This window comes from Loxodonta africana, chromosome 5 (assembly GCF_030014295.1).
Source record: "Loxodonta africana isolate mLoxAfr1 chromosome 5, mLoxAfr1.hap2, whole genome shotgun sequence".
Taxonomy (NCBI): Eukaryota; Metazoa; Chordata; class Mammalia; order Proboscidea; family Elephantidae; genus Loxodonta; species Loxodonta africana.
This window is the reverse complement of record NC_087346.1, coordinates 112,519,346-112,591,434: the sequence shown is the minus strand read 5'-3', so window position 1 is coordinate 112,591,434 and position 72,089 is coordinate 112,519,346. Positions and strand designations below refer to the sequence as shown.

General features: G+C 36.7%; 2 protein-coding genes across 13 annotated transcripts in view; one reads left to right on the top strand and one right to left on the bottom strand.

The window, feature by feature from the left end:
* GUF1 (GTP binding elongation factor GUF1) overlaps positions 1-25,463 on the top strand; it is a 25,935-nt gene extending 472 nt beyond the window's left edge. Inside the window, exons 2-18 of one of the 6 annotated variants that reach the window (XM_023549849.2) lie at positions 1,039-1,110; positions 3,659-3,770; positions 3,918-4,066; positions 4,345-4,425; positions 5,971-6,048; positions 6,873-6,956; positions 12,634-12,698; positions 13,225-13,428; positions 15,353-15,492; positions 16,652-16,775; positions 17,133-17,265; positions 18,687-18,830; positions 19,645-19,778; positions 21,369-21,470; positions 22,638-22,757; positions 24,449-24,485; positions 25,253-25,463. In XM_023549849.2, coding sequence (XP_023405617.1) covers positions 1,060-1,110; positions 3,659-3,770; positions 3,918-4,066; positions 4,345-4,425; positions 5,971-6,048; positions 6,873-6,956; positions 12,634-12,698; positions 13,225-13,428; positions 15,353-15,492; positions 16,652-16,775; positions 17,133-17,265; positions 18,687-18,830; positions 19,645-19,778; positions 21,369-21,470; positions 22,638-22,757; positions 24,449-24,485; positions 25,253-25,390 — 1,896 coding nt within the window. In that variant the 5' untranslated portion in view covers positions 1,039-1,059 and the 3' untranslated portion in view covers positions 25,391-25,463. Of the gene's footprint in view, positions 1,111-3,658; positions 3,771-3,917; positions 4,067-4,344; positions 4,426-5,970; positions 6,049-6,872; positions 6,957-10,547; positions 11,200-12,633; positions 12,699-13,224; positions 13,429-15,352; positions 15,493-16,651; positions 16,776-17,132; positions 17,266-18,686; positions 18,831-19,644; positions 19,779-21,368; positions 21,471-22,637; positions 22,758-24,448; positions 24,486-25,252 lie in introns of those variants that run through there. The other 5 variants (XM_064285863.1, XM_003411401.4, XM_010591441.3 and 2 more) reach the window with 5 other exon arrangements.
* Positions 25,464-30,510: 5,047 nt separating this feature from the next.
* GNPDA2 (glucosamine-6-phosphate deaminase 2) lies at positions 30,511-62,654 on the bottom strand. 7 transcript variants are annotated; one of them, XM_064285865.1, is made up of 8 exons: positions 62,523-62,637; positions 62,027-62,214; positions 59,128-59,289; positions 55,431-55,532; positions 54,160-54,342; positions 44,420-44,604; positions 38,867-39,041; positions 30,511-31,091 (listed from the first exon to the last, which is right to left on the bottom strand). In XM_064285865.1, the coding sequence occupies exons 3-8, from the start codon at positions 59,249-59,251 to the stop codon at positions 31,030-31,032; spliced, it is 831 nt and encodes a 276-aa protein (XP_064141935.1). In that variant the 5' UTR covers positions 59,252-59,289; positions 62,027-62,214; positions 62,523-62,637; the 3' UTR covers positions 30,511-31,029. The 7 variants fall into 7 exon arrangements, with proteins under 7 accessions (XP_064141935.1, XP_003411373.1, XP_023405620.1 ...); XM_003411325.4 differs by lacking the exon at positions 62,027-62,214 and having other exon boundaries at positions 62,523-62,654; XM_023549852.2 differs by lacking the exon at positions 62,027-62,214 and having other exon boundaries at positions 62,535-62,619.
* Between the last annotated feature and the right edge of the window lie 9,435 nt (positions 62,655-72,089).

Below are 72,089 nucleotides of genomic sequence, written 5' to 3'. Positions count from 1 at the left end.
GAGATTCTGTAAAGGGAGGCGGAGCAGAAAGCGCGGGCCCCCACTCACTAGTGTGACCATGGGCAAGTCACTAACTTCGTAAATTTAAGTTGTAACGGTGATAACCAACTCACTGTTTTTGCGAGGCCCTGATCGAAGCCTTTGTATTTATTTAAATCTCCTAAAAGCCTACTGAGGAAGCTGCTAGTATAATCTCCATTGTCTTGCAATTTATTGGTCATATGATCTGGACTTCAGCTTTTTGTGACTTTTTCATCATCTTAAGTGGGATACTGATGAAGCATCGGACTGTTATTTGTGAGGATTACGTGGTGTAAGGCAGGGGGCTTTTTAGTTCAATACCTAGAATACAAAAAATGTTGGCTGTGTGTTAGCTTCTGTGGTTTAATTCACTTTACCCCACCCAAAGCAAACCCAGGTAATTTTGACTTTCTGTTCTTGTTGTTGGGCAAAGCAGGGTGTAGGCATCTCTAAAAAGTCCTTTCTGATAATTGAAGAGAGATAGTTGAGGGGAAAAAAAAAGAAGTAATTGAAAGCGCAATATGAGAAACTGGAAAAAAAAAAAAAGACCTTATGTATAATTAAGCACCGTTGGCCTTTTGTAAAATGCCTGTGGAATTTAAAATGAATTTATATTGCAATTCAAAGTTCCCCTAAAAAATGATGCAGTCCTTTTATACCCTTTGAATTGAACTGGCGGGGGGGGGGGTCCACCAGGTCAACAAATCAAAATTCATCTTTTAGCAGAATTTCTTTCAGATATAGATGCACTTTATTGGCTTCCCTGTATTGGAGAACTTTAAAAAAGGAAATTTAAAGCTCATGTGAATTTTCTACTTCATAATCTCATGGGTTTTGCCCATTATGATTGTTGTTGTTATTTGGTGCCATCAAGTTGGTTCCGACTCATAGTGACCCTGTGTACAACAGAAGGAAATGCTGCCTGATCCTCCCATTCTCTTGATCATTGTTGTGCTTGAGCTCATTGTCCCAGCCATTGTGTCAGTCTATCTCATTGAAGGTCTTCCTTTTTTTCAGTGACCTTCTACCTTACCAAGCATGGTGTCCTTCTCCAGGGACTGGTCCCTCCTGATAATATGTGCAAAGCAGGTGAGACAATGTCTCTCCATCCTCACTTCTAATGAGCATGCTGGCTGTACTTCTTCAAAGACAGATTTGTTTATTGTTTTGGTAGTTTGTGGTATAGTCAATATTCTTCACAAGTACCATAATTCAGAGGTTTCAATTCTTCTGCCTGGTCTTCCTTGTTCATTGTTCAGCTTTCTCATGCATATGAGGCAACTGAAAACACCATGGGTTGGGTCAGGCACACCAAAGTCCTTAAAGTTACATCTTTGCTTTTCAACCCTTTGAAGAGACATTTTTGCAACAAAATTGCCCAATGTGTTCGATTTCTTCACTGCGGCCTCTATGGGCATTGATTGGGGATCCAAGCAAAATGAAATCCTTGACAACTTCAGTCTTTTCTCCATTTATCATGATGTTGCTTATTGGCCAGTTGTGAGGATTTTTGTTTTCTTTATGTTGAGGTGTAATCCATACTGAAGGCTGTGGCTTTTGACCTTCATCAGTAAGTGTTTCAAGTCCTTTCTCTTCCAGCAGGCAAGGTTGTGCCATCTGCATACAAGTTGTTAATGAGCCTTCCTCCAATCCTGATGCCCCATTCTTCTTTATATAGTCCAGGTTCTCGTATTATTTGCTCATTATACAGATTGAATAAGTATGGTGAAAGAATACAACCCTGACTCACACCTTTCCTGACATTAAACCATGCAGTATCCTCTTTTTCTGTTCAAATGACTGCCTCTTCGTCTGTGTACAGGTTCCTCGTAAGCACAATTAAGTGTCATGGAATTCCCGCTCTTTGCATTGTTATCCAAAATTTGTTATGATCCACACAGCCAAATGCCTTCACGTAGTCAGTAAAACACAGGTAAACATCTTTCTGGTATTCTGTACTTGCAGCCAAGATCCATCTGACGTTGGCAGTGGTATTCCTTCTTCCACATCCTCTTCTGAATCAAGCTTAAATGGTAGTTCCCTGGTGATGTACTGCTGCAACTGCTTTAGAATGATGTTCAGCAAGATTTTACTTGTGTGTGATATTAATGATATTGTTCGATAATTTCTACATTTTGGTGGATCCCTTTTCTTTGGAATGGGCACAAATACGGATCTCTTCCAGTGGGTGGCTGTCTTCCAAATTTCTTGGCAGAGAGGAGCAAGCACTTCCAGCACTGCATCTGTTTGTTGAAACATCTCGGTATTTTGTCGATTCCTGGAGCCTTGTATTTCACCAGTGCCTTCAGTGCAGCTTGGACCTCTTCCTTCAGTATCATCGGTTCTTGATCATATGTTACGTCTTGAAATGGTTAAAATCACCCAATTCTTTTTGGTACAGTGACTCTGTATTCCTTCCGTCTTCTTTTGATTATGATTGGGAGAAATAAAATGTTCAGAATACAAAAACTGCACATTTTACCTGAATACCGGTTTTCAATAAACCAAAACCAAAAACCAAACCCAGTGCTGTCGAGTTGATGCCAACTCATAGTGACCCTACAGGACAGAGTAGAGCTGCCCCATAGAGTTTCCAAGGAGCATCTGGTGGATTCGAACTGCTGACCCTTTGGTTAGCAGCCATAGCACTTAACCACTATGCCACCAGGGTTTTTGTTGGTGATAAATGTCAGTAAAGTACTAAAAAAAAAAGATATGTGCACTAAAAACCAGGAATGTTCATTTAAAAAATATTCAAAGGTTTTAAGTAATAAGGAGAAGAAGAAAAAAAAACTTTGCTGAGGTGATCTTTTTTCACTTCCCAGAGAAGTTGCAAAGTAACAAAATTATATCTAAATTAAACCTTTGAAGACTCAATTAGAAGCACAAATTTTTAAATAGGTCTGATTCTGGTAACTAAATGTGTGATGGGGTCAGAGACTTTCCTTTCGTTCAGCTTTTTTGTAGCTCCTTTGACTCGAGGTTTTGTTGGACCAAGGCACTTTGAGGCTCTTCAGGAGTTCCAGGTGTCTTGTGTTCTCTGTTCATGAAAATACATTCAGTTCCTGATGGGCCCTGTTGTGTTGTGCCATCAAGTAGATTCTGACTCATTACTAGAAAACCGAACCCATTGCCGTGGTGTTGATTTTGATTCCTAGTGACCTTGCACGGTAGAGTAGAACTGCCCCATAGGGTTTCCAAGGCTGTAGATCTTTACAGAAGCTGACTGCCATATCTTTCTCCACAGAAATGCTGGTGGGTTCAAACCACCGACCTTTTAGTTAGCCAAGCGCTTAAGCACTGTACCAGCAAGGTTCCTTTTCTGACTCAGCTTCCCAATACAATAGAGTAGAACTGCAATATATGGTTTCCTTGGTCCAACTGTAGGCAAACAAAGGATTTTATTTAGCGGTATGGTTGCCTTTGACTGAAAGAGATGTATTTGATGAGTTCTAGCCTAATACGTCCCTGTAATTTGAGCTTAGCCATACATCTCTTTATTTTCAGTGAAACAGTATAAATGCTAGAAATGAAATTGTTCAATGAGGACTAAAAGGATATTCTTTGAGTTTGTATACTCATTTTGTATTATACAAAATTTATACTCATAAATGTAATATTACACTCCCCTTTCTAGGAAAAAATTGACATGTCTAGATTTCCTGCTGAACATATTAGAAATTTCAGTGTCATTGCACATGTGGATCATGGCAAAAGTACGTTAGCTGACAGGCTTCTGGAACTAACAGGTATCTTCACTTTGTATTATATCCTTAATGGCAATGAGGAATTTGTAATTACTTTTACTATGCTTTTTTAAATTTTGGTTTTAATTTTTATATGCAGTATTGTCAATTTTTTAAGCCTGTAGAAATTACAAGTGTTTCTGTTTATAGGGACAATCGATAAAACAAAGAATAATAAGCAAGTTCTTGATAAATTGCAAGTGGAACGAGAAAGAGGAATCACTGTAAAAGCACAGACCGCATCTCTCTTTTACAATTGTGAAGGAAAGCAGTATCTTTTAAATCTCATTGATACACCTGTGAGTTTAATACTTATTTTGTATGTATATTAAAGTCAGCTTTGTACTTTATTTTTTGTACGTATTTCATTTTTTACTTAATATTATACACTTACCTTTGCTTTTATCTCAGTGTTCTTATGTTAATGTGAATTGTTTCACAAGTGTTGGCTAAAAAGAACATATTTAACAATTTTTGCCAAGTGGAGTCAACAAATTGGCCATAATGCCCCTCCCTAAAAAAAAAATTACAGCTAACATTCAGAGTTACCAGTGTTTTTTTTTCCGCCCCCCCTCAGGGCCATGTTGACTTTAGCTATGAAGTATCCAGGTCCCTCTCTGCTTGCCAGGGCGTTTTACTTGTGGTTGATGCAAACGAGGTAGGTAGTCTTCATTTTATGCGATATGACATGCTAGCTGATGATTTTAAGAGGTTTTCCTTAGACTGTGTTTTAGAAATATAGTTTTCTTTTGAAAAAAAAATAGATTTATTGTATGACTTAGCCAATATTGTATGCTTTGGTCCTGTTAATTTGAAATTATACTAAAGCATTGTATAAAACTGACTAGTTCGTCTTTTAAAGCGTGGATTCTCACAAAATTTGTGAGATTTTTAAAGCTGAACAGTGGAATTGTTCAAGAGATTGAAATATTTTTTGTTGAAGTGTGTCATATTCATAAATACATCCTACCAAAAAAACAATTTTAACAATTTTTAATCCTTGATTGCCTTATCGATTTTTAACAGAACTTGAAAATGATCTTTAGTTTTGAGATGATTTTGGGATATTTTAAGGTCATAATTTGGGAGTTATTAGGTTTAAAGAAACATGTTGACAGCATTACTAAATTTGGGGGGTATTAATGTCAGCCATAAAAATATATGATTAAACTGTTTAAAGTAAATTTTTGGCATACTTCAGTTTCTCACAAACTCTTCCTTTAAACCCAAAGATTTTTTTTTTCTTTTATTTTTTACCTGTGTTAAGCTTTCCCTGATCCTGTCGGGAATGCCAGTCTCTACCTTATGAAGACAGTACTGGGCTTTATAAATGGCACTGGGTGGTACAAACAGTTTGCGCTTGACTGTTAACCTAAAGGTTGGCTGTTCGAACCCACCCTGTGGTGCCACATAAGAAAGTCCCGGTGATCTGCTTTATTAAAGATTACAGCCAGGAAAACCCTGTGGAGCAGTTAAGCTCTTCAACACAAGGGGTTGCCATGAGTAGGAACTGACTGAACAGCAACAGGACTAGATTTTGATGGGGGAGCAGTAGGGGTGGGAAGACTCATAAACTGTGTCCTCAGGCTTTGAAGTCCTGAGGGATCGTGTTTCCTGTTGGTGTCTTCAGTGCCTACCACAGTGCCTGGCATAGAGGAAAAAAAAAAAAAAAAGAACCCATGGCCCTCAAGTCGATTCTGACTCATAACGACCCTATAGGACAGAGTAGAACTGCCCCATAGGGTTTCCAAGGAGCGGCTGGTGGATTCAAACTGCCAGTTTGATTAGTAGCCTGAACTCTTAACCACCATGCCACCAGGACTCTAGCACAGAGAAGACCCTCCAGTGAGTGCTTCCTGAACTGAAAGAATTATCACAGGGCATAATCCAGATACATGGAAGTGTGAGTACCATAGTTTGTCCTCTACCTCTGCACGAGGCTACTATATCAAGTGTAGTAGGATGTCTGTGGTCCACACTGATTGCTGTGATTACTGCTTTACCATCAGCTGACTTTGTTTTGGCCCCAAGAGATAAACTGGGGAGAGAAGTAGGAAGGGCATATATATGGCATTCCATTGAATTTTATTATTAAAGTGGCACAAAACTTCAGTTTTAATAAAATATATGGAATGGTCTTGAATGGTTTTGTGACAGATGGTTAGAATGGTCATCTTGGTATCTTGTGTTTTGATATTTTCAGGGTATTCAAGCCCAAACTGTAGCAAACTTCTTTCTTGCCTTTGAAGCACAGCTATCAGTAATTCCAGTTATAAACAAGGTAATTATGAGACAACAAATGCTATTTGTTATTTCACTTTTTAAAAGTATATTTAGTATTTGAATATCATGTGCACTATTTTTCTTATATGCAGGATCTCCAGATATTTATCAAATACATTGGTGGGATTTATTTTTTTGACTTACATGTGATAGAATTGCAATTCAAACCCCTGTACCTTTGCACGTAGTCTCCCTGCACTATATGAAGTGATGGAGGACGATTTCCATAGTAACAGGATACAGGACAGAGAAAATATGCCTGTTACACTAAACTATACACAAAGAAAGAGAAGAAGCTTATGATCTAGGAGCAAACAATACAGCGCAATGCGTGAAACCTAACAGTTAACTGCTAAACTGAGAGCTGTTGATAAACCTCTACTTCTATGTTTTAAAATTAATAAATTAAGAATCTTTATGTAAAAATATGTTCCACTAAATAATACTTCTTGATTTTAGAGCTAAATTTAAAAGAAGCAAGGCTGCTTATGGTAAGACAGGTTATTATCACACTTAATGGTATAATGCTGATGTATGTCTGACTTATAAAATCACTCCACATGGTGCTAATTGAAAAATTGTTATTGAACTCTTCTTCCACCTTGAATAATCAGACATGCTCTGCTATTTGACCTTTCTTCAGTGGTCATTTTTGTTAAATTCGGTTGCTTGTATCTAGGTTATTTTAATATTTTTGAAAAAAATCATAGGTCAGTTAGATTAAAGCAGACAAACTTTTAGCTATCTTCAAACACTGTTAATACATAAAACATTTTATTTTTATTAAGATATAATGGAATTTTTTTTTTTTTTTTTTTTAAGATAGATTTGAAGAATGCTGATCCTGAAAGGGTCGAAAAACAAATTGAAAAGGCCTTTGATATTCCAAGTGATGAATGTATTAAGGTAAATACCGTTTTTTGTAGACTATTGGTTATACTTTTAAAAATCTCAGGTACTTGGCCTAAGTGAAATTTCATAGTATTTGATAGCCTGGCATTGTGTACTATTTTTATAGCTTAATGTCACTGCTATTTCATTTGAGCCTTTTCAAAAACCTTTATTACATTGTCAAGACAGATAGGAATTATATGGTACCAGTTTTAGGAAACAGTAGATTTTGTTTATATCAAAGTTAATACCATTTTAAATTCGAATTTATTTTTAACCTTTCCAATGATAGTTTGAGTGTTAAATAGTCACAGCCAAACTGTGCTGTGCTGCATGCTAGTGAGTAAGTATGTGGGTGCAACAATGTAACATTTAGCTTCCACTCTCAATCTCGTTTGGTTTTTGAAAACGCAGGTTTTAGGTGGTGAAGTGTATTTGTTTAACCTTACATGATGGATTATTACAAACAACTTAGTAATAACTGATGCAAGCACATTTTTCCCTTGGATACATAGAATTTAAACGGTTTATTATGAAGAGGAACATTTTAAGGCGGTCATTGGAATTATGGTTTCATAACTTAGAGTATATTATATTAAAGTATACTTTTGATTTTAGTAAACCTGTACAAAATTTATTCAGATGTTTATTTGGTATATTGCCAGCCAGAGGCACAGCAGTCAACAAAACAGACAAGACCCCTGCCTCCTGATGTCTATATCTATATTGTACTTGGGGAGTCAGTTAATAAATAAAGAGTAAGCATAGTGATTATTGAATGGGACAGATGTCACAGAAATTCATTCAGCACACGGTATTGTTCTAGATGGAATACCATAGTTAACAAGTGGAACCTCCCTGCCACCTCCCAACCCCTATCCCCCCAGAGAGATGCCATAATGCAGAGTAACTTAGGGAAGATTTCTCTGATGAGGGAGCATTTGAACTGACACCTGAAGAAGTTAAGATAAAGCATTCTAGGAAGAGGGAGAAAAAGTGCAAAGATTCTAAATTAGGAAAAGATTTGACACGTTTAATGAACAGAAAAGCAAGTTAGATAAGATGGCTTTGTACGGGTAGGCAGATAGCAAGTCATGCTGGGACTCTTACTATGATAAAGAGTTGGAAAATTATTCTAAGATAATGAAAAAATTTTAAAGCAAGATGGGGACATCAGCTGATCATTCAGGCTGCCTTATAGAGAATGGATTAGAGCAGGACAAGAAGAGATACAGGGAGACCAGCTAGAAGTAATAGCCCAGGTGAGAAATGATCTTATCTAAGTCTGTGGTGGAGAAGTGGACCAATACGGTGTATATTTTGTAGGTACAGTAGATTTTCAGATAGGTTACGTGTAAAGAAGACAGGGGAGAATGAAGGTTGACTTGGAGGCTTTGAGTTTGAGCAACTGGTTCAGTGGTGTTATCACTTATTAATATGGAGAGATCTAGGGAGAAACAGATATGGAGGGTAAACAAGAGCTTTCTTTTGGACATAGTGAATTTGAAATGTCTATTAGACATCCAAGTGGAGATACTGTATAAATATACAAATCTGGCATTCATGAAGAGGTCTGGTTTAGAGATACATATTTAGGATTCATCAGCATATAATATGGTACCTGTGTTTAAAATCATGGAAATGGATGTGATTTCCTAGGGAGCAAATGTAGGTACAAAAGTGCTCCTAGAACTTAGACCAAATTATTGTCAACGTTTAGAGTGTTAGGAGTAAAAACTTGCTAAGGGTTGGAGAGAGTATATGATCCAAAACAGAAGTGTGGGAGGATTGACTTTTCAGAGAAGTGGGAATGCTCTATAACGTGAGAAGGCCAGGCTGTAGGTACAGATGTAGAGTTGTTTCTGTATTTAGACGAGGGACTTTTTGATGTTTTCTGTTTCCTTAATGAAATAAGAGGTGAAGTTATTAGCTGGGAGTGAATTGGCCAGAGTGGAAAATGTGTAGGTTGAAAAGGAAGGTGGTGTCAAATAATCCTCTTACAGAGTGGTATTGTGAATTTACTGGAGGACATGTGCTGAGACTGCTAGGAGGTGCTAGGTGCCTGTAGAGATCTGTGGTCATAAATTCGTGATAAACCATCCAGGGCAGTATGCACCTCACTTTATTGCATTTTGTTTTATTGAACTTCTCAGATATTGGGTTTTTTATACATTGCAGGTATGTGGCAACCCTGTGTTGAGCAAGACGGTGAACTTAATAAATGTGTGTGTTCTGACTGCTCCACTGACTGGCCATTTCCCTGTCTCTTTCCCTCTCCTCTGGCCTCCCTACTCCCTGAGACAGGACAATATTGAAATTATGCCAATTAGTAACCCTACAATGGCCTCTGAGTGTTCAAGTGAAAGGAGAAGTCTCATATCTTTCACTTTAAATCAAAAGCTAGAAATGATTAAGCTTAGCGAGAGAGGCATGTCAAAAGCTGAGATAGGCTGAAAGCTAAACCTCTTGAGCCAAGTTGTGAATGAAAAGGTAAAGCTTTTGAAGGAAATTAAAAGTGCTACTCCAGTGCAGTGAACACATGAATGATAAGAAAGTGAAACGGCCTTACTGCTGATAGGGAGAAAAGCTTTAGTGGTCTGGATAGAAAATCAAACCAGCCACAACACTCCCTTAAGCCAAAGCCTAATCCAGAGCAAGGCCCTGACTCTCTTCAAGTCTGTGAAGGCTGCGAGAGGTAAGGAAGCTGCAGAAGAAAAGTTTGAAGCTAGAAGAGGTTGGTTGATGAGGTTGAAGGAAAGACACTATCTCCATAACATAAAAGTGCAAGGTGGAGAAGCAAGTGGGGATGGAGAAGCTGCAGCAAGTTATTTAGAAGATCAAGCCAAGGTAATTGATGAAGGTGGCTGCACTAAACAACAGATTTTCAGTGTAGATGAAACAGCCTTATATTGGAAGAAGATGCCATCTGGGACTTCATAGCTAGAGAGGAGAAGACAATCAGTGCTTGATTTCAAAGCTTCAAAGGACAGGCCGACTCTCATTAGGGGCTAATGCAACTGGTGACTTTAAGTTGAAGCCAGTGCTCATTTACCATTCTGAAAATCCTAGGGCCCTTAAGAATTATACTAATCTACTCTGCCTGTGCTCTATAAATGGAAGAACAAAGCCTGGATGACAGTGCATTTGTTTACAACATGGTTTACTGAATAAGCTTGCTGTTGAGACCATATATATATATATATATGGTCGTATGAGTCGGAATCGGTTCAACAGCAACAGGTTTGGTTTGTTTGGTGATTGAGACCTATTGCTCAGAAAAAAAGATTCCTTTCAAAATATTGCTGCTTATTGATACTGCCCCTGGCCACCCAAGAGCGCTGATGGAGACGTCCCAGATTAATGTTTTCATACCTGCAGCCCATGGATCAAGGAGTAGTTTCGAATTTCAAGTCTTATTATTTAAGAAAATACATTTCTTAAGGCTATAGTGCAGTGGTTAAGAGCTTGGCTGCTAACCAAAAGGTTGGCAGTTTGAATCCACTGGCTGGTCTTTGGAAATCCAATGGGGCAGTTGTGCTCTGTCCTGTAGGGTCCCAATGAGTTGGGATTGACTCAATGGCAATTTTTTTTTTTTTTAATAGCTGCCATAGATAATGATTCCAGCTTTGGATCTGGGCAAAGTCAATTGCAAACCTTCTGGAAAGGATTCACCATTCTAGATGCCATTAAGAACATTCATGATTCATGGGAGGACGTCAAAATATCAACATTAACAGGAGTTTGGAAGAAGTTGATTCCAACCTTCATGGATGACTTTGAGGGGTTCAAGACTTCAGTGCAGGAAGTAACTGCATGTATGGTAGAAATAGCAAGAGAACTAGAATTAAAAGTAGAGTCTGAAGATGTGACTGAATTGCTGTAATCTCATTATAAAACTTAACAGATGAGGAGTTGTTTCTTATGGATGAGCAAAGAAAGTAGTTTCTTGAGATGGAATCTACTCCTGGTGAAGATGCTGTGAACATTGTTGTAATGACAATAAAGGATTTAGAATATTACATAAACTTAGTTGATGAAGCAGCAGCAGGATTCGAGAGGATTGACTTCAGTTTTGAAAGAAGTTCTTACTGTGGATAAAATGTTATCAAACAGCATCACGTGCTATAGAGAAATCTTTCGTGAAAAGAGAAGTCAATTGATGTCGCAAACTTCATTGTTTTATTTTAAGAAATTGCCACAGCCACTCAAATCTTCAGCAACTACCGCCCTGATCAGTTCAGCAGCCATCAACATTGAGGTAAGACCCTTTGCCAGCAAAAAGATTACAACTCGTCGAAGGCTCAGATGATGGTTATCATTGTATAGAAATAAAGTACATTTTTTTTTAAGACATAATGCTATTGTATACTTAATAAAAAAAAAAAAAAATAGACCACTTGAAAAGCCTGTTGTGGTTGAGTCAATTTCTACTCCTAGTGACCCTACAGACTACAGTGTAGTGTAATAAACATATACATGCACTGGGAAACCAAAAAATTTATGCCTCACTTTACTGCAATATTCGCTTTATTGTGGCAGTCCGGAACCAAACCCACAATATCTCCAAGGTATGCCTGTATTTGATTTTCCCCAGTAATGTTCAGCTGCTCTATATATAGACATAGAAAATGCATATGATTAGATGCAGTCAAGGTTAGGGTTTTGTTAGCTGCTTATGACAGGGAGAGAATAGAAGGTGGTCCAGCAGAGTGATACTAAATAAATAGTCTCATTTGAGAAGGATGGGAAGGGACTGGGGTGGGGGGCTAATATATAAAGAAAAAAGTAGTACGTTGATGAGTTAGAAGTTGTGATCTTAAAAGACTATTTATTACAAAGAAGGTGCTAGCTAGAGTTAAAAGCAGCACTCAGTAGGGGGTGATCTTGCTCCCCAAGGGATAATTGGCAATGTCTGGAGACAATTTTGGTTGTCACTACTGGAAAGGGATATGCTATGGGCATCCTGTGTAGAGGCCATGGATGATGCTAAGCCCCTACAACAAAGAACCATCCAGTTCAAAATGTCCACAGTGCTAAAGTCAAGAAACCCTGGCCTAGACAAGTGAGCTTCAGTAGTAAGAGGTGGTATTCATTGGATGGATTTTGAAATCAAGATTTCAGAGACAGTCCCTTTATCGGTGGTGACAGAGATCGGGCATGCGTATGTGGTTTGAGTCTTTTGGCTTGTGTTTTTGGTGTGAGAACAATGAAATAGTAGGACTAAGCCTTACAGTTGCATGTATGCCGTCCACACACACAGAATATATATTTACATGTTAAATGTTATATATATAAAATATATATTTTTAGATATATATATATGAGAGTTAGTTAAATTACTTGGTTTTTCAGATGAAATTGAAGCTGCAAGTAATATGTGTTGGTCAAAGTCATATATTCCATGCAGACTTATATTTATTACCCAGATTTTTTTTTTTTAACTTAGTCCGTTGCTCTTTTAATTCCATAAACAGAATGTTCTTATAATTTAATCTTAGAACCATAGAGCTACCTAACTATAATGGAAGGTCATTTGTCAATATGCTGTGTTTTTCCTCCTTTTGCTATGTTCTTCAGATAAATTGATAACTCTTAGAATTCTTTTTTCCTTCTAATAATAGATCACAGTCATTAGAATGGAAAAATATAGCCTTAATTTTAAATGCTTATTTTGTCATATGTATATTTTTAGATTTCTGCTAAACTTGGAACAAATGTTGAAAGTGTTCTTCAGGCAGTCATTGAAAGAATACCCCCGTAAGTATTTTGCTATTTTTGTACTGTTCACTTACATTTAGCAGTCCAAGGACCATCAGTGTGATCTGTTATTTTAGTGGATATGACAAATGTACTCTTGCAGTCAGTGATAATAAACTTCTGATTTATATTTAGTAATATGTAGATGGCAAATACGGTACAGTAAAGTAAAAGAAAAAGCAAGTATGAAAGGGATATCGTCCTAACAATCATTATAATAGACTTCAGGACATTGGCAGTTATTGTTCTTTGCTTTAAAACTGAACAGAGATATCCTGTCAGTTTTATAAGTAATTTAAAAACAATCATTTCTTTTAAACTGAAGATTGATTTAAATCTAATGTAAAAACAGGCAGTATGCTTATTTTATAGAAAGGTCCTTTTATTTTGGCTGTTTGGAAATAGTCGTTCTTATGGTTGAATAAATACTAGTACTAGAATACATTAAACATATTTGAGTTGAAAATAGGCATTTTAAGATTTTAATTTAGTATGTGTGCATTTGTTTTTGACTTACTCTTTATAGTCCTCAAGGACATTGCAAAAATCCCCTGAGAGCTTTGGTATTTGACTCCACCTTTGACCAGTATAGGGGTGTGATAGCCAATATAGCATTATTTGACGGAGTGGTTTCCAAAGGAGATAAAATTGTGTCTGCACATACTCAAAAGATCTATGAAGTTAACGAAGTAGGAATTCTGAATCCTAATGAGCAGCCAACTGATAAATTGTAAGTAATCTCTATTAGTAATTAGAATAAATTTGTATGTTTCTATTCTCTGCCACTTTTCAACTTGGTATATGCATAGAATGATCCCAATTTGGTAACTTAAGGAGCCCTGGTGGCGCAGTGGTTAAGAGTGATCCCAACTTGGTAATGGGTGGCACAGTGGTTAAGAGCTCGGCTGCTAACCAAAAGGTCAGCAGTTTGAATCCACCAGCCACTCCTTGAAAACTCTATGGGGCAGTTCTACTCTGTCCTATGGGGTCGCTATGAGTTGGAATTGACTTGAAGGCATGGGTTTGGTTTTTTGTTTTTTGTTTTTAATACAATGAATGCTCTGCCAAAAGGAATCTCGTAGGTGAAGGATAGTAGAAACTTCTATAAATTTAAAAAATAATTGATATATTTTTATTCCTAATGACTAGTCATAGCTAGACATTTGATTTTTTATAACTACATTTTTTAGCATAAAGGTAGTATAGAAAGAGTACCAGGGTGGCACAGATAGTTAAGCACTTGACTACTAGCCGAAAGGTTGGCAGTTCAAACCCGCCCAGAGGCACCTTGGAAGACAAGCCTGGTGATCTGCTTCCAAAAGGTGACAGCCTTAAAAAGCCTGTGGAGCAGTTCTATTCTGCACACATGTGGTCGTCAGGGGTCAGAATTAATTCAATGGCAACTAACAACGACAACTATATTTTGCAACATAAAGATAGTGTAGAAAATGTTAACTTTAGTGTGGAATTCATGGTAAAACCTTGATTAACTAGAACTCATGGGGAGTGGGGTTAGCAAGGCAGTGTGCATTAAAATATTTTCTTACTGAGTTGGAATTGACTCAATGGCAACAGGTTTGGCTTTTTTTTTTTTTTACTCAACGTCAGGAGCCCTGGTGGCACAGTGGTTAAGAGATTGGCTGCTAACCCAAAAAGCTGGTGGTTCGAATCCACCAGCTGTTCCTTGGAAACCCTATAGGGCAGTTGTACTGTCTCTTATGGGGTCACTGTGAGTGGGAATCAACTTGACGGTCAACAGGTTTGGGTTTTTTTGGATTTTCCTCTATCTCAGGTACTAATTAGATAGATGACCTTGGGCACATTGTCTTTGATTCCTCATCTGTGAAAATTGGGGGACTTGAACCACATGATTATATAGGTCACATCTGAGAGTTTTCTGCTGTATGTCTACAACCAGCACTGTTTTGCTGATTACGTTTTTTATTTGATTGAGTCAGAACATCTTTTTATTTTACTCCAATATGTCTGAAATCTATATTCTGCTATACATATATTGAGTATCACCAAACCTTTGGTTAAGGTTTCTATACCTCATTCTAAATGTAAATGAGTTTTTTAAGATGTAGAATTCAAAAGTGTAGGGAATCAGTTGAATTTGTTCTGAGACAAGGTATGTTCAGGAATTTGCTTTTTAAAAAAACAAAGCTAAAACTCTGAAATCTTGAAAGTTGCTCTTTTCCTACAAGAACAACATCAAATAGATGTCAGATCTGTTGAGAGTTCACAGTTTTCTGCCTGGTCAAAAATATATCTTTTTTTCTTAAAGCACATTTGTAACACAATTGATTAACAAGGTAGACATTATAAAAACTGTTTTGTGCTTCCGCACATACCAGTCTTACTGTGTTTACATTTCAGAATCTGATGTTTCATTTGCAAGTGGGTTCAGAGTAATGAAGAAGGCCTTAAGCTTGTTCTGGTGCAGAAATCCTTGGTCAATGGACTATAGGGATGGTGTAGTTTATGGCTGATAATTCTTAGAGGTTGAGAACTGATACGTAGCACTTATTTTCAGTTTGACCAAGTTTTGTTTGGAAAGTGTGTGGTAGTTTTCTGGGAAGGTGGAACTAATTATGGTTATGAACTTGAAATATAAAGATCAGTAAATATTTCCATATAATAATTTTATTTAGATATGCAGGACAGGTGGGCTATCTGATTGCTGGGATGAAAGATGTCACTGAAGCGCAAATAGGAGATACATTATATCTACATAAGCAACCAGTGGAGCCCTTGCCTGGGTTTAAATCAGCGAAACCAATGGTATTTGCAGGTGAGGAGCTCACAACTTTGAAGGATGAAGGCTAAAATATTTTAAAAATAAAAGCCTGTGCAATGAAACAAAAATTACTGATTAAGTAACTGCTAATTTTTTTTTTAATGCCAGGATAATGTAGTTTTTTTTAGTTGATTTTTGTGTGTTATTTACATATCAGTTTATAATTTCATATGTAATGATGAAACTTTATATGGAGATTATTTCCTAAATTCTTAGAACTTCTTAAGAAACAGACTTGGGATTCAGAACAGCATCGTAATATGAATTTCCTTTTTGTTTCTCTAGGGCATTAGTCCAGTTTATACTTGAAACCTTTTTCTCGTTAGGAAGTTTTTATTACTAATTCTCAGTAGACACTGCTGAATGCCTTATACTGTGTTATAGTCGTATACATGTGACAGAATAGTGTTGCCTCATGTATGCATCATTCAGAACCTTTTATTACTGAATGGTATTACAGACTTTTGGAATATGAAGACTTGATTGAAGGTCGTCATCAACTTACTCTGTACTGAGTATCCCTCCCTTATTTTCCTCCTTGTAAAATCTCACACTGGGAATTAAGAACTTTGTTTATCCCCACGTTTAGCAAAGATAGCCATTTGGGTTTTGGAGGACTTGAGAGATGTGGGCTTCAGAGGTGTTAGATGCAAGAGAATCTGATGAATCAGTAGTAACTCCTATAATTTCTGACAGTGTCTTTAATTTTAATAGATAAACTGTCTGCCTTAGAGATTAAAGAGTTTAGTGTAGTTTTCATTTCTATTACTGTTTTTAGATACTAATAGAGTTTCTTTGTGGTTGTAGATTGGCTTGCACTTTTGTTTTTTTAAATGAACACGATGTATTTTCTTTATAGGCCTAAGTCCCATGATTGTTTAGATCTTGCAATTTCCCTATATTTTTGTAAATGCGTAAAAATATCATTTGGAGTGTTAATCCAGTTGTAAATTCATTAAAGGCTCATGACTTGGAAGATACTTTGAAACCAAAACAATATTCAGATTTTTTAGCAAACCATTATTTTGTCAATGAAATAACAGGAAAAATTTAAAAACTACATGATTAATATTGAACTTGGCAGCACTGCGTATTAGATTAGGGCTGTAAACAACTTATCACATGTTGTAATTAGAATTCATTGTGTCCCCAGGAATGTACCCTATAGACCAGTCTGAATATAATAACCTGAAGAGTGCTATAGAAAAACTGACTTTAAATGACTCCAGTGTAACAGTTTATCGGGATAGTAGCCTTGCTTTAGGCGCTGGCTGGAGGTAAGATTCATTCACATTGTAGAGTCCCATTTTTATAGTAAAGTTTAAATGGTGCATTGCTCTTGAACATTTCTAAAGATAAGTTCATATTAGTGTAAAAATGAACTAAAACAATTCATCTGCCTGTTTCATACCATGGATTGACATCTATAGGTAAGTTTTATAGTGATTTCGAATAGAATCCTAATGGAAGATTTGAATCTTATTTAATAAAATTATGCTAGCATTTAATTATGATGTGACTTGCTTGAATGCCTCTTTTGATATCACTCTTCCCTCCTAAGTAACAGTGTCTTTATCAAAGAAAATAGAGCCCATGGGACATACACATTTTGGAGTTTGGCTTTTTCCCCCCAGGTTGGGATTTCTTGGACTCTTGCATATGGAAGTTTTCAACCAGCGACTAGAACAAGAATATAATGCTTCTGTTATTTTGACAACCCCCACTGTTCCATATAAAGCTGTTCTTTCATCAGCAAAATTGATAAAGGTAACATATTTAGTACTATTGTGAAAACTGTAGAACCGTGTGTGTGTATGTGTGTGTATGCAGAATGCAGCAGAAAAATTTTAGTATCCAATTAGCTAACTTGCTATTAAAACTAATTAGATATTTACTTTAGATTAGTTTTAACAAAAATTACCTTATAGATAATAATGGAGGAACTATTTGAAAACTGTGGTATTTTTACACAAATATATACCTTCTGTGTTGGTTTGCTGGTTGCAGCCCCCCCCACCACCCCCCCAGGTATTTTTGTGAGCACACTTTGCTAATTTTTTTTTTTTTACAAAACCGAGGAAGAGGATTGGCATGGCAGTGCTTGTGAGGGTGCCTCATGGGGGGAGGGCACGACTGGCAAACAGACACAGAAGGTGCACATTATTTGTGTACAAATGCGGTAATTTCTGCAATATTTTTCCTAACCTGATAATAATCATCAGACTGTCAACACTAGTCTGTTACTAGTGTAACTAGTGAATAAAAACTAGAACTAGTGATGACAAATACTGTTCTAAATCCAGATCAAGGATGAAAAATATCACTTAGGTCATAGGTAATTTATAAGAAGTGATACAATCTTACATGGCAGTGGGAAATTTTTAGATTTGACGTTAAAGAATTGAATTCTATCTAAGTGGCAATCTGTTCATTTTGAACAAATACAAACTTTAACACATGTAAATATTTTCCAACAAAATCAAGAGTTAATTTTAGTAATTGTAGTTACAGTTAGAACTGTAATTGTAATGTCTTATGAAGAGCAGATTAAAACATATTCTTCTGTCATACTTTTCCTAAACAGTACATGAAATGTATTGAGTAAATATCAATAACCAGAGTATAGTATTTAGAAGCAGCTGTTGTTAATGTTAAATGATTATAATAGGAATTTTTTTTTTTAACTTAAAACATGTTAAGATAATATAGGCAATCCCTGGGTTACAAACACGATCCATTCCTAAGTCTGTCTTTAAGTTGGATTTGTAGGTAAGTCAGAACAGGTACATACGGTTCTTAATTAGTGTCAGTAAAATGTTTGTCTTAGTATATATTTTACGTTATGATGCATATAAGACATTTAAGAAACACCTCCAAACTGCGCAGTGTTTTCATGAACGTCAAAGTAGTATGTGCATTTGTGACCATGAACCATTGTATTTAACTCTAACGTAACAGGCTTTATGGCCGTCCTTAAGTACGAGTAGTCTGTAAGTTGGACGTTCATAACCCGGGGACTGCTTATATTGTAATTTTTAGGAATTCTTTTATATTTTTATTGATTCCAACAAATTGAGTAACAAGATAAATTCTAACATATGCTATAAATTAAAAGTAAACTTTTATGAAATGTGATAATGATTATATTAAGATTTCTTTTTAAGTGTTGATTTTTTTCTAATTTTTAGGAATATAGAGAAAAAGAAATTACAATCATCAACCCTGCACAATTCCCTGAGAAATCAAAAGTAACAGAATATTTGGAGCCAGTTGTTTTGGGCACTGTTATCACACCAGATGAATACACTGGAAAAATTATGATGCTTTGCCAGGTATAAATGTAATCCAGTTTACTACAAAAGTAGCTTTTAGTCCTCTGAAATAGTTGTTCTCAGCCCAGAGTTTGAAAAAAATTTTCCTCTGCTGAGCACATTGAACTTAATGTTTATAAATATATCTATATCTGCACACACACACACAAATTGTTGTAAATAAGAAAATGTAGTATTTTTTATTATCTTGTATTAATGCACTGAACTGATATTTTAGCTCAAAAGAAAGAAATTTGATGTTTTATTTATCCTGAGTACCTAAAATTATAATTTTTTTAAAGCCTGCTTGAGTACTTGAAATTGAATATAGTTTCAGAGACAATTACAATACTTTAAGGACTGTTAGATTGGAAGGCATTCTCCATTTTCTTTATTGAAAAGAACTCTCAAACGGTGACTAGGAGACCTTAGTTTGAATTGTTTTCACAAACTACATTTTATCTTCAGTCACTCAGTTTTTCTGGACCTATATTTCCTTACTTAGGAAAGGAGAAACTAGGACTTGGATTTAAATATAGTTACATTTGATTTATTGTTAAATGAAACACTGTGTAATTAGAAAAAAAATTATTAGATAAAAAGAATTAAAAAAGTTTTGGTAACAAGCATAAAACAATTGGCATACAAAATGGTTCTCCGTATACTTAAATATTGACCACAAGATTTTACCAGACTCTTAAAAGAAATACTCCGTAAATTTTCCCAGTTTGTTGTCAGGATTTGTAAGGGAATTTGCAGCTTGATAATTGGTATCTGTCCACTTAAATCAATATTTGAATAGGTTGTAATTAAGCACTTCTTTTCTCCTTTTTAGGCTCGAAGAGGAGTTCAGAAGAATATGATGTATATTGATCAACACAGAGTTATGCTTAAATATCTCTTCCCTTTGAATGAAATTGTGGTAGATTTTTATGATTCTTTGAAATCCCTGTCTTCTGGATATGCTAGGTAAAATTTAATGGAAAATTCAAATGCCTGGACAAATTTTTGAAATATTGGCCACCAAGAGTGTAATAATACTTCACGTATTTAACAATTGTAGCTGCCTTGAAGACATTTGAGAATCAGACTCTAAGACTGGACAGGCTTGGAGCAGCAGCCTTCCAGGGGTTACAGAGTACTTGTAATTTGGTCAGGGAAAATGAGTCCCTTGGATTCTTCTTCAAAATATTTTTAATGAAAATATTTAAGGTCATCTTTATGACAATTGTTTTATTCTATCTTTTGATAAGAATTATATACGATTTTAAAAGCTGCTATGATCTCTGGGTTGAAATGTATTTTCATGCTATGTAATCCCAGTAGCATCCGTGTACATTTAAAAAATACAGATACTCATCAATCTGTGACAAATTTAGGTGTGCCCTGGCATTTGTGAACTCTCTAATTCTTTGGTCTTCCCAGTACGAAAACCAGTCTCTTTTTCTATAGGAGCACATGGAGGGAGCAATAGCCTCGTGAAAGTGAAGAGAAAGTTACTATTAAATAACAAAGCATAGCATTTTGGTAGTATTTTTTGTTATGAGAACCAGTTTATTTTATGATTAAGACAATAAGAACATACATGTTCTTGTCCATGATTGGGAAGACGTGTAAGCAAAATAGAAACTTTCTCTTTAGACTTCAGTTAAATATTTAAACATGTCTGTTTGGATTAGCATTGCAAGCTTTGGCTATGTTAATAGTAATAAACCAAACCCATTGCCTTTGAGTTGATTCAGACTTATGTGGACCCCCATTACAGAGTAGAACTGCACCATAGGGTTTTCTTGGCTATAATCTTTATGAAAGCAGATCACCAGGCCTTTCTTCCATGGTGCCACTGGGCTGACACTTATTAAGTGCTTCTGTGTGCTAAGCTAGGCTGTGTTCTAAACACTATGTATCAGGCATTGTTCTAAGTGTTTTACATGCATTAACTCATTTAATTCTCACAAAAGCTTCTGTGAAGTTTGAAACTAAATAGCCATGTGTGAAATCTAAAAGTCTTATTTATTAATGACTGTTTTACCAAGTCTGAAGCACCTACTTAAACATATGGTTGTTCTTTATAATAAAAAACTAAATCGAAACACAACTCATTAATCTGAGAATGACATATATATAGTACTGTCTGTAGACAACCAGCTGCTGGGAACATGGGGAAGAAGATGACATTTGCCTTCAGTGGGCTTTCTTTTTTCCTGATCCATTTTCCTAGTCTGGCTTACCAATTTCTTGTTCTTCTCCCTCTGGAGCATGTTCCCCTTGCTTCCCCTCACTCTCTCCTTCTCCTACCGTCATTAACATCCATCATTATTTTGCCCCTTTCATAAATGTAAAAAAAATGAAGTTTGTTACTTTCTCTGAACATTTAGATCCATTAACCTGAAACTGTATTTAATATTTTGATGGAAAGTTAGATCTTTTTAGGGGGGGGAGGGAGGTAGGTAATAGGGAAGGGTAGAGAAAAGATGTTTTGAAAAGGTTAAAAAAAAAATCTCCTTAGAAAATAAAATGTTTATCTATGACTTGGAGTTTTTTCTTTTTTCTTGTTAGTTTTGATTATGAAGATGCAGGTTACCAAACTGCAGAACTTGTAAAAATGGATATTCTATTGAATGGAAATATTGTAGAAGAGCTAGTAACTGTTGTACACAAGTAAGTTAAAAAAAAAACTAATCATGGAATATGAAAGTAATCACTTGTGATAGGTTGTCTACAGTTATTGGTTGCTCTTTATTTCCGCAGCTTCATTTTAAAAACTTTTAAAGGTACTTAAGTTTCCCTATACTAGTTTTTCTTTGTATTCTTTTTCCAACTTTCTTTTCCCAAACTGTTAAAAATATAAAAGGAGAATAAATTACGATAGCCACGTAGACTAGTTACCATGTAAACACGTTTCCCTTACCATGTAAGACAAAAGGAAAATGTTTTTTAAACTTTATAGTGATAGAGTTTAGATTGAAAAGTTTTTTTTTTATATTCATAAAACATAATGAAAAATGAAATGCCCCACATTTTCATGAAAATGGAGGATTTATTAAAAATTATGGACACCCATTAACCTATTTTTTTAAATCATTAACACCATATTGTGGAGTAGTAACTAGTGACATAGAAAAACATCTACATTAAATAAAAAAGCAGAATATCATACATACCATGACCCAAATTATAAAAATTAAATATAAATACATAAAAAAATAGTGCTATGCACAGTAAAATGACTAGATGGATACATGTTTAAAATTGTTATTAGCTGCGGTCAAGTTGGCCCCCAAGCACTGCCCAGTCCTGTGCTATCCCCATGATGGGTTGCAGACCAGACCATTGTAACCCACGGGGGCTTCAGTGGCTGATTTTCCTAAGTAGATCAGCAGGCCTTTCTTCTCGTACAATATTAATGGTGGTCTTCTATGGATGAAGGAATGGACATCAAGAATGGCTTTCATTTTGTAATTTATGTTTTTTCTAAATTTTCTGTACTGGATTTATATATCTTTTTTTCTTTAATCACTTATATTGAATATAATTTTGTTGTTGTTTTATATGCACAGTGTTTTCTCAAAATAAGTAACAGAAAAAGCTCTAGTTGAAACTGCATAATTCAGGGAATGGAAGACATCTTGAAAACTTTCAGATTATACATCATTTTTGCAATCAGAAATCATACATGTTCGCTGAATAAGAGATGTTTGTGGTAAATGAGTTCTATTTGAACTTCTTTAAGAAACCACTCTTACGTTGGGTATACATAGGGACTAGAAAGCTACTTTAAATATTCTTATCTGGATTATGTAAGGAGTTTTATTTTTTCTCTCTCAGGGACAAAGCACATTCTGTTGGCAAAGTCATATGTGAACGTCTAAAGGATTCTCTTCCCAGGCAGCTGTTTGAAATTGCAATTCAAGCTGCTATTGGAAGTAAAATCATTGCAAGAGAAACGTGAGTTGAAATTTATTTTTGTTCCCAGGCTTGTTTTAGGAATGATACACCAATGATAAACCAAAGAAAACATAAAATAACATTTTTTTTTTTAAGCTTACGTATAGAAGCTGTATGATAGAGCTTGTTGTTAGGTGCCATTGAGTCAGTTCCGGCTCATGGTGACCCTGTGTACAACAATGTAAAACTGCCCAGTCCTACGCCATCCTCAGAATCATTGCTTTGTTTGAGCCCACTGTTGCAGCCATTGATCAGACAATGTTCTGCTGCTATTCATAAGCTTTTCACTGGCCATGTTTGTCAGGAGACTGCCAGGTCCTTCCTAGTCTGTCTTAGTCTGGAAGCGCCACTGAAACCTGTCCACCGTGGGTGACCCTACAGATTTGCAATACTGGTGGCATGGCTTTCAGCATCGTAACATGCAAGCCACCACAGTACAAGAAACTGACAGATGAGTGGTGGATGGTAGAGCTACATGACTCTTATTTCCACTAATCTATCAATGACTGTCAACTTTGAATTACTTATATTAATGCCATTGGGTGATGTTATTTAGTTATTTGAAGAATTGCTTTTATTTCTACTCATTTGATGTTAACCCAGTTTCCTGAGTAAGGGAAATTAATTTAGTCATTTTAAGTTTTTATGGCTTTATTTCTTAAATTATAAGCCAATTGGAACTGGAACTGAAAAGTTTTGGAGACAGTCTTCCAAAAGACAAATTATATATATATTTTTTTTTACCTGACTCATTTACCACTTCTTCAGAGCTAGGGAGGTTGTATTATCAGAAATGTGAGAAAGGAATGCTAATATCATGTTAGTCTTTGTATACAGTTATCATTTTTATATAGGAGACATATATGTTGGGATAAATTTTATGCATATATTTACAATAATTTCATTTCCTAACACCGCTTTGTTTCAGTTGGTTAGTTAATGTTTCCTGAATACTCACAGATTAGGCAGAGTGGAGTTGGTAACCAGGGGACATCCTGGAAAGTGCAATTTAAAATAGCCGATAATCATGCTAACCTAAGTCTATTGAGGTAGAATACTTCCAAGGAAAAGAGAGATATCTTCCTATGGAATGCATAAAAATTGAGCTACTTAAAATTAGAGTGATCTGTAAATTTCTCAGAAACAAAATTATAGACATAGATTAATTTATAACTGTTTGGGTGGCTGTATCAAAGTTAGTTTCCCCTGCAATGAATTTTATAAAAGCCGAAGTCTAGTAATGCTGTTTATATTCCTAGCCACTTTTGACCAGTGTGCACTGAAGTTATTTAGTGAAGACACAATAATCATTTTTAATTAATTTTTTTAGAATAGTGGTATTTTTAGGTTGAGGCAGAAACAGCCTTTTGTAGTTTCTGTAATCAAAAGTCACACCATGCTCAAATATTGCTAATCAGGCCTGACTACCACAATCCTTGACCTTTTTTCCTTAGTAAAATGTATATATATATATATTTTTTTACTTACGTTGAATTCATTTGCTATTTTATGCCAAGTACATGAAAGTAAATATGACAGCGTTTGAACTATCTAATTTTGATTAGGCAATTTTATATAGGTATGACACTATCCTTAGAAACCTTCAGTAAAGGGAGATTGCTTCTGGAGATAAAGTACTTTTAAACAATATAATGAGGTTATATACTTAAACAGAATTTTCTCTTTTACAGGGTGAAAGCCTATAGAAAAAATGTTTTGGCAAAATGTGTATGTATTTCTTTTACTCCGTAATAATATATCTACTTTATGGGCTTAAAACCAAAGGGCTATAAACTTACTATTTTCATTATTTATTGGTTTATTGCGTTTATAATATCTTTCATCTCCAGTTTTCTTTTTAAATGGGCAAATTTCAGCTTCACCATCACAGCATGTTCATTTGACCATATTCCTTTTTTTATTTATAAAAATTCCTTATACACAATACTATATAAGAAAGGATTTTGTAAATTATTTCTGTGATCAGGGTGATACGTTTTATTAATTTATAATGAAAGATTTTGAAGACAATGGGTTTATCTTAAAGTGGGAAGAGTATGGGATTGAGATTCACCTTTCCTCCATTGCTGAGTTTGCGATCTTATCTATATATCAAGAAAAAAAAAGTTATTATGGGAATTAAATGGTAAAATGCTTTTTCAGAATGCTTAACGTAGCTGTCACATTTATGCCTATGTAAGAGTTTCCAGATTAGATGACAGCTTTGTAATTCAAAATTTGAAGCCTTGACTCAGGACATTGACAGTTCTTCCTGAGCATACACAAGTAAAGCCTTTTTCTTTCTTTAAGAAGGTAGTAAAATTAGGATTAAGTAGAAAGGGGATTAGATAGATAATATTGCAGATGTCTACCTTCTAGATATAGTTTATATAAGGCTGTTTTGATTGTATTGATGTTTCTATATGTAATTGTACTTTTTGATTGTATTTCTGTGGACTGATTTGAACTTAAATTTTTAAAAAAATATTTTACAGTATGGTGGTGATATTACCCGAAAAATGAAACTTCTGAAGAGACAAGCAGAAGGAAAAAAAAAACTGAGAAAAGTTGGCAACATTGAAGTTCCAAAAGATGCTTTTATAAAAGTTCTGAAAACACAACCTGATAAATAATTGGTAGGAAAATATAAAGAATTTTCATAAATAAAATTTTTGTATCCTTTAATTTTTCTTAGTATTTATATTAGCATATTGGAATTATAAAAATGTCCTCCCCCTCAATAAAAATTTGCATGTTACCTTCAGGGTTTTCAGGTTTAAATAACTGCTGGCTTATCTTTGAAAGGGAGCAGTGTGGTAGCTAAGAGCCTGGATTCTAAAGGCATATTGTGTTGTCTCAGATTTCCTATTCTGCCATACTTTAGCACTGTGACTTTGGCCAGATTACTTACTCTCTCTTTGTCTGTACCTCTTTAATAAAGGCCAGATTATAATACCATTTACCTCCATAAGGTGCTTGTGAGAATTAAATGAGATGATACATTTAAAATAATCAGAAGAGTGCATGGCACCTAGTAAGTGCTCAGTGAATCCTGACTGCTTTGTTTTATGAGTATTTTTTTTTTTTCCTTACTTACACTAAAAGGTCCTGTACTTAAAATTTGTCTAGGTAAGGTGAGTTTCAAATTTACCTTAAGTTTCAGGGGTCTTAAAAAGTGGCGAGTGGCCATCTAAGAAACAACTATTAGTTTCGTCCTGTCTGGAGAAAGAGGAACACAGAAACCGAAGACTCAATGAAGCAATTAGTCCAAAGAACTGATGGTGCCTGGCTACCACTACCAACCACTCTGACCGGGATCACAATAGAAGGTCCCAGTTAGGTAAAAAACACAGAACAAAATTCAGATTAAAAATATAGACTGGATTCTGGTCTGAAAGACTAGAGGAACCCCAGAAACTATTGCCCTAAGACAACTTTCTAACTTGAAACTGTACAGACACTTTCAGAGGCCACTTTTCTGCCAAATAATGGTTAAGGCTTTAAAATAATAACATCTGTGAAGAATGTGCATCTCAGAACAATCAACTATATAAGACCAAAAGGGCAACGTTTGCCCAAAACCAAAGATGAGAAGACAGGGAGGGACAGTGAAACTGGACTTAATGGAACCGGGAAACCCAGGGAGGAAATGGGGAGAGTGCTGACATGTTGTGGGGACTGCAGCCAATGTCACAAAATAATTTGTGTAAGAATCAATGACTGGAAAATTAATTTGCTATGTAAACTTTCGCCTAAAGCAATTTAACAATAAAATGTTTTAAAAAAATCAGGAAGAAAAGCAAACGAAGCCATCAATAGTTATGGAATGCTTTGACTGCCCATGCAGTCACTCTATTGAAGAAACCTAGCTAACTTCTTACTGAAATGTAGCTTATACTCTTTTGAAATCAAAATTCTGTGCATATTAAAATCTTAATTAAAAGCTACCTTAAGTTTCAGATTTGTTGTTAGCTGGGTCAATTTAGATATGTACGAATCAGTTATTAAATAAACTCAATAGCGTTACCTAATCATCTAGTTTTGATAAAATTTTAATAAACTTTTATCAAAAGTTGTCTTGAAAGTAGGTGGTTTACCAAATACATTAAGTTAGAATGAAGGCAGAGGTTTTTTTAATCATCTCATATTTAAAATGCATCTGTATAATTTGTACAAAGTGATAAGTGGTATTAGCAGCAGCTGTAATGAGTTTAATAATTATTGTCTAGATTTCATAATTGAGGAGACTTAGGTTAGAGAAGCAAGCAATAAATTGTTGTCTTGCTTCAAGCACATGCTCTTAACTGTTACTTAATCTGTGAATAAACCAGAGTGCACAGATTGTTACATTACAGTAAGGTAAAATGTTCTCTTTGACATCATGATAAAGGGAGAAAAGACTGAACTTGTCCAGGGTTTCTTTTTTTCTTGGATCCACAATCAACACCCATGGAAGCAGCGGTCAAGAAAGCAAATGATGTATATTACATTGGGCAAATGTGCTGCAAAAGACCTCTTCAAAGTGTTGAAAAGCAGACATGTCACTTTGAAGATAAGGGTGCTTCTGGCCTAAGGCAGAATATTTTAAACCGCCTTATATGTGGGTGAAAGCTGGACAGTAAGGAAGACCGAAGAATTGATGCATTTGAGTTGTGGCATAGGTTTTTTTTATGGACTGCCAAAACAACAAACAAATCTACCTTGGAAGAAGTACAGGCAGAATGCTCCTTAGAAGCAAGGATGGCAAGACTCCATCTCATGTGCTTTGGACATGTTATCAGGATGAATCAGTCCCTGGAAAAGGACATCATTTCATGCTTGAGGGTCAACGAAAAAGAGTAAGACCAAGGACATGAAATGACAGGGTGGCTGCAACAACGGGCTCAAACATAGCAACACTGCAGGCAGTGTTTTGGTCTGTTGTACGTAGGGTTCCTATGAGTTGGAATTGACTCAAGGACACCTAGCAACAAGGTAAAATAATTTTGCCGTTGATTTTTGTCATCTGTCTTGAAAGACTTGAAGTGTTTTCAGGGATAAGACTATTGTCATGGATTGAAATAAGTCCTCCCCACCCCGCCCAAATGTATCAAACTTGGTTAGGCCATGATTCCCTATATTGTGTGGTTGTCCTCCATTTTGTGATTGTAATTTTACATTAAAGAGGATTAGGGTGGGATTGTAACACCACTGGTACCCAGGTCTCATCCCTGATCCAATGGAAAGGGAGTTTCCCTGGGGTGTGGCCTGCACCACCTTTTATCGCTTGAGAGAGGAAAGAGAAGCAAGCAGATTTGGGGACCTCATACCACCAAGAAAGCAGCATTGGGAGCAAAGCACATCTTTTGGGCCCAGGGTCCCTGCACCTGAGAAGCTCCTCGACCATGGGAAGATTGAGGACAAGGACCTTCTTCCAGAGCCAATAGAGAGAGAAAGCCTTCCCCTGGAGCTGACGCCTTGAATTTGGACTTTTAGCCTACTTTACTGTGAGGAAGTAAATTTCTCTTTGTTAAAGCCATCCACTTGTGGTATTTTTGTTACGGCAGCACTAGATGACTAAAACAGCTATCGATGAATTTTATGCTAAGGTAATACATTATGAAATCATTATAAATGAAGATAGTAGGAATTTACTTAAAATTGACTATAGGAGTTAAATGATCTGCGATTTAGTCCTAGCTATATAAATTTAATGATGGTCCCGAGTGGCACAAATGGTTTGCGCTTCTCCACCAACCTTTGAGAAATTCTAGTGGCACACTGGTGAAGAGGATGGCTGTTAACTGAAAGTTCACAGTTCCAGCCTCCTCAATGGCTCCACAGGAGAAAGACCTCACTATATGCTTCCATAAAGGTTACAGCCTAGAAAACCCTAGAAGTCACCCAGGGTCACTGAGTAGAAATCATTTTGAAGGCACATAACCACCACCTAACCAATCTTTGCCACTACTGAGCTCAATAGGCGTTCCCTCATTTAATATGCTTAACGGAAGTACAGGTACTATTAACTTGTTTTACAGGTGAGGAAGCTGAGGCCTACATATTGTCCAAGACAGAGCTGGCATTCAAATAATGGTCTTTATCTTAGACCCCAACTCTTAGCTACCATGCTTTTATTGACTCCTGTTAATTTGTCTTCGCTAGGCTTATTCTGGTAACAGCAGCTTATCTCTTGGATTAGAGAGCTAAAGTATCTAAAACATAGTTTGGTAATGAGATTGAATACATGGACCTGAACTAGACTAATAAAAAGGGTAATAGTAGAAAGGAGGTCTTTTAGCTAGCACATTTAAAGCATAGAAATAACCAGTGAACCATGCACCGAAACAGGTACCTTGAACTTTTTCACTGTGATAACTATCTGATCTTCTAAGGTAGGGTAGTTTGCAGTAACCAATTCTATCTTAGCAGAAGTGTGAATGGAAGATGCTGATTCACTAGACATTTAAAAACCATTTATAATACTTATAGCTGTTACAATATCATCTAGAATTTAAATCAACATATTTTACCCTGGGAGTTTTACTGATTTTTGTTTCATTTTCAACTTATTTGCTGCTTAAATATTTCAGGAATTTCATCCACAGGCAATTAAGTAGGTACATATGTAATGCTTCTTCTACCAGATAGGCTTACAAGGTGCAAAATATGCAAAGGAAAAGGACTGTGATTCCCCATGGAGCAAGGCTGAGAAACTATAAGCAGAGACAGTCTTTTAACTTAAATCCCCTTACTGCATGATGTAAACAAAGAGTAAATGCAGGCTCACAGGTACTATTAATCTGTGTTAAGTGCCGTGGAGTCGATTCCAACTCATAGCAACCCTGTGTACAACACAACGAAACAATGCCTGGTTCTGCACCATTCTCGTGTCAATCATCTCGTTGAGGGTCTTCCTCTTTTTTGCTGACCCTCTGCTTTACCAAGTATGATGTCCTTCTCCAGGGACTGACTGATCCATCCTGGTACGTGTACAAAGTATGTGAGACAAAGTCTCGCCATCCTTCTAAGGAACATTTTGGCTGTACTCACTCCAAGACAGATTTGTTCGTTCTTTTGGCAGTCCATGGTACATTCAATATTCTTCGCTAACACCATAATTCAAAGGTATCAACTCTTCTTCAGTCTTCCCTATTCATTGTCCAGCTTTCTCATGCATATGAGGCGACAAAGTACCATGGCTTGGGTCAGGCATAGCTTAGTCCTTAAAGTAGCATCTTTGCTTTTTTTTTTTTAACACTTTAAAGAGGTTTTTTGCAGCAGATCTGCCCAATGCAAATTAATCGTTGGAATCTCTCAAATTCATGTATTCTTACATTTCACTTCTGGAAATAAAATTTAGATATCTTATATTTGCTTTATTATAAGCTTTATTTGAGTTAAAGGTAGAAAACAATATATTCAATTTAATAACACAAGTTCTATGGCAATCTAAAATAGTTTACAGTAACTTAAATATTGTCCTATTAGGCAATTCTGTATATAAGGAATAAAGCTAATTTATTAAGTTTAACAATAATCAGAAAAAAACTATCTTGAGAAAAAAATTAAGTATGTGGATATAAAGCTCATAATTGCCATGATAATTATTCAGGGCATGAAACTCAGCCATTAAATAACCCCCCCCCCTTTTTTTTAAGTACTATTGAAGAAGGTGCATAAAAACATGCACTTTACATACTTTTTGAAAAGACTTAAACTATACTTTTAGGCACTGTAATCTCTTCAAATTTCCTTTACCAACAATATGTAGCAGGACTTTTTGATGTCCTGATGTTACTGCAGAAATGACTAAGGCAACCACGTGCAGCAAAGCTTGTGTGTGATGCACAGAAAATATACAGACGGCGTTCCAGAAGTCAGTCTGCAATGACAGCTGTTTGATAACCTGAAAAGTTTGGAGTGTCTTCATGTGATAAAAATTAAAATCTATTTTATGCCATTGGAGTCATATTATAAAACAGTACTTGATGAACAGAATCTTTAAAATGACTTCAAAAAAAAAAAAAAAAAACAGGTGGGTACTGCATTTCTGCATTGTTTTTACAGGCTGGCTAATAAACAACTGAACAGTTGTGAGAGCCAACTACTTCTAAGCAAGTCCTAGTGCAAAATAAACACATTCTAACTATGGAATGTTTAACATATAGATATTGGACTTTTAAAGTGACAATCTTCAAAATTCCCCATGTTCTATCATATTGCATAGCTGAAAATTCACTACTTATAAAGTGTTTTGTTCATTCAAGCAGAATTTTTGCTCCAATCTCCTTCAATCTCCTTCTTTCATACTGTATAGTGGATCCACAAGTTTATTGTGCACATGCATTAAACCTTAAAGAAAAAAAGCATAGTACTATTTGTATTTTTGTTAATTTTTAACTACATCTCATTTACTTTAGAAAGCTGAAGACTAAGATACAATAAGTATATCACTTCTCATCTGCTAAAAAACAGTCAAGTTAATGGAAAAATAGAAATGTTTATGTTTAAACCACCTACAAATATCAATTTACAATTATTTATCAAACACAGCAAAGATCTAGAATGTACAAGGTACTTTGGGAGTAACCACAAGTAGGAGTTCTTTTCTTCAGAGAGCTTCAGTATGACACTTGAACACTGACATGGTTTTAATACATTTTAATTACATCTGAAAGTCTGCTGATTTTGATCCTCTGTGGTAGTTTCAAGGGGCTCAAAACTGCTGCTTTGCTAGGACAGCTTTATTTCTCCAAGATATTACCGTATCTGTTCATCTGGCACATTATTTTCCACTATTTTGACATCTATGATAGGGACAGACTATAAGCTTAACTCCTTCACACTGAGGAAGGTGTACTAAAACAATACAGATGATAGTACTAAGCATTAATTTCCTAGGTTTAAACTTCATTTTATCATTGATACACTTGTAAATGATTCTGTTCATTAAGGCTTTCTTGGGAAGACCTGTCCAGTCCTCATATGTTTTAATGCTTAAGTACTATTTCTTTTGGAACCAAGTTCTAAAAAGACTACCTTTGACTCAATCAATGGAATAAATATTTAATATTTTGGAGATTAAAGAAATCAGTTAAATCTTCCAGGTTAAGAACCTGGGAAGGGAGTTAAGCAGTTTTTTCAGGAAGTAAGATTAGATTGGGGAGATGGAGTACTTGTTAATAAGGAGAAGTTCTGTATCAGGAAGGTTGCTAAAGCACTCTAAAACTCTCATCCTGAGGAAGACCTGCTTTTCCAGGATTAGCAAAGAAAGGAATGTTCAAAGAGCACTAATGAGTTCCTCTAATGAGACAAAAGGCAGGAGGGGAAGCATCTTAAAAAGGAGGAAGGGGGGAAGCATTTACTAGTGCAACTAAAATTGAGAGAATGCTACTCAACACTACTTCAGTGTCTGGCACCTCAAACTTAACTATGTTATCAAGACTTCCTCCCGCCCCCAAATCATTTCTTCAAAAGTCTTGGTATATGATGTTACCCTTCACTGAGCTGCTAAAGCCAGAAACCTAAAATTCATTGTTGAGTTTTTTTTTTCCCTCTCTGTCCTCATTTAATTCAGCAAGACCAGCTGGCTGTAGCTTTGGGCACTACTTTGAATATATATCTCACACTGGCCACAGTTCATCTCCACTGCTACCACCCTAGTCCAAACCACTGTCACCCATTGCTAACCTGAATATTCCTAACTCAATAACCTGCTTCCACCTTTTTTCTGCTGGCCCATGACAAAATTTCCATACAACAGCCAATATGATCTTCTTAAAACCAGAAACTAAATTTCACCATTTCCCTACTTAAAATCCTCAAACTGCCTCTGGGTCACTTAGGAAATAATCTAGATGTTTTTCTATTGCTTTTGACCACTGCTCTGATCTCCAGTCCTCTCATTCTCTCCCCTTCTTACTATGCTTATCATCTCCCTGGTTGTGTTACCTATTTCACTTTCTTTAGAGTACTTTTCACTATTTGAAAACATTTTTCTACCATGTCTTCAACTAGAAACTAAGGTCCAGGGCATTATTCAGTGCCTTATGTCCTGTACCTGGCACATTTTAGGACCTCAGTGAACTTTGTTAAAAGAAGTCTGAAGGTTCAGCAGGATGATGGTAGCTAGAGAGGAAGGTGGGGTTGAGGAAATTTTGTTGTTTTTTAATGAATCTAGAACATATGTAGATAGTAAGGCAGCAGAAGAGAAGGAGAGGACAGAGACAGAAGAAGATTCTATAGCTCATGATGCTTAAGGTAGGATGGAAGGGGTGAAGGGCACTGGTAGAATGGCTAGATCTGAAAGGAAAGGATGTATGAGGATTAAGTTACATTTAGAAGCTTGGGAGTGGGACTGTGGAGGGACAGCAGTTAAGTCTCCCACGCAGTTGAAGGGAGAAAAAAAAGGGATAAAAGATTTAAGTGGGTAATGGGAAAAGTTTGAAAATTATAAAACCTGAAGCAACAGCTGACCAGGAAAATTACAAAGACTTGTATACAATGTACCAAACTAAGCATAAAGACACTTGATTTTAGCTCCATCTCCACCTTAGATCTATGACAGACACTTAGCTATTTGGTACTAGCATTCATCTGTAAAATGAAGGACTCTGCACTCAAAAATTCTGATTCTACAATTCAGAACAGAAAGAAACTTACTCAACCTTGCCTAACGGTCTTCAGTTTCATATTGATATTTGACTTATATATCACTTAGGTAATGTAATCTCCAATACTGTATATGCAGAACTGTCCCTGAGACTTTATTTGAAATATTCTCACTTACTGGCATTTATTCTTTGCTAAAAAATGCATATATATATATATATATACACATATATATATAAAACATTTAATAATATAAAAATTACATATACATATGTATATAAATATTTCAGAATTTTTTTTCTCAGGGTTAAAAAAAGCCCTCCCTCATACCTTTTGGTGCTATAAAGGCTGCTAAAGTTAATTTGAAACCCTAACAGAGAAGAGATACAGCTCTTGGATGTTCCAGTCCCAGAGCTCTGAAGGAAGCCAGAGGAGAATTAATTCACAAGCATCATGTCAGTGAACAGTGTACTTCAGGAAGGCTAGTTTTACACTACACTAGTTTATAAATGTAACTCCTGGTGGCATAGTGGTTAAGTTCTACGGTTGCTAACCAAAACGTGGCAGTATGAATCCATCAGGCGCTCCTTGAAAACTCTATGGGGCAGTTCTACTCTGTCCTATAGGGTCACTGTGAGTCAGAATCAACTTGATGGCAATGGGTTTTGGTTTGGTTTAGTTTATGAGTATTTTGGCCTTGGCCTACATTCTAATGTACTTTTCAAGGTTAAAAAAATCCAAAGTACCATCATTATTTAAAAAGTTAAAAATCACTCTATATTTAAACAGGGCAAAAGAGTTAAACTTAGCATGCAGTAAAAAGTAAAATAATCATTACTGAGCTATCTCTGACTTTAAGACAGATTAACAGTTAGAAGCTGTCTACCTGGCAGAAATTAAGAGTATCAACTTTTAACCTGGAATCCAAGGGTAACAGAGCCAGAGAGAAAGTTCAAGTCGTCCTCCAGTCCTCAAAATATATAAACTTACATGTATGCAAGTTTGTGCACACACATATATACATTCTTCTGAGGACAGACATATGCTACCCATCTTGCAGGGCTCTCAATCCCATTAGCACAATTAAAGTTTTCTTCAACAACTCTATAAATGTGAGTCTCTCCCTTATTTAATATCCTTTGGACTTCATAGTTTGATTTACATAATTTAGCACTTAAATGGAAATGTTTTGATAATCATGTCTATCCATCTACTGCCCAACTCAATTGCCTCCAATGTACTAGGCACACTTTTAAACGCTGAAATAATGTAGTTCATATAACTAAAGTGCCTGCCTCCACGGAGCTTTCATTTTAATGCAATATATTACATCTCATTTTCTCAACTTGCTAATAATAATTAGCCAATTTTTTGCCAAGAACATCAACTACTTTCCAGGCAGGGATGTTTGTACTTCTTTTGACTCACACAATGTGAAACATACATGAAGGCACTTTAATCCATGCTTACTGACTGATGATACTAACTGGAAAATATAATTCACATTTACCAGGAATATACATTGAGGCAATTTTTTGTAGTACAAAAGAAACATATGCTAATGAAAAAGATTTATCAGATGATTTCTCCAAAGAAAACCAATCCCATTTAGAACAGGGGGCATCAAAGATAATGGTAATTTCAGCCATGCTATTTAAAAGATGTATCATCACCTCCTAGAGGAGCTCTGGTGGCACAGTGGTTAAGCAATTGACTGTTAACAGAAGGGTTGGCAGTTTGAAACCACCAGGTGCTCCATGGGAGAAAGATGTGGCAGTCTGCTTCCATTGAGATCTACAGTCTTGGAAACCCTATGGGGTCGCTATGAGTCGGAACTGACTGGACGGCAGTGGGTTTTTCAGTGGGTATCATCTTCTAAATGACAATTCCTTAGAAGATCATTTTTCTACTTGATACAACTCACGTTATCATTTGCTAACCACTGTGATCATGGGAAGAATACACTAGAGCTTTCAAACACACACAACTTAAAACATTTGGATAAACATTAAAAATTCAACTTCTTTAAATTTTTTTTTTAAATACACATTGGTCATAACTTTCATAAATAAAATAAAGCCATTTCCAGCTAGTATTTTGAAAATTCTATTAGTTGCTGTCTAAATAATAAATTATTTACTATGACAAAGTAAAAGTGACATAAGAATTTGATGAAAGGTAATCATCAACTGCTACTGTAAACAGAAATAAATTATTTTAATGAGTACTGCTAAAAATGCAACAGACTTGGACACTTTGCCAGAAGAGAAGATAAATATCACAGATTCTAAATGTCAATGGCTTTACAAAATAACTTTTTACGGTTTTAGCTCAATTAGAATTCATTCAGCCTTGGTCTAGGTATTGGGGTGAGGCCTGAAGAGGATGGTCCAAAAAAAAACAGTTCCACAATAATGCTGTCTTGAAGATACACTAACTCAAGGACAAACAGCAGTTTTATTTTAAAAGCAAACACAAAAAAACTAGAACTTGTAAAACAAATTCCCAAGTATTAAACTTGTTTTCTTGTGATTTACTAATATCTTCAAAAGGTATATACTGAAACTTCTAGTTATTTCACTCAGGAAATAAATAACTAGAACCCTTTATGATTCCTGTTGTCATTTTCAGTGACAGCAGAAGAAAGGGTAATGATCCGAATGGAATTTGAAAAATTACAGATGGCAACTACAGGGGTCATTATCCTCAAGTACATCTTAAAGTTATATAAAAACTCAAAGAAGATATGGCAAATATATAAAACTATATTTGAAATATGTACAAGTTTATGATAGTCAATTACTTTATCCTATATCAAAATATCCTTACTGTATAATGAGGCCTAGAGATAGCCCAGAACGATATCTCAATTCCATTTTTCTCCACAATGAAAGAGACAACATTACAGAAGCTGTTAGCATGAAACCTTCAGAAATATGGACAGCTTCTATGTGGAAAATACAGTGTCTTCAAAAAGGCAATGCAGCAATCCTCTCAATAATCTCCACCTCAAAATGTTTCAAAAGAGCTTAGAACTTGGATAGACAGAAATGAAAGAACTAAATACATAAATATCTACCTCCCATGATTTTGATGTAGATGCTATCATAGCCAGAGTTTAATCCTTCTCTGGGAGGCAGTATACCAGACTGGTCAAAAGCCCAGGCTCCAGATAAGCTTGTTTTCAATTACGCAGCTCTGCCCACATATGAGCTGTGTGACTTTTGGTAAATTAACATCCCTATTAAGCCTTTTAACTCATCTGTATTGACTACTCACTTCATAGAATTGTGGGAATTAAATCAATAAGTGCAATATGTTTAGAGTAGTGTCTGGCCGCATTAAGTATTGGCTAGTATTATTAAATTTATTATTTACTTCACTAAAATATAAAAATGTTCTGATAAAAATCAAATTGTGACAAAATCAATCTACTACTAACTTTATCTGGGGATTACTTGTATTAGAAAATGGTCAAGTTAAATGAAGCTCCTCAAAACTGATATTAAAATGTGTGGATATTGAGAATTCTTTGTATTAAATTTTAGAAGAATCTAGTATTTGTGAAGAAATCTGAAGGACTACATAGAAAAATATGGGGAGAACTCTATCCATGAACTCTGTCTTACAGCTCAGCACTTAGGTGCTCTTTACTTCTATTTATCAAATTACAAAGAAGCTAACAATTTAATTTGATACATTTGTGGCATGGTAAAAAACTAGCAATTTAACTGGTAAAAATATAAATGACAGGAAATAATCTAAGTGTTTAACAATAAAGAAATGTTTAAATAAATTCTGATACATTTAGTTGACTGAGTATTATGTAGCCATTAAAAATACTTTTGAAGACTAGTATAACAAAAAACACTCACAACATTTAAGTGAAAATACAGGACAAAACTATATACACAGCATGATCAAAATTTTGTTTTAAAAATATGAAACTGTTTTCAGTGTTTGTAAAACCTCAATCATTTGTATACCACCTTCAATATTTTTGCCATATTCATATATTTACATGAACTGAGTTACTGATTTTCTTTAAACTGACTTACAATCTTTAAGTTTATACACAATATTTCATGAATATGAGATGCTGTAGACTGTAAAGCTGCACTATTATTTTCTGTACCACTAACAAAAAATGCTACCCGATAAGCTATTTTATGTCACCAATTGTAACACACATCCCAATTCAGATAATATAACTGTGAAAAAAGATGCATTTAGAGGCAATAAAATATGGCGGCTATTTTAACCTTGTCCTAACCAATGATATACATGAAATTTAGCTTGGATTTGTTCCATACATTTTCCCCAACACATGTTAAAACAAACCCTAGTTACTTGGAGTAAAAAGATTAAAAATATATGTATTAATTCATGTAAAACCAGTAGTGCACATACTACACACTGGGTGAATCACTGACTTATATGGATAGCCAAAAGGTTATGCAGCAGTTTTATATCATCTATATAAATACAGGTGCTTTATAAAGAGTACCTATTTTTATAGCCTGTTTATATGTACATATGTATACATTAGTGGAGTTGACTCAAGCAGGAAATAAATTTAAATTATGGAAATAGGTTTAATAGTCAAAATTTTCCCATAACATCTCTGAAATCACCCATCAATTATATGTGGTTTTTTTATGGAATCCTGGTAGCATAGTGGTTAAGAGCTCTGCTGCTAACCAAAAAAGGTTGGCCAGTTCAAATCCACCAGCCTCTCCTTGGAAACCCTTTGGGACAGTTCTACTCTGTCCTGTAGGGTTGCTAAGTCGGAATTGACTCGAGGGCACATAACAACAACATAACATGTGGTTTTATATACAGAACCAGGCACAGTGGGGTTTGAGAATTACTGAACTCGACTAAAAGAAGAAGCAAAACGAAAATCTACATCACCTGCCTGGAAAATAAAACTATTCTGTTACAAAAATGACCTGGATAACTACTCCATCTCTAGCTTGAAAAGGAGAGGTGCTCCTGCTTACCTGCAGAGTTCATTCCATGCGGCTCTGAGATTTAGTCATTAAACCCTGAATGTATGGAACTAAATTTGTCTGAAATTGTGAGGATTAAATAAGCTAGTGGAAGACCCAGCCTATCTACTTAGGTTCTAAAGCCAGCTTAAGGAGAAGGTGGGTTAGGTAAACAAGGAAAAGAAAAACAGAAAGGACATATATGTTCCTCTGAGTTTTTAAATCTTGCATATTCAATATAAAAGCAATAAATTTTACTAAATTGTGGATTTCAAGAAAAATTGTATTTGCTAAAAATACAGACTGAAGAGTCTGTCTTCATGAAAAAAATAAGAAACCACTCTGACGGCTACTATCATCTGAGGTGAGACATTTCTATTCCTTGAAAGAACTGGCTACTGTGTCAGCACAATGCCAGCTTTCACTAGGCCACAGTGGGGGATGTAACTGCACAGTCAGATTAAGTTTTAATTATTATCGACAACGGAGCATTCTCACAGCCTGCTTTTCAAATTCAGTGCTCACCTTTAAAGTATTTCACAGTTTTAACTCTTAATTCTAAAGTAGCATCTTCATCACATACAAAAATTGTTCGGGGATGCTGCTGGAAAGCTGAAACAGTCCACATGTGATTGACTCCTTCTTCTATTGCTTTGTACAGGGCAAATGCCTTGTGCGCACCTGTTATGAGGATCATTACCTGAAAAACCACGAGCATCAACTGTTAATTAATCATTAAAGTATGTTCCAATGACTAGGCAGCTTTTTCTCTCTATATATATGTTTTTGCTTTTTTTTTTTTAAACAAAGAATTTTGTTTAAAAAAAAAAAAATTCACCTAAGGGTAAAATAGCCCCATGCTTACTCACAGTTCTAGGTATTTCTACTTCTTAAGGTAATAGGCAAGCACAAAATGTGTCCCTTTTCCTAGTTTAAGAAACAAGATGACACCTTTCTAGGGGACATTAGTGAATAGATCATAATGTCTATGATTATGCAGAAGAGACAACGAAGAAAAAAAACCAAATGGCTGTTTTGCAAAAGGAGAATTACAAGTCAACAGACAAGTAATTTATATAATTTGGAATGATACATTAAATGGCTTTAGTTTAGAAAAGCAAAAGATACTGCTTTAAGAAAAGCAAGACTCTACAACATTTAAAGAGTAATTCTAAAGAAGTCTGAAGACCGCTACATTGAATACGAGCTATTTAAATTTGTCTTGGAACAAAACGATATAAAGATTAGGGATCTACTTAAAAATAACTTGTTCTTTAAGCACATATGACTGAAAATATCCTTACAAACTCCAGAAAATCCAAGCTCTTCATTCCAATGCCTAACCACCTATAACACAATTCAAAGAATATATGCAAATGAGTATACATGTGCCCGAATGAATCTTCTCTTTATGACCTTTTAACAGTAAACTGATTCCAGTTTACAACTCAACATATGCACACAAATTTCTGTAATGTAATAAACCTATAAACATGTTTTTCTCATCACAATTGCTAAGTAAAAAGATGAATGTTACAATGGGTGTAATTCTAAAATATAACAACATAAAAAGTTTTGTATTACATATTTTATAACTAGATTTTTAATGAGAGAAATGAGTCAGGATATTACTGTATTTCTTTCATCAAGATTCACTGACTTCCATCTTGAAGCTACATCTTAACTAAAATCAAAGCCCATGAATGAATTAAGATATGTATGAATTTCAACTAATGTTTTCATTGATACTTCTTGTTCTTAACTACAAGGATCAAGGCTCAGGGAAGAATAATGATTTATGAATGTGCTAATTTTACTTTGTTGGTTGACATTATTAGCCAACGTTCTTTTCTTAAGATTGATATATATATAACGGGAGTTTTTAAATATGCAGGTTCTTAGCTCCATCCTAGGTATAGTATTCTAATTCAGAACACGTGGAGACAGAACCTAGGACTCAGAGCCCTTTATGCGATTCTTGTGCAGACCATCTCACAGAAGTCCTCAGGCACTTGAAGGGTCTCTATAAAGCTACTTTAACATACACTGCATTAAAGTAGATACTAGAATATCTACTGACATCGGCATGAAAGATATTTTCTGAAGTTTAATTTATTTCAGGAGAATTTAAAAATACGATTTTGTGGTTCAAAACTAAAACAGTGAATTAAGCACTTTCTTTGAATTATCTCATTTAATCCTCAAGACAGGATGAATACTATTGTTATTCCTACTTTACAGATAAACTGAGGAATACAAGGATTCTGTAACTTGTTTGTATCTTGGTTTTGTTAATATACTCCTTCAGAGACAGGGGAACTATTAAAAGGTTTACCAATTAGATAATATGAGCTAAGAGTCTTTCATTATTGAAGCAAACAATATAAAAACATAATGAGAACAGTAGCTACAAATGCCAACATTAAGTGTATCCTGAGAAGAAACAGTGAAAAGACAACTAAAGTTTTATTGATGAGAAAGGTGAAGTATATACTAATGTGAGCAGCATGGAGACTTCCATTCCAAGAGAATGGAAGGAAAGGAGACTAATGGATGCTTGGGGTTGGATGAAGAATTAGTTATTCGTGTTTACTTATGACTACAGCATCGATACATTTAACTGAGAATTAAGAAGAAATACCTGGAAAAGCAGAAGTTGAAAAACACTGCTATCAGAATATCATTTAACACTGATATGTGGTTAGTTAGAATATACTTGCTCCACTATTCTCAAGGGGGGTATTTCTCATATTATGAAAAAGGAGGACCTCTATTAGAATAATCTGGGATGCTTGCTCAAACTGCAAAATCACCAAATTTTATCAATCTCTGAGTGTGGAGACTCGGGTACAGTGTGATTCTTATGTACACTGATGTTTGAGAACCAGTGCTCAGGAAAATACTGCAAGGATACCATACTTTCATGCCACCTAGAAAAAGCATAAGCCTAAAGCAATAAAGCTATTTTAAAAGGTTATGAAATAAGCTGATATGAAAGTTTAAAGTCCACATTTAATCTATCACTCTATAAACAAATAGATGTAAATAAGTTACAAAAATCCATAACCTCATTTTTAGCCCTCAACATCGTTTCCTGGTATTTTCTAATTACCACTTTATAAATGAGGAAATATAGGCTTAGAAAGGTTGAGCGACTTGCCTAAAATCATACAGCTAGCAGAGTACGCAGAATTTTCAGCTCTAAGTTCTAAGCTCTCACCCGTCATACAGCCTTATGATGCCACGAATGTCGGAAGGAGAGACATGTGAACAAACTGGTGTACAAAATATATACAATAGTAAGACACAATGAGGACACGAAGGTCTAATAACTCTCTGGAAGAGTTGGGAAAAGCTTTAGAGTACTTCCTATCCGAAGCCAAGTCTTAAGAATAGTAGAAAAGCTACAAAAACAGCTTTTCAGACATAAAAAGCTAGAAGTTTGCTAACGTGGAACATACGGCACATGGAAGGAAATGGTTGGAAACTTTGGCTGAAGTCTAAGAATACAGAGTCATGTCACGCTAAGAGGTGAGGGCTCATCTTGTGAGGGGGAAACAAGGAATTTGAGGGTCTTAATTATACAGATAAATAATAAACTAAACCGTATTTTTGAAAAAAATAATTCAGACAGTAATACAGACATTGGGATAGGTAAAGAATGGAGATAGTCAGGAGCTGTTGATCTTTTTGAAATAGTAATAAAACTACTTAGAATTTTCCAAAATTTGAATGTTACTGACATGGTAGCTTTTAAAAAATGGTCATGGAGAAGACTGTCCAAGAATAGTATGCAGAGTGAATATACAATGGTGGGATGAAACCCTACAGAGCAACCGAGCTCAAAAGACAAATGGAAGAAGAGTTGGGGAAGCAGACTGAGAAGGAATGGTTAGAAAGAAAATAATAATGGTAGCGTCTTATGAAGGGAGAAACAGTCAACACTAATAGATGATGATGCGGTCCAGTAGGATGAAATCTACAGAAAAGATGTTGCTTTTAGCAATTAGGAGGCCACTGATGATCTTTGTGACTTTCAGTAAGGCAATAAAGTCAAAAACAGGATTTCATCTATTTTTCCTTTTGTTATCATAAGAATATCCAAATTAGTATAATTATCTATAATTCTAAAGATACTGCTATAGTTAAAGTTTGTCTTTCTTTCTAAATTACTTTTCAAATACCATATTTTTATGCAAATAATGTGTGCCTTCGGTGCTTGCCAGCCACGCCCTCCCCATGAGGCACCCTCACATGAGCCAACTTGCCAGTCCTCTTCCACATGTTGCTGTAAAAAAAAAAAAACTAGCAGAACATGCTTACGAAAATACCTTGCACAGCTAGGGTGCAGCTGGCAAACAAATGCAGGAACTGCACGTTATTTGCATAAAATACCATATATGGCAATATCTTTAAATACACCTTGGTAAAACAAAATTTAATCCTTTGAGGATAAATCTGGCTTTTGGAAACCTGCCAAAAGTCAATAAAAATCAGTTCTGATGATTCAGGAAGATAACCAAGCTGTGGATATGGCTAATTTCACCCAAAATGAATTATGAAAATATATAATTCATTCAAACAATTCCCAAGTTATTGAATGCCTATTATGTGACAGACAGTGTTAGAAAAACAAGGCAGTTCTGTCAAAGTTCCAGCTCTTAACAGGTTTCAATGTGCTTGTTTCAAAAGAATGCTGTGAAAACTTAAAGCAGTATGATAGGCCACTTGGAAAATGATGAAATCCCATACCCTATTATACGTGAATAATGCACGCGCTATATGCTTTCTTGCCTACCGCGCAACCTCCTTCTGCATTATTTTCCTAGGTGCACTATGCATATTACGTGTGTGGGTGTGCTATTTATGTGGGTGCATTATTTGCAGGAAATACGGTAGTTTTGCCATGATGATTTTCTTTATGATCATGTTAGGGACAAATATTGTAAGATGAAGGGCATCATATACTTTCGCTGAAAAAATTAACCAAAAGAAATCTGTATTTGTATAATTCTCTATTCATTCTAACAACTAACATGTGGTTGCATTGTAACTTAAATCTTGTTGAAGACAAGAAGTCTATTTGCATAACTTTCAGTTTCATATTTTAGAAATAAGACTATTCTGAAATCTTTTTCCTAACTTACTATGAACTTTCAGTCCTTAAAAGATCTTTTCTTCGTATTAAAAAAAATAAAAATAAAAAACAGTTGCCATCCAGTCAATTGTGACTCATAGTGACCCCACAGGACAGAGTAGAACTGTCTCAAAGGTTTCCAAGCAGTGATTGGTGGATTTGAGCTGCCAACCTTTTGGTTAGCAGTCAAGTTCTTATTTTTTTTAGAGAATGAGAAACTCCTATATTTTGGCTCAAGTCTAGGTATATTTATGTCAGGGTCAGTTTGCGCTGTCTGTACTCATGCCTCTGAACCTGTTCAATCCTGCTGCCTGAAAGGAATGAAATTCTGAGATTCCATATAATTTAACCACTTATAATCATGGACTGGATATAATTTGTTCTGTTATTCTCAGGGAAGGAAATGACAGCCCAATTAAAACTTTAAATGAAACAGGACTATTGTTCTGAGCTTTATTCTTCTTAAACATACCAAATTCGGAATAAACCTCGCCTTTGATCCATTCCTTCCTGCTGGAAACCAACTGGGCTATTCTCCTACAGTCAAGAAGCACTTCACACTGCATTATCCTGAGGGCTCCAAAAGTAATATAACTCAAATTGCATCTTTGTCCCAGCAGTCCTTTCATAATACTATTTCACTTAAAAAAGAACTATCTGATCTTTATAACTTCAGAACCTCAGTTCAAACTATAAAGCAGGGACAGACAAATGAAGCACTACCTCAAAGAAATGGTGCCTGATTCTTAGTTTGCAGATCCCAAAGACTTAATTTGGTTAAATCCTAAAGATGTCAGTAACACTGACAGAAGCTAGCTACTAAAAGCTGGAAAACAATTTATATGATCAAAAAATGCAACCAAAATTAATACTTAGCACCATAATTCCCCTAAAATACATAAACATCAAAGTGAAAACATTAAAGAACATTTAATTCTTACTTCTCTCGCATCCATCACTGTCCCCACACCAACTGTTAGAGCCATAGTTGGCACTTTCGACAAATCTCCATCAAAATATTTAGCATTTGCCAAAATGGTGTCCATTGCTAGAGTCTTTAATCTTGTTCTTGACACTAAACTGGATCCTGGCTCATTGAAAGCGATATGACCATCTGGACCTATTCCTTTTAAAAGAAAGACACATACACACATGTATATATTAATAAGTAAGGTTTCTCACATAAACTAAGATTTCTCATAGTTCAATGTGGTTTTAAGAGTAAAGAAATAATAAACACACTTACCTTGTTTTATTTTATAGTTGGATCCATTTCTGTACCTGATTCAAGTACTTCAATATTTTCTATATGCTTAGCATTGAGTTAGCATGATTCTAACAACACAAGTAAAATGAAGTATCACCTTACATTAGAATGGAAACCCTGGTGGCGTTGTGGTTAAGAGCTATGGCTGCAAACCAAAAAGTCAAGTCGGCAGTTCGATCCACAAGGTGCTCCTTGGAAACCCTCTGGGGCAGTTCTACTCTGTCCTATAGGGTCGCTATGAGTCAGAATTGACTTTACAGCAGAGTTTGTTTTGTTTTTACTTTAGAATAACTTTAGTTTATAAGGCACTTTCACGTGTATTATCTCAACAACAGATACATCTAAAAATCTTGAGAGACAAACTAGGTATATCTACCCCTCTCATCTGTCCTGTCTTTTTTTTTTTTTAAAACTCAAAAGGAAACTTTGATGCTCAAGGATAATAGGTCACTCATTCAAATCACAATTTGAGATAGGATTCAAATTTAAGCCTTCTGATTCCCAACCCGGTGCTCTTTATACTCAGACTTATAAATTCCTTGGTTCTAGTTCAGATTTTTTTTTTTTTTTAGTCCAGATAGGGTAATTAACCAGTAACCTCTCTGTATTATAGTTCCTCACTGATAAAAATGTATACATTGGACAAGGTAACATCTAGGATAGTGGAGTTTTTTTTTTTTTAAACTTTGTTGACTGTAACCTATTATAAGAAGTACATTTGACATTGCAATCTAGTACACATACACACACATCACACATTTACACATACATAATTAAAACCAGAATTGCATGAAACAAAGAGCCACACAAGCTATTTTCTATTATATTCCATTTCATTAACAACAGGAACAAAAAGGAAATGTTAGATGTGACTGAATATAGTTATTTCATGCTTTAATAATGGATGACAACATACAATTTGAAAAACAATGCTTTGAAATACCTATTGCCAACACTTTCATATGCATATGAGGTGACTGAAAACACCTTGGCTTGGGTCAGGTGCACCTTAGTCCTCAAAATGACATCTTTGCTTTTTAACACTTTAAAGAGGTCTTTTACAGCAGATTTACCCAATACAATGTACCCTGGGGTTTTCATATGCATGTGAAAGCCGTACAATGAATAAGGAAGACTGAAGAATAACTGATGCCCTTGAGTTGTAGGTTGACTCCACAGCACTGGGTTTTGAGTTGTGGTGCTGGTGAAGAATACTGAATATACCATGTACTCCCAAAAGAACAAGTCTGTCTCAAAAGAAGTATGGTCAGAATGCTCCTTAGAAGCAAAGATGACGAGACTTCGACTCGGTTTTGGACATGTTATCAGGAAGGACCAGTCCCTGGAGAAGGACATAATGGTTGGTAAAGTGGAAGGTCAGTGAAAAAAAAGAAGACCCTCAAGGAAATGGACTCACATGGTGGCTGCAAAGATGGGCTCAAGCATAACAACGATCATGAGGATGGCACAGGACTGGGCAGTGTTTCATTCTGTTGCACATGGGGTCACTATGAGTTGGAACTGACTCAACAGCACCTAACAACAACCGCCAGTACTAAATGTTCAGGATTGCCTTTAAAATATAGATAAAAATACAGCATTCCTCATTTGAGGTAAACAGGAAATAAATCTTTTCATAAAATCAAGAATTTCTCTACGACATAAATAAATCAAGTTTTATGTACGTTTCCTACTAATCAATCAGATATCTGGCAATCTCAATTAAAAAATAAACCCACAAGTTTTCTGAGTCATTAAAAGGTCTATTACATTTATATTCTGCATATTTAATGATTAGTGTATTTTACTGACTCTTAAAATAAAATTCTAACAAATTTTCCCCAAGTCTCAACAACATAAAATATGACAAAGAGTAACTTGGTTTTGATGGAGGAGAAAAGAGAATGAAGTGTAGGTATTTTAATGTGGAGACATAAACCAGATCTACATAAACTTAATATGCATGGATGTTTCTTTTCCACTATTATGTATTTGCTTGTAAGTTCTGAATGGTAGGTGTGCATTTCTCTATAAATCTATAAAAGTGTTCTGTTCTTCCTTTTAAATATACATCTGTGGAAATATTTATATTTTTCTATATATGTATAAAGAGGAAAGGATAAAACTAGGAAAATATAAGTTCAAGAAAGGAAGCGTTCTAACACTAGTCGTCTGGTGATGTGGGCCACACAGAAGTGCACAGCTAAGTTGAAATTATGAGGGAAGGTTCATGAAGGAGAAGGGTCAACACATGCCATGAACAACTGTCAAAAATTGAGATGCTGATATAAAACTACTTTTTTAAATGTTGAGAATATTTTACTAAGCTTTGCAAAATTTTCTTAAAAATAATCACAAAACCTAAAATCCATGCTAACTCTTCTTCAGCCTTCAAGTCTAAACTATCAGCACCTCTATGAAGTATCTCTAAAATCTGAGCCTGAGTTACATGTTGTCCTCTGTTGCTGTGGGAAACCCTGGTGGCATAGGGGTTAAGCGCTACGGCTGCTAACCCAAAGGGTAATTCTGCGGTATAGAATGTGAACTTCATGAATAAGGGATTTCTCTCCTTCAGTGCCATATCCTTGTCATTTACAGCAGCACATGACATACAGGATGCCCTCCATAAATAACAGGTGAATAAATGGATGGTTGCTACTCTTTGGTGTGCTCAGTATCGTTTCTTCCACCTCTGGCCTTCTCCTCTGCTCTGCTTCCCTTATCACAAGGACTACTGTTGTTAGGTGTCATCAAGTCAGTTCCGACTCACAGAGATCCTATGTACAACAGAACAAGGACCAGAACAACCATAATACCCTGCATCTCTCTTGGACTGAGTGACTGTGACCTAGGCATAAGTACATGTCCCAAGCTGAACCAATCAGAATCTTTCTCTGGAGAATCTGAAACTTGATTAGGGACAAAGAAAGAAAGAAAACATCTAGAACTGAAGGATTTGATAACATCACTGCAAGAGAAGGTTGATGAGTTCCTACTTCTGAGATCTGAGGTTTCCCAGTTCTTATCCTTCCAAAGAATTGGTTATTTCAACTCCTCCTTCCGTTCTGGGGGTCACCTTAGAATCACTCTAGTAAATTTGCTTTTGTTTTTTGTCCCCTTGTTAGTTTCTGTTACTTGTAAACCAAAGAACCCAATCACATAACCAAATTAGGATAGTTTGCTTCCTTGTCTTCTTATATTTTACTCTTTAAACAAATACCTAAAGATAATACCTTTAGATTCTATCTACGAAATTGTTTGCATTTTGTACTGCTGGGGATGAGTCAGAGACTGTGTTATATGCCTTATCCATCCATCAGTTTTGCCATCAGAGGAATACTGAGAACTTGTGAGAGTATATATTTCCTTCTTTTGATTTGTATAGAGGGAAAGGAACTCTTGTTCCATTTCCGAGGAGTGAGCAATAGTAGATTAACATTTTCGCACTCTTTCTTCCACTCTACTGTTTTTTTTTTTTTTTTAATTAACTTTTATTAAGCTTCAAGTGAACATTTACAAATCCAATCAGTCTGTCACATGTAAGTTTACATACATCTTACTCCCTTCTCCCACTTGCTCTCCCCCTATTGAGTCAGCCCTTTCAGTCTCTCGTTTCGTGCCGATTTTGCTATCTTCCCTATCTCTCTCTCTTCCCATCCCCCCTCCAGTCAAGAGCTGCCAACACACTCTCCAGTGTCCACCTAATTTAATTAGCTCACTCTTCATCAGCATCTCTCTCCCCGCCGCTGACCAGTCCCTTTCATGTCTGAGGAGTTGTCTTCGGGGATGGTTCCTGTCCTGTGCCAACAGAAGGTCTGGGGAGCATTGCCGCCGGGATTCCTCTAGTCGCAGTCAGACCATTAAGTATGGTCTTTTTATGAGAATTTGGGGTCTGCATCCCACTGATCTCCTGCTCCCTCAGGAGTTCTCTGTTGTGCTCCCTGTCAGGGCAGTCATCGATTGTGGCCAGGCACCAACTAGTTCTTCTGGTCTCAGGATGATGTAGGTCTCTGGTTCATGTGGCCCTTTCTGTCTCTTGGGTTCTTAGTTGTCGTGTGACCTTGGTGTTCTTCATTTTCCTTTGCTCCAGGTGGGTTGAGACCAATTGATGCATCTTAGATGGCCGCTTGTTAGCATTTAGGACCCCAGACGCCACATTTCAAAGTGGGATGCAGAATGTTTTCATAATAGAATTATTTTGCCCATTGACTTAGAAGTCCCCTCAAACCATGGTCCCCAGACCCCCGCCCCTGCTCCGCTGACCTTTGAAGCATTCATTTTATCCCGAAACCTCTTTGCTTTTAGTCCAGTCCAATTGGGCTGACCTTCCTTGTATTGAGTGTTGTCTTTCCCTTCACCTAAAGCAGTTCTTATCTACTGATTGATCAATAAAAAACCCTCTCCCTCCCTCCCTCCCTCCCCACTTCGTAACCACAAAAGTATGTGTTCTTCTCAGTTTTTTCTATTTCTCAAGGTCTTATACAATATTTGTCCTTTTGCCTCTGACTCATTTCGCTCAGCATAATGCCTTCCAGATTCCTCCATGTTATGAAATGTTTCAGAGATTCGTCACTGTTCTTTATCGATGTGTAGTATTCCATTGTGTGAATATACCACAATTTATTTACCCATTCATCCGTTGACAGACACCTTGGTTGCTTCCAGCTTTTTGCTATTGTAAACAGAGCTGCAATAAACATGGGTGTGCATATATCTGTTTGTGTGAAGGCTCTTGTATCTCTAGGGTATATTCCTAGGAGTGGGATTTCTGGGTTGTATGGTAGTTCTATTTCTAACTGTTTAAGATAACGCCAGATGGACTTCCAAAGTGGTTGTACCATTTTACATTCCCACCAGCAGTGTATGAGAGTTCCAATCTCTCCGCAGCCTCTCCAACATTTATTATTTTGTGTTTTTTGGATTAATGCCAGTCTAGTTGGTGTGAGATGGAATCTCATCGTAGTTTTAATTTGCATTTCTCTAATGGCTAATGATCGGGAGCATTTTCTCATGTATCTGTTGGCTGCCTGAATATCTTCTTTAGTGAAATGTGTGTTCATATCCTTTGCCCACTTTTTGATTGGGTTGTTTGTCTTTTTGTGGTTGAGTTTTGACAGAATCATGTAGATTTTAGAGATCAGGCGCTGGTCTGAGACGTCATAGCTGAAAATTCTTTCCCAGTCTGTAGGTGGTCTTTTTACTCTTTTGGTGAAGCCACTCTACTGTTTTTAATTCACAGGGGAGGAGCTGGAAACCCCATTGTGCCTCAAGCCCCACCTGCAATCTCTAACCCAATGTAACCTTTAATAAAGCTGACATTTTGATCCCATTTGGTTCAGTTCTTAGTGTTTTTATTAAACAAACCCTGGAACAAAAGAAGGGTAAGTAGTAAGATCCAGACACCAAGCCTCATCTTTACAACCCAATGATACCTCCCCGCAAAAAACCTAACCCACTGCTGTCTAGCTGATTCCAACTCATAGTAACCCTATTGGACAGAGGAGGACTGCCCCACAGGGTTTCTAAGGCTTTATGGAAGCAGACTGCTGCATCTTTCCCGCGGAGCAGCTGGTAGATTCAAACTGCAGGCCTTTCGGTTAACAGGTGACACTTAAAACCACTGTGCCACCACTGCTCCTGCAAACCTAAACCAATAAATGTAACAAATAAATAAGATTCACTCCTGTATGAGTACATTTCCAAAAATAAGGTATCCCAATACCCAAATAGGAAAAAGTTCAGAGAAAATGCAATAAACTAACCCTTCTCTCCCTATGCTCAAAGTGATTATGTCCACTAGAATGGTAACTATAAAATTTCAGACCCTGAATTATCAAGACTACTGTGAAAATGCTAATGGAGGAGCCAAGCAAACTCCTTTAAAACTTTTTTTTTGTGGGGTGGGGTGGGTAGGGGGAAACAACTACAGAAAAGTTAAAACAAAAATCTGTCTAAAAACAAAGTTCTTTGTAGTAGTTAAGAGTCAGTGATAAGCATAAATAATTTTAATTAATACTTCATCTACTTCCAAGGAAAACTGAGATGGCTTATAGTGAGGAAATGTACCAAAAACTTTTAGCTAAAAAGAAATCAGAAATGACTTAAAGTTATAAGGAAAAAAGAGAATTCTACCAGAAATCACATTAATATATAAATGCTTTCTGGAAAGCAGATAAAGAACAAACTGGAATTACAGCGTTCCTATCAGTTTCTTTTGTTTGTTTTCTTCCCCCAATGAAGTCTATTTCCTGGCACTGAAGTCCATGGATCCTTACCTAAGGTCAACAAATTAACAAAAAAAAGTCCTCAACTGAAGAAGGGAAAAAAAAAATCAGGCAGACATTTTTAATCATGAACCTCTAACAATTAACATTTTTTTTTTTACATAATGGTATATCAGCAAAAACATTTCTTGATATAACTAAGATAAACAGATCCAGGTATAGGATATTCCAGTGATTCTACTTGATTCTGATATACAGTTTAGAAAATTTAAAGAATGAATGGTTTAGTATATTCCTTAAATGTTCTAAAACACCTATTGTCTTAGCCTTATTTTGATAGATGCAAAACGGAAATTATCCCAAAATTGAGTTATATGGACAAAACTGGAGGGTAAATGTTCTCTAGGAATACTGAAGCAATGTTAGCAAATTTTATTTAAAAACACAGATAATTTTCTATTTTAAAAAGCAAGAGTCTAACATGGATTTTCTTGCTCAGATAAATAATCACCCCATCTATGCAGGAAAATACATGGCATTGGTCTGTTAGGCAGGGACAAAAATTTCCTCAAAGAGGCTATTTCAGTCTCACTGGAATGCCCTGAAAGGTAATTCAGTCAAAACCTCAACAGAAAATTCAATAAACTAAGGAAAAATTATTTCAGCATCTAGAGTTCTAAGACAAAGAGAAGACTGAACACTGAAAACACAACTATTTCCAGTTACACTTTATGAGTTAGTTGTGAGAGGCATTTCACATATATTATAGCTCAGTTAATTCTCACAACTCTGGACTGGTAAATATTAATTGTTTTACTGATGACTTATTATATTAAACTTAATTTACAAGGCCATGAACAGACAATAAGCAGGAGAAACAGGATGCAAATTTATGCCTGACTTTAAGGGCATCCAATCACCTCAATCGCAGATTAACTTCAGGACAGTTCTATGGAAGCTCTAATTCATGTAATTACGAGCACTTTCCTAATAAATTCATGGTAAGACCTATCCAGAAAACTTGTTAACTTAGGCTTTAGTATTTTTAGTTGAATAGTAAAAAATGCACCAAAAACAATTTTGGTTTTGGTTTAGTTCATATTATACTATTCTGATTGTAATTATAGCTACCTGTTCCAGCTGTTTCTATGGATGACAAGAAACCATACTGTCATTACAAGAGAAGAAACTCTTTTTCCTAGTTTCAGTGGTAGATTATGTACCTAATTCATTTAAAATATAAATGTTCAATCAAGTTCTTTAGATATTTAAAATAATAGCCTCAACTTTTTAATGTGTGTGTGTATATATATACACACAGAAAATATACATCTACATGATTCTGATTCATGGTGACCTCATGTGTATGGAGTAGATATGCTCCACCGGGTTTTCAAAGCTGTGACCATTAGAAAGGGGACTGACAGGCCTGTTTTCTGAGGTGTCTCTGGGTGGTGCTAACCTTCTGGCTAGTAGTCAAGTGCTTAACCACCTGTGCCATCCAATGACCTTCACATATAAACCAAAAATCAAACCCACTGCCGTTGAATTAATTCTGACTCATAGCAACCCTATAAGACAGGGTAGAACTACCTCATAGGGTTTCCAAGGAGTGCCTGGTGGATTCGAACTGCCAATCTATTGGTTAGCGGATGTAGCTCTAAACCACTCAGACATAGCTCTTTACCACTACGTCACCAGGTTTTCCACATACATACATGTTATTTAGAGCCCTGATGGTGCAGTGGTTAAGAGCTTGGCTGCTAACCAAGATGCCTGCAATTCGAATCCAGCAGTAGCTCCTTGGAAACCCTGTGGGGCAGCTCTATCCTGTCCTACAGAGTCGCTATGAGTCAGAGTTGACTCAATGGCAATAGGTTATGTATTATTTACAGGTAGAATTTGGTCAATTAAACATTCACACACTTTGGAATTTATAAAGACAATTATAATGGCTGCTAACCTAAACGTTAGAGGTTCAAGTCCCTCCCAGTGGCATGTTGGAAGTAAGGCATGGTGATCTACTTTAAAAAAATCAGCCATTGAAAACCCAACAGAACACAGCTCTATTCTAACACACATGGGGTCACCATGTGTCAGAAAGAACTGACTAGATGACAACTGGTTTAAAGGCTAATAATGAACAGAAGTTTTACATCATTCTTAACTGACTTCTCAGTGAGACGAAACAACTTAAGTGATCAGTATAGAAGCATTAAAATCCATCAGTTCCTTAAACAAACTTTAAGAGATTCAACCCTGTAATCAGATAAGGTTAGCGTCTTAGTTATCTAGTGCTGCTATAACAGAAATACTACAAGTGGATGGCTTTCACAAAGAGAAATGTATTCTCTCACAGTTTAGAAGCTAGAAGCCCAAATTCAGGGCACCAGCTCTAGGGGTAGGCTTTTTCTCTGTCAGTTCTGGGGGAAAATCCCTGTCATCTTCCCCAGACAAGGAGATTCTCAGCGAAAGGAACCCTGGGTCCAAAAGACGCGCTATACTCTTGGCTCTTGTTTCTTGGTGGTATAAGGTCCCCCCGTTTCTCTGCTCGCTTCTTTCTATCTCAAAATAGGTTGACTTAAGACACACCTAATATTGTAGATTGCTATGAGTCAGAAATCGACTGGGTTTAGTTTGGTTTTTAATACTGTAGATTGAGTCCTACCTCATTAACATAACTGTCGCTAGTCCCACCTCATCAACATCATAGAGAAAGGATTAACAACACACAGGAAAATCACATCAGATGACAAAAACGTGGACCATCACACAATACTGGGAATTATGGCCTAGCCAAGTTGACAGATATTTTGGGGGGATACAATTCAATCCATGACAAATAGGTTGGAATTTTAAAGAAATTTTAAAAGGATAAGGTTATCACCGAGGAAAGGACGCAGATACTCTTTTTGAAAAGTGTAGTAAACTGTCAGTCCTAACAGGGTAAAATTAGAAGTGTAGCAGAGATTGGGACCTACCTCTTAAGACATGATTTAGACAATTCCAACTGTTAAAATTTTAAGTTTTTTTTAATTAAAATAAAGTAGAAATCAGTAGTTGAATAAATAGGTATTATAAACAGTCACAGACATTCTTTATATTACACAGTGATGCCTTTTTTAAAAAAAATTTTGTAACACCTAATTCAAATACTAACAATTGATTAACGGCAAAATGTTTTACATACCTCCAACAAAAAGATCTATTCCTCCAGCTTCTTTAATTTTCTTTTCAAATGCATCACATTCTGCTTGCAAATCTGCAGCATTTCCATCAAGGATATGAGCATTATTAGGGTCTATATCAATATGCTTAAAAAAGTTATTCCACATATAAGAATGATAGCTTTCAGGATGATTTCTGGGAAGTCCTAAATATGAAATTAATAAATAAAAATGTAACTATTTCCAGAAATAAATCTAAAGTTTATTTTTCTAATTAAGCCATAAATGCTACTTAAATTATATGGCCCTTCTATACCATATTCAATTTAAAAGCATTTTATGTGGAACATATGCTTATTACATGACAGGAACTATCTTAATCACTTTACATGGATGTATTAACTCTATTAACATGCACACCTAAGGAATTCCTATTATCATTCTCATCTTACAGATGAACAATTAGAGAACAGGTAAGTTTAATAACTTTCCCAAAGTCACAGAGCTCACAGGAAGGCTGGGATTCAAACACAGAAAGGCTAGTGAATGTTTGCTTACACACTCCACTCCACCTCTCAAATGCATAAAGTATTAACCAACGCACTGATTTCTGTGTTATGCTCGATGTAAATTAATCAGCCATTCAGCTGAACTGCTGGCCTGCATTTCGCCTCTGCTCTTTCTAAATGCATGTGAAGCATACCGAGTCACAACAGCTCTTTGGCTCTCACTTATGCTGTCATATAAAATGCCTATAAAGCATTTGTCGCTTAAAATACATTAGTACATTTTTACTTGCCAATAATCCTCCAGTACACAAACTGAAAATGGATTCCAAGTTTAAAGTTTAACACAGAGTTTCTACACATAACAGACCTTTCCAGTTAAGCAAGTTAACATTCAATAAACAAGAAAAGCTTCAGGGCTTGAAATAAATATTAACATTATATTTGAAAAAATATTTTACAATTTACTTTTACTCACATATTGCTTAATTTATCCCCACCACAACATTGGTTTTAACCCTGCTTTAAGAAAAGACTTAAAAAAGAGTCAGAGAATGAGAAACGTGACGGATTGGCTCAAGGTTACATGACTGATAAGTGGCAGGGCCCAGGATGAATACAGATCGTCTGATTTCTCTGGTCTAACACGCTTCCACTATTACGTGCTGTCATCATAAAGAGTTTTATATAAACCCTCAACCTCATCACAAAGCACTACATTATACTTTAGAAACATATTATTTTATTAAAAATACAAAATATACCCAATGTATTCAAACATAGCTTACCAACATATTCATCCATGTTAAAGGTCTTCACATATTTAAAAGAAAGGTCTCCATTCTTGTGATATTCTATTAGTTTTTTATAACATCCTAAAGGTGTACTCCCTAAAACAGATAAAGATTACATTTTTTAATATAACTTTAAAATCTGTTTTTTAAAAAGTTCTTAACTTTATTCTTTTCTGATTTAACAATTATTCTATATTTCTAATTTATTAGGTAGTTATTACTTCAAACACATATTTAACAAATATACATTAAACAAAGTAGTCTCTTTACAGGGTACCTTGAAATTTCAGTAATTTGATATACTAAAAAGTACAATTCATGGAAATTACCCAAGTTGAAAAAAACTATTATTTGTAGAATTTTCTAAATAAACCTGGAAATCTATCACTAGAAATTACAGTTTGAAAAACTATTCTTGAATTGTTGAGTATCTAGAATTACTATTGAAATTCCAAGATTAGAAACTTCTAAAGAGCACATTTAAATTAAAAGAAAAATCAACATCCCATTTTTTGTGAAAAAAATCTTTATTAGAGAAGGATTTCCAGTATAAACGATACACAAAAGGGTCAAGTGCTGACCGCTTAGTGAAATCAAAGGGCAAACTGGAGCTAAATTTAAATACTGTCCCTACTTTCAAAAATAATTTCTGAAACTAACAAGGATTGAGGAAAGGACTTCAGCCTTCCTGTTTAACTGGGCCTCCTGTTCCTCATTTTGTATTATCTTCAGCACATTTCCACTAAAATGTGTAACGTAAAGTGAGAAAGAGAAGTTTAAGATAGAGGACTTGCAGGAAATGGGATCTTGGCTTTGAATACATCATGTGTTTTCTTAGTTTTATTGCTTATAATGGATTCCTTTACATGTTTTTTAAAATTAATATTTGAAAAGAGAATTTTGTTTGATGGTGTTGTGCGATCACCCACCCATTGCCATCCAGTCGATTCCGACTCATAGCGACCCAATAGGACAGAGTAGAACTGCCCCATAGGGTTTCCAAGGAGTGCCTGGTAGATTTGAACTGCTGACCTTTTGGTCAGCAGCTGTAGCACTTAACTACTATGCCACCAGGGTTTCCTGCTGTGTTATATGACACAATAAATATAAATGAATTTAGTCATTTGGGAATGGTCTTTCTTGTTTTCTAAATTTGCTTTGTGTTTTTCATTCTATTTCTAATCTGGAAGGCTAGACTGATTGCATTCTTATAACAAGCTAGCTACCTGGTCCTTCCAGTCCTGGCTGGAGTATTGATTTCTATTCCACCCACCATCATGGCGGCGGAGGGAGAACTTGCACAGAAAATTTCTACTCAAATAGCAGGCAGAAGTCTGAGAGAACTAAACTAAACTAAAAAAAAAAAACCATTGCCCTCAAGTCAATTCTGACTCACGGTGACCCCATGTAGTCTCTGGCAAAAAAATACTAAGGAAGTTCAAGAGTAGTAAATATTTAGCAAGAACTAACATGGCTGAGACAAAGATTATTAAGACTGTTTCTGTCTTGGGAGAACTCACAAAATAGGACTAAAACAAGTAGAAAATACTCACGACAAATGGAAAAACATTGTAAATAATCTTAAAAAAAGTCCGGAATACTACAATGAACCAAAAGAGAAAAGTCTATTCCAGGAAGGGTCAAAAAGGATAACTTTTCAACTGAAAGCTTAAGAAGGGGAAGAATTCCAAAAGTCAAAGGTGGGCAGGGCAAAATGGGAAAAGAGGAAGGCTCAGAGATGACACCCGTATGCCTACCGTGTGCTAGATGCTGTGCTGATGTTACATTACCTCAGGCAAACCCCCACAACCTTGGGAGTCTCGCATTATCTTTCTCATTTTGAAGATGGAAAAATTGGGTCAAAAAGATTAAGGAATTTGCCAAATCTCACATGGCAGTAAAGTCAAGGATTCATATCTAGATCTGTATGTTTCTAGAGCTCATGCAGTTTTCTCTGTATTATACGCAAACAACATGAGTAAAAGTAAAGAAGCCAGCAAGTTCAAGCCTTAATTTTTGAACTATAAGCCGTCCAGTTTGCCTAGCATGATTCAGGGTAAGAGAGTGGTGGAATTAAGGCTGAGAAGCAGGTCAGGCCTACAGCACGGAAGGCTTTAAATGTCAGGCTCATTAAGATCACTTCAGTGAGTATATATTGAGCAGATAATCCCCAGAAATTGTGCTTGGTGGAGGGACAATTACAACACAGCATGATACTTGCAACTACAGATATGTACGTTCAAGAGTCAAAAGCAGTCAGTGAGAGGGTGTAACTAACATTGTCAATGGTCAATAATGTAGAACGAAAAATGTCAACGAAGCTTTTTCCGGAGACACTGCCTTGGCAGGTGTATTAGTAGGCAGTTATGCTCTCCAAAATAAAGCATAAGTTGTAGATCTAAATATACAAACACACGTTTAGCACTGCTGACATTTGAAGCTTTTCTATCCCCACACTTGAACTACTGTTTATTTCTGCTGCATAATTAAGATAAGAAGAAATTAGGGCTACTATCCTGAGTGTAACCCAGGTTTATAGTACGCAAATTTATACGGAAGCCATGTTCAACACCCAGGGCTCACACATCAGAAGTGGGGATGGTAAGAGGCAGAGCGCTAGTGTGCGTAGTTTTTAACCACGCCCCCCGCCCCTTTGCCACTCTCACCAAGATCTACTGCTCTGGAACAAAAAACAAACAAACAAAACCACAACAAACAAAAAAGCAATTTAATATGCTAAAAAATACTATTAGTGGAAATTACCCAAGTAGAAAAAAAATTATGATTTGTAGCTTGTATGTAGTTGGCATGTATGGAAGGAGGAGCAGGAAGAGACGATATTCTGTCAAAAAAGAACACACTTACAGAAACCTAAAATTAATAAAGCATTTACAATATTCAAAGCATCATACGCTATATTATTTGAAGCCTCAAAACAGCGTTATAAGCTATTATTATCCTTATTTTATAGGTAAGGAAACCAAGGCTCAGGGATATAGCATAAAATGGCATGTCATCACCAAGAAAGTTGCAGCTCTGATTCCAGGTCCAATGTTATTTCCTGTGGAAGTCACAGGTCAACAATACCAAATACAGTGCCATAAGATCAATGATACTACCTGGTTATTTTTTTAAGGGAATCCTTAATAGAACTAAGTCCAATAAAATATGCAATTAATGCTTATGTTTATTCTGTGATAGACACACCAGTCTTCAAATGTTTCACTTGTAATACTTCTAGAACAAAAATAAACACAGATATAGCAAAGCGCTAATAAGACAGTATAAGGCATATGAGGTGAAATTAAGAAGCAATAGTACATACTTCAGGTACCTTTTAACAATTAATAAGAAGGCTTGTCTACTAATAAATTATATGAACAGGAAAAGTAATGCCCCTAAAAGCAAACAAAGGAAAGATCATTAGAGAAAGCTATAAAAAATATTACGACAATAACTTTAGTTAGGATATTTCCTATTGCCTTTTGGAGTGGTAGGTGAGACAGAATCTCAACACAAGAAAATAGTAACTAAGTTTACCTGCTAAATGTATATTTATTTCTGACTTATTTTAATTATACACTAATATGGTCAACCAGCGATACAGCAAGAAGCAAATGAGAAAAATACTAAGAGAAACCCTACAATCCCACCATTTTGACTATCTAAAATGGACAAAGTAGTTTATTACCTGTAGGTAAACCCAGGGTAAAATATCTGTCCTGTCCAGGTTTGAACTGAATGATGCGATTACAGATGTATTTGGCCGCCCATTCACTAGCCAAGTCATAGTTATCAAGAATTACAAGCCTCATTATGATGATGCACAGCGTCCAGGACAAGAAGTTCAATCCTGAGAAAAGTCCATTGTAGAGCGCTTTAGGTAATTTACAGACAAAAGTATAACATACTGATGACTTTAAAAAGGACACGCATATGTACAAAATACAACCAGTCACATCTCCAAGTTTAAAACAGTAATAATAGTTGTTCTTTTTTTGAGGAGACTCTGGGCTCTTGGCAGTGGACTAGGCCATGTAAATTCATATATTCTTCTTTACAAAAATATTGTAAAATAAACATAACACCCAGTTTTAGTAGATGAGAAAAGGGACCCACACAACTTTACTGAGGTCATGCTGGTAGTGCCAGAATTCAAATCAAAGCAAACCGATTACAAAGATACCATACCACGCTGCGTCTACAGGGATAATGTATCTTACTAAACCAACATAAAAATACCCTAATGGCAAACAAAGCAGTATTCATTTCTTCACTGCACATTAACGGTAGTAATGATTATGCAACGACTTTTGAGTTACTTATTAAAATCCAGAGCTCTTATAATGTAACAACCAAATCTCCCTTTTGTTAGTGTTTTTGTAAAATGATATATATTCATTGTACAAATCTCAATCAACACAGAAACATAAACTGAAGAAAATAAAATCAACCCAAATTTCACCACTCAGAAATAATTTCATCTCTCTATGCACACATATAGAATATACGGAAATAATTTTATAACAATGGGATATTAGATATGCTATTTTAATAAAAAATTTAATTTTACTTGAATGCAACAAAAGAAAAAGAAAACAAAGTAAAGAAACTGCTGACCTCTGGGGAAAAATAATTTTTTCCACAAAAAGCAGTTTTAGTTCCTAAAAGATTCCTCTAAGGTTAAGAAAAATTACAGTACAAATATTAAGAGATCAGAGAAATTTTTACTATATGACTCCATTTTAGACAGTGTGGGTTGATCACCATGAAAGTTATGAAAGCTAGCATTCTCATACTTCTTGGCACCTCCTGGTTTCCCTAAGATATAGTTGTTTTGGTGCCATCAAGTTGATTCTGACTCATAGCGGCCCTATATGACAGTAGAACTGCCTCATAGGGTTTCCTAGACTGTAATCTTTACAGAAGCAGACCACCAGGTCATTTCTTCCCACGGAACCATTGAGTGGGTTTGAACCACCCACCTTTCAGTTAGCAGCCTAACTCCAAACCGTTGTGCCACCAGGGCTCCTTCTGTAAGATACATTACTTATTATCAAGATTCATAACATTTATATTGTTTTCTAAACCATAATTCCAAAATTTTAATTCTTAGTTTTCTATTCAAATGGATCAACTACCACCACCAATCCTTCTACATGGCTTCAGTAATCCTGAGTTATTTACCCACGCACTTTACATAGACTAATAAATTCTTTAAGGCGATGAAGTAGGTCTTACTACAATGTAATCTTGTTAAAAAATAATACATGGAGCCTAAATGATGTCTTTAAAAACACAATGATCTAGAATTCTGGAATAACAACAAAAGAATTACGATCTAGAATTCTGGCACAGTAACAAGAGATCTACAGCATTTACTGATGATAATTTACATAATAAGTCATAAATTCAGCTCCACAAATGGGCTTGGCCTCCATCTAAATTCACCAATAATCTAACGTCAGAAGCAATTTTAAAGTTATATACCAAAGAATCAGGAATATTTGCTGTTATGATCATCAAGAAATATATTTGTTTCTAGTAAGAATACTCAGAAAAGGATTACTAATAAAGACAAAAAATTGAAAGGTAAGGAGAAGGAAGGACAGTAGAGTTTTCCAAGTGTCTTCTCTGCTATTGGCATTTTACATGCTATCTTATTTACGTCAGTTCAGTACACTTCCAAGGGTCTACTAAATGCCAAGTATTATGTTAGTTTCTGTAGACACAAAAGATAAGGTCAAGGCCATTAAAGGACTTAAATAATACTTTCTGAGGTAGAAATCATCATTCTCGTTTTTCACATGAAAAAACTGAGACACTGAGAAGTTCACCGCCCATGCTTTAAAGTGATCAAGTGATGGAAGGAACTGGGTTTTTAAAACTAAGTCTATTTGACTCAGACTCATGCTTCCAATGTAAGGTTTTCACAAAGTGCCTTATCAGTAAGAAACACTTAGGAAACTTACTAAAAATACAGAATCCCAGACTCCCCAACAGATCTGAAATGGGGTTTAGGGAGTCCGTACTTTTACAAATATTACAGGTTTATAATCAAATTAAATTTGGAAAAGAACAGGCATGCTGACTTCCTTGCAAGGAGGTTCAAGCAAGTCCCCCAAACCAAGGCACAAGCAAGTTTGTTTTTTTTTTTTTTTTTAAATTATTTACAGTAACAGAGTTCACCTTCAAAAGTCTGGATCACCTCACCCACAGGAAACTAAAATGTCTTCACCACATACTTACACACCCACTGCCATCTTCTTCATATAAACAAACGCGCCTTTTCCCAATCCCCCAAAATCCAAACTGCTGTGGCCCAGGGCGACTCTCTGGCATCACAACCAGATAAAACTCAAAACGGGACCCAGCACCGCCCCCTTCCTCGTCTTCCCTCCCGTGCCGATTCATTCTGGAAGAGCATCGCTTGGGGAAATGACTGCTCAACGAAAGTCTGAGAACTTGAGAGCCGGATGGGAACCTACACACCATTCAGGTTGCACAGCTAGTTAACAGAAGGACCAGGACTTGAACCTGGACTTCCAGAATCCCCGCTGAGCTTTTACCTACACCATGTTGCACCTAACTTGAAAAGGTCTCTGAAGCCCGGGCCACGAAGAAGCGCGCTGGGCAGGGGTGGCCTGGCCACGCGTGTTCGTGACTGATCCCGATGAGAGTCGAGAAGCAGCACAGATGTCAGCTGTCCCTGCCCGGAAGGCGGAGGATGCCGACCCACTTCAACTGGGAGGGCTGCTGGGCCCATTCACTCCGCAAACTACAATGAATGCAAATGACAGGAGGACTGTTACGAATTTCTAACAAGTGTGCGGAGAAGTGTCAGGAGAAAGCCGCCGGATAGGAGGGGCCAGGGACCCAATTCCCAAAAGGAAGACCTGCTGGGCTTGAGGGGAAAGGGCCGGAGCGCCAGTCGCCCCTGCCTCGAGGTGCTCGGGACCCGAATCCGCCCGGGACCTCGAATCCGCCCGGGGCCCCGTCTCCGCACAAAGCACACTCGATGGTACAACAGCCACGCCAAGGGCAATCGCCTGAGTTCCCATTTCCAGGCTGCCACCCTAGACTCACCCGCTGACCCACCGGCTCTTCGAAAGCTGGAGCAGCGGGAGTAATCAACACCCAACAAACACCGGGCGGTCGCCGCCGGCGCGGGAGCGCGGAACACAAGGACCCGGATGGAAACCTAGGCGCCGGAAAGGACGGACGGGGCCTACGGGCACTGCGCATGCGCGCTGCCTCTTGGTCGTCCTGAGCTGTGATACCCAGGGTCCGCCTGAGTTCGGTGCGGGAGGGAGTCTTTCCAACCTGGGAGTCTCTGATTTCTGGAGCATCGCCTTGCTGCTACAATTTTTTCATCTCACAAAGATTAAATCGCTGTGAATTGTAAATGTTTAGTAGATTGGGCCTGCAATGCCCATACACAAGCATTACTTTAGCTGTTGCTTATAAAGGCAATATGAATCTGTCTGTCTTTACCCCAAGCTGATGAACGTCGACTGTGCAAGCAACAATGACAGCTAGGCAACTTACATCAGTAAAGCTCATCAAAGAAAGTTAAATTTGTTAACTCTAGGCAATCGTGTATTATGGGGAAACTTGGAGCACCTCACTGAGGGGGCACTAAGGGGCTTTTTATAGGGTTTGGTCTTAAGGTGCATGATTCAAAGAAAGGGATAGAAGACATAGGAATCTCCTTTGATTTGGGTATCACAGAACTCTGTTCAGAAGGTGAAAGGACTGAACGGAAGCAGGTCTGGGGAAATTGTTGGTGAGGTGTCACTTTCGACTCATTTGCGACCCCATGTACAACAGAAGGAAACACTGCCCGGTGTGCCATTGTCACATTCTTCGCTATGCTTGACCCCATAGTGCAGCCACTATGTCAATCCATCTCATTGAGGGTCTTTCTTTTTGCTCACTCAGTGACATATGAGGCCATTGAAAATACCATGGCTTGGGTCAGGCGCACGCACCTTGGTGCTTAAAGTGACATCTCTGCTTTTTAACACTTTAAAGAGATCTTTTACATCAGATTTTCCCAATGCAATACGCCGTTTGATTTCTTGACTGCTGTTTCCATGGGTATTGATTGTGGATCCAAGGAAAATGAAATCCTTGATAACTTCAATCTTTTTTCTGTTTAATATGATGTTGCTTATTGGTCCAGTTGTAAGGATTTTTGTTTTTTTATACTGAGGTGTAATCAATATTGAAGGCTGTAATCTTTGACCTTCATCGGTAAGTCCTTCAAGTCCTCTTCACTTTCAGCAAGCAAGGTTGTGTCATCTGCATAATGCAGGTTGCTAAAGAGTCTTTCTCCAATTCTGATGACCCATTCTTCTTCATATACTCCAGCTTCTTGGATTATTTGCTCAGCATACAGATTGAGTAAGTATGGTGAAATGATACAACCTTGATGCACACCTTTACTGACTTTAAATTACACACTGTCCCCTTGTTCTGTCCGAACAACTGCCTCTTGATCTACATAAGGTTCCTCATGAACACAATTAAGTGTTCTGGAATTTTCATTCTTCTCAGTGTTACCCATAATTTGTTATGCTCCACACAGCTGAATGGCTTTGCATAGTCAATAAAACACAAGCAAACATCTTTTTGGTTATTTCTGCTTTCAGCCATGTCATGGATTGAATTGTGTCCTCCAAAGTACATGTGTATCAGTTTGGCTGGGCCATGTTTCCCTGTAGTGTGTGGTTGTCCTTTATCTTGTGATTGTAATTTTACGTTAAAGAGGATTAGGGTAGAATTCTAACACCCTTACTAAGGTCATATCACTGATCCAATGTAAAGGGAGTTTCCCTAGGGTGTGGCCTGCACCACCTTTTATCTTACAAGAGAAAAAGGAAAGAGAAACAATCAGAGATTTGGGGTCCTCATACCAGCAAGAACGGAGCACTGCGAGCAGAGCACATCCTTTGGACCTGGGGTCCCTGCGCCTGAGAAGCTCCTCGAAAAGGGGAAGATTGAGGACAAGGACCTTCCTCCAGAACCAACAGAGAGAGAGCCTTCGCCTGGATCTGACACCCTGAATTTGGACTTGGAGCCTACTTTACTGTGAAGAAATAAATTTCTCTTTGGTAAAGCCATCCACTTGTATTTTTGTTACAGCAGCACTAGATGAATAAGATAAGCCAGGATCTATCTGACATCAGCAATGAAATCCCTCCTGAATCCAGCTTGAATTTCTGCAGTTCCCTGTCAATGCACTGCTGCAAATGTTTTTGAATTATCTTCAGCAAAATTTGACTTGTGTGTGATTTTAATGATACTGTTCAATAATTTCTGCATTCTGTTGGGTCATCTCTCTTTGGAATGGGTCCAGATATAGATCTCTTTCAGTCAGTTGGCCAAGTAGCCGTCCTCCAAATTCTTGCCATAGATGAGTGAGTGCTTCCAGCTTTTTATCTATTTGTTGAAACATCTCAAGGAGTATTCCATCAATTACTGGAGCCCTTTTTCCACCAATGCTTTTGGTGCAGCTTGAATTTCTTCCTTCAATATCGTCAGTTTAAATTTTTATTGAGAAAGCAGCAATCACTCAAAAGGAAAAGGGTTGTATTGTGTGCCTTTGGCCATGTCCCATTAGAAATAATGTTTAAGGTTCTGTTAGGAAAAATATAATCTAATTACCAGCATGGGCTGAGAAGTAGACTCAAGGTTCTGTTTCTCAGATGTTGCGAAGTTAAGATAAATGTGAAATGTTTTGTCCCTAAGTCCCTTACTTGAAGTTCTGCACCTGGGTTGCAAATCCTTTTAGGCAAAAGGGAATTTTCCATTCTCACTTATATTACTTCAAACAGCAATGTTTTTCATAGTCTATCATATTAGACAACAAGTTTTCTTAGCGCTATAGCCTTAAGTTAGTTTACAAAAGCAGTTTTTAACTTCTTCCCAGTACTGAAATTTACCTAATAAACATCAGTTGTGTACCTACCCTGGTGAAAAAGGCCAGCAAGTAATAATAATAAAAGAGAATTTCTCAGGGAGTATCGTTAGAGCAGAGAAGGACATTTGTGAAATGTATATTTTCTCAATGGTTTTACCTCTTCTTTTTTTTTTTTTTTTTTTAATGTTTTTGACACTAGAGAAGTAAGTTCAGTCCTTGCTATAAGTGTCGTGGTTAATTCTGCCTTGACTGCACTGTATCATGTCTAGAATTCACTTTTCTCTTAAGTTGGTGTTTCTCACCTCTTGCAACCTGTAATGGTTAAGATCGTGTGTCAACTTGGCTGGGCCATGATTCTCAGTGGTTTGGCAGTCGTATCATGTTGTGATCACTTCTATGTTGAGATCTGATATACCGTGATCACCCCCATGATGGGATCTTCTGTGAGTAGCCAAACAGTTGAAAGAGTGTTTCCTTGGGTATGTGGCCCTCATAGAGTATAAGTGGACATTCTGGCAAGGTTCATGGGCTTTTTGCTAGGGCTGAATCCTGCAGCTGGCTCCTCTTAATCTGACCTCTGGTTCTTGAGACTTGAGCTAGCAGCTTACCTATGGTCTTGACTGCCCATCTTGGAATTTGTTGATCTTCACAGCCTGTGAACAAGAGGCCTACTCTCTGACTTGCCAATCTTGGGTTCGCCAGCCCCTGTGGCTGCATGAAATCAGGAGACGCCCTTATTTTGACCCACGAACTTGGGACATTCCAGCCTCTACAACCTCATGAGCCATTTCCTTTCTATAAATCTCTCTCTATATATATTTATATGCCTTACTGGTTTTGCTTCTCTAGAGAAACCAGCCTAAGACACAACCCATCTGCCACACTCAATGTACCAGTATTAAAGCAAGAAGATACTGCAACCGAAGGCAAAATGTTTAATACCAGACAGAAAAATTGTCTTTCACATGGGCATAGACAGGGAACCTGAGTCATTCATATGTTCATTCAATAAAATGTTTACTGAGATTCTATTATGTACTAGACACCAAACTGAGTAAAACAGACAGTTCCCACCCTCAGTGAACTCAGCAAAAGCCTTGTGAGGATATAATCGCCTTCCTCCTTCAGATCACCCAGTAAATCCTAATAAAGCGAAATAGTCCCTCTCATGAGAACTTCTGATGAGGCATTCCTTTATGTTTGGGGATGACCTGCCTAAGCATAGAAAAGATCTGTATCTTGCCCTCCAAATAAAGCCTGAAGAAATAGCAAGGCTGGTCCTCTGAAAAACATTTTGGGGAAGAGTTTGGTGTAAGAATTTGAACAGGCTGTAACCTGGGAAGTGACAGGCTTACAGTGGCTAGTAGGCAATAAATATGGCTATGTTGGCGTCAGGAAAATATGCCTGATGACAGTCCTAGTCTACTACAGGTCACACAGAGGGACCAGAGAGCAGTCATACCATGTGATCCTGAAAAACTTGGGTAAAAATTGCATGGAGGAGACATCTGAACTCTAATTTCACAAGGGGGAAGAAGAATCAAAATCAACAGCCCAAGGCTGATTCCTATATGGCAGGGTCAGGCATGCCTCCTCTCTCCACCATCTGTACCAATTCTGACACCAGCCATCCCTCCCACAGCATCTCTATTTCTCTGCTGGACTTGATAATTCATTGCAATGGCCACACAGAACTTACACACAATACTTATAATTATGGGGTTTGTTAGGGAAATAATAGGTTACAGAAGCCCTGGTGGTGTAACAGTTAAGCGTTTGGCTGCTAACCAAAAGGTTGGCAGTTTAAATCCACCAACCACTCCTTGGAAACCCTGTGGGGCAGTTCTGCTCTGTCCTGTAGGGTTCCTATGAGTTGGAATTGACTCCATAGCAACAGGTTTGATTTTGAACAGGTTACAGTTCAGGTTCAGCAACACTCAGGATACAGTTCTTCCACTAGAACAGCCTCTTCCCAGCCGCTCTCGCAGGCAGGTCTTTCCCTGGCTCTGGGTCTCTGCCCTGCTCAGGGAAGTGTTGCAGAGCTCTTTAGCTCTGTCAGTAAGTTCCCAGAGGCACCCTATTCCACTAGTAAGCCTCAGACTGTAGGCATTCAGCTCTCACTCCTTGAGCCAGGAAACCCACTGTGCCACATCCTGGTAGCCTCCCCGTCGATGCTTCTCTACCACTGCTTCTCACTGTCTTTAGTATTACATCTCTCTCTCTCTCTGTCTCCTGGTCCCAGGAGCTTCTCAGCACAGGGATCCTGGGTCCAAAGGACACACTCTATCTACTACTGGCTGTTCTCTCTTGACGGTGAGAGGACTCTCTCTTTCCCACCTCTGGGATGGCTCAATTCAAGCCAAGCAGAATGGCAAAACTGACTAATCCCTTTGGTGGGCCACAATTACCCTATTTGAACAGTCCCACCCAACCACTTAGGTGGGAGTTACAATACCATGACAAGAAAGTCCACGCAAAAGCAATCAGTCGCACCACAGCTTGTCAAAGTTAGTTGATATAAAGTCTGAAAAAGTGTTTCAGGCAGCACCAAAAAATTTCAGGCAGCATGTATCATGCAAATAGAAGGAAGGGACGAAAGATACTTCAGCAGATACCATTGGGGATGATGAGACATCTGTCCTTACAGTGGATGTTGGAGAAGATAGAATGACCCCAGAATAAATGTCTCTACGTGGAACAGTATAGTAGCCTCTCCACCTTAGATCAGATGCATGACATCCTGGGGAGAGAGTGGTGTGTGTGGGGGGGTGGATACTCAAAATCAGCAGAATTTGTATCTGAAACAAGTAACCTGAAAACAACTGGTTTAAGTTCCTTGCCCACAGGGGAATGGGCCTTGATATGAAGATTCAATTAAAAGTTATATCGAAGATAATTACTATGTAAATATATTAATGTTACAGGAAACTATGAAATGGCACATCAGAATTGATGGCTTACAGAATTTATGTATTACAAAATGTTTTAGCAGGGGAACGCCATAATCAGATTTGTATTTAAAACAAAAAGACATTGTATGCCTGTAAAGAGCAGATTGAATTTGGGTCAGGAGTGGATTTGAGTAAACTAGATTTTGCCAGATAGAGAATACAAAGGACAACTCTGTAAATCCAGGAAATAGCCTGAACAAAGATATGCAGGCAGGAAGGCAAAGGCGTATACATGGCATTTTCAGTGACTCCCATGTGGCTAAGAGTAGTGTATATTTCGAAAGCTAGCCAAAGATGAGTATGGAAAGATAGATCAGGATGAGATGGTGAAATATCTTGTGATCTATTTGTAGTAATTTGACTTTAAATTGTAGGCAGCGAAGAGCCTCTTAAGTTTTTGAACTTGGATAAGAGACTAGCAGATATGTGTTTTAGGTAGAATAGGGTATAATGGTAAGGTTGTATTATAGCAGAAAGAATCAAGAAACAGAAAGACTCCAGGCTTGTTTTATATTTTTCTCTGTCCATCCCCTAGTATCAGACATTTCACAAAGGGTTTATAGTATTTTTCAGGAGTGGATGCTAGATTTTGTCCAACACTTTCTCTGCGTCTGTAGATGATGGCGTAGCTTTCCATTTTAGTCTGTTTGTGAATTACAGTGATTGATTTTCAAATGTTAAGCAAACCTTTCATATCTCGGGTAAACCTCCTTGGTCATGATGTATTATCCTTCTTATATATTTCTTGTTGGATTAGATTTGCTAAAATATTTTAAGAATTTTTTTTCATTTATGAGGGACATTACTGTGTAATTTCTTCTTTTTCTTTTTTTTGCAAAGTCTTTGTCTGATTTTGGTATCAGTAATTCTGACTGAAATAGGAAATATTTCCTCTTATCCAATTTTTTCGAAGAATTTCTATAGACTAGGTAATTGTATTATTTCTTTCTTAAATATTTGATAGAATTCACCAGTAAAGCCATCTAGGCCTAGAGTTTCTTTAAGGGAAATTGTCTCTACAAATTCAATTCTTTGAATAGATACAAGACATTAAGGCTATCTACTGCTTATTTTTTTTATATGGTATAATTTATAACATAAAGTTCACCATTTTATAGTGTAAAATTCAGTGGCCCTTGGTGACAACTGCACAGCAATGTGAATATACTGATGTATATTCAGAATTTTCCAAATTAATGTTCAAATGATCCAAAATTAGACAGCGGTGATGATTTCACAACACTGTGAGTATACCATCTAATTTTGGAGCATTTCCATCACCACAAAAAGACTTCATACCTGTTAGCAGTCATTCCCAATTCCTTCCTTACCTCATCCCTGGCAACCACCTATCTTTCCTTCCCTATGAATTTACTTATTCTGGTCATTTCATGTAAATGAAATAATACAATATGTGGCCTTTTGTGTCTGGCTACTTTTTGTAGCCTTTTATTTGATCAAACATGCAATCACTAGTGATTGTAAGGCTAAAGTTGGAAAAAAAGAATCTGTCACTGGAAAATATGGCCTTAGTGATAGAAATGATGCCTGAGATCACATGATAGAATTTTGGAAGACTAATGACTTATTCTTGCAACAACAACAACAACAACAAAAGTCATTAGTCTTGCAAAATTCTATGATGCAAGACTATTTATTCCCACCACATGTCTGTCAGTTTGTCATATCCTGGTGGCTTGTGTGTTGCTGTGATGCTGAAAGCTTTGTCACCAGTGCTTCAAATACCAACAGGGTAACCTTGGTAGACAAGTTTCAGCTGAGCTTCCAGACTAAGACAGACTAGCAAGAAGGACCTGGCAGTCTACTTTTGAAAAAATTGGGTAGTGAAAACCTTATGAATAGCAGCAGAACATTGTCTGATATAGTACCAGAAGATGAGCCCCTCAGGTTGGAAGGCACTCAAAAGATGACTGGGGAAGAGGTGCCCCCTCAAAGTAGAGTCAACCTTAATGATGTGGATGGAGTCAAGCCTTCAGGACCTTCATTTGCTGATGTGGCAGGACTCAAAATGAGAAGAAACAGCTGCAAACACCCATTAATAATTGGAACCTGGAATGTACGAATTCTGTCTTGGAAGAAGAAAAACCAGAAAGCTCCTTAGAAGCAAGGATGGCAAGACTTCGTCTTACATACTTTGGACATGTTATGAGGAGAGATCAGTCCCTGGAAAAGGACATCATGCTTGGTAGAGTACCGGGTCAGTGAAAAAGAGGAAGACCCTCAATGAGATGGATTGATGCAGTGGCTGCAACAACGGGCTTAAGCATAACAAGGATTGTGAGCATGGAGAAGGATTGAGCAGTGTTTCGTTCTGTAGTATACAGAGCTGCTGTGAGCTGGAATCAACTCAGTGGCACCTAACAACAACAACAATATGCAGATGAAACAACCTTGCTTCCTGAAAGTGAAGAGGATTTAAAGCACTTATTGATGAAGGTGAAAGACAACAGCTTTCAGTATGGCTTACACTTCAACATAAAGAAAACAAAAATCCTCACAATTGAGCCAACAAGCAACATCAGGATAAAGGGAGAAAAGATTAAAGCTGTCGAGGATTTCATTTTGCTTGGATTCACAATCAATGCCCATGGAAGCAGCCCTCATGAAATCAAACTGCATGTGGCATTGGGCAAATCTGCTGCAAAGACCTCTTTTGAGAGTGAAAAAGCAAAGTTATCACTTGAAGGACTAAGGTCCGCCTGACCCAAGCCATGGTGTTTTCAATCGCTTCATAAGCATGCGAAAGTTGGGCAATGAATAAGGAAGGCCGAAGAGGAATTGATGCCTTTGAATTATAGTGCTGGTGAAGAATATTGAATATACTATGGACTGTCAGAAGAATGAACTAACCTGTCTTGGGAAAAGTACATCTAGAATGTTCTTTAGAAGCAAGGATGGTGAGACTTTGTCTCACTTACTTTGGACTTATTATCAGAATGGACCAGTCTCTTGAGAAGGACATCATGATTGGGAAAGTAGAGGGTCAGCAAAAAAGATGAAGACCCTCAGCCAGATAGACTGACACAGTGGCTGCAACAATGGGCTCAAACATAGCAATGACTGTGAGGCTAGTGCAGGACTGGGCAGTGTTTCTTTCTGTTGTACATAGGGTCTCTATGAGTTGGCTCAATGGCATCTAACAGCAACAACATCAATGACTTATTCATTACAAATACCTTTTTTCAGACATAAACTGTGACTCTACATGTGGGCCTGACCAGATGGAACACACAGTAATCAAATCAACTACATCTGTGGAAAGAGACTATAGAAAAGCTTAATACCATCAGTCAAAACAAGGTTAGAGGTCCACTGCAGAACTGGTCATCAATCGCTCACATGCAAGTTTAAGTTGGAGCTGAAGAAAAATAAAAAAAATTCAACAAGAACCAAAACATAACCTTGGTTGGATTCCACCTGAATTTGGAAACCATCACAAAAATATATTTGATCCATTGAAGACTACTTATGAAAGGCCAGACAAGTTGTGGGAGGACATCATACATGAAGAAAGTAAGAAGCCATTAAAGACAATAAAGAAAAAATAAGACCAAAATGGATGTCAAAAGAGACTCTGAAAGTTGCTCTTGAATGTAGAGTCACTAAAGTGAATAGAAGAAATGATGAAGCAAAAGAGTTCAACAGAAGATTTCAAAAGATGGCTGGAGAAGACAAAGTAAAGTATTATAATGAAATGTGCAAAGACCTGGAGTCAGAAAACCAAAAGGGAAGAACATGCTTGGCATTTCTCAAGCT

Excerpts from the sequence above, each read along its gene's own strand:
- GNPDA2 (XM_003411325.4), bottom strand. The coding sequence starts at position 59,251 with ATGAGGCTTGTAATTCTTGATAACTATGACTTGGCTAGTGAATGGGCG. Across the intron at positions 55,533-59,127 it reads TACCCTGGGTTTACCTACAG|GGAGTACACCTTTAGGATGT; the intron begins GTAATAAACTAC and ends TATCTGTTTTAG. Across the intron at positions 44,605-54,159 it reads AATAGATCTTTTTGTTGGAG|GAATAGGTCCAGATGGTCAT; the intron begins GTATGTAAAACA and ends TTCTTTTAAAAG.